The sequence below is a fragment of the Procambarus clarkii genome, chromosome 46 (genome assembly GCF_040958095.1).
Source record: "Procambarus clarkii isolate CNS0578487 chromosome 46, FALCON_Pclarkii_2.0, whole genome shotgun sequence".
Taxonomy (NCBI): Eukaryota; Metazoa; Arthropoda; class Malacostraca; order Decapoda; family Cambaridae; genus Procambarus; species Procambarus clarkii.
In genome coordinates, this window is record NC_091195.1 from 22,066,173 (window position 1) to 22,127,120 (window position 60,948).

Genomic DNA, 60,948 nt, shown 5'->3' on the forward strand with positions numbered 1-60,948 from the left:
AGTGAGTGTGCCTACTGTGGTAGTAACGATTGGTGAGACCTGGGGATAGTATTTTGCCAGTGTTTGGGTACCCCTAAGTGTTGTGTTTTGTATTAGAGTCCCACGTGGTTTCACTACCCTAAGCTGCATCCAGCTTCAGTGCTTATCCAGTAGTACTTTACCCTAGCTTGTTATTAGTGTAAACCTTGTATCCTGCCTACGTGGACCAAGGCTTTTAACGTAAGATAGTGTGGTAAAGTTATTATTATTATTGTTATTGGTGTGAGTGTATATGGGGGGTTGTTAACGGGTTAATAAATAAGTACATGAATTACAGAGTATCTCTTCTTCCAAGGTGGGAGCGCAGTGATCAACCCTTAGACTAACATATTTGGTCTTGCAGCAAGTTATTACTACTGTGGATAGTTTATTTTGGGGGCCGGGCCTTTTAGCTCTCCCATATTTGATACTCCTGTCTTCTAACTACCTATACCCCTTAATAGTACCAGTACCCCATAGAAGCCCCACTCATATCAGTTGTAACAGACCACAAACCAATCATCATGAAATTTATACTGGAAGGATGATTCATGCAGGATTATCATCAATGAAATAGCCACGAAAAAATCCAACATGAAACCACAAGAAATGAGGCACAAATATCTCGAGGAAATTTATAAAGAAGCCGGAGATGAACTAGATCAAATCTACACTGATGGGTCATCTAATCCTGTTAATGGCATGGCTGGTGCAGTATACACGGTAATTAAGGATAATACTTTCCAACGCAAAAATGAAGAAAAAGCGCGTATTGAGAACTATTCCTCTTCAACGCAAGCAGAGCTAACTGCCATTGTTATGGCGTTAAGGTTTCCTTGAACGGAACACTAATGGTGGTTGCAATGACAGGTTGCAATTATTATACCATGTCGTAGCTCAGTCGATAAAGGCAGCGTCTGGGATGCTCTCGGACGCAGGTTCGAATCCTCGTCACGGCCCTTGTGGATTTGTTCATAAGATGCATCACGCTATTGTGATTTCTGTGTGTAATCCACCACATCACCCCATAACATCCACAAGAGTTGATGTGTTGTTGTTGTTGTTGATTTAGAGGCGACATCGATCGTGGGATCGGATGCGCCCCGGCGTACCCGTGAAGGGTTAATCACAAAGCCCGTAAAAGTGAAACTCCAAGCCTAATCACGAAACGAGTGACACCAATCACTGGAAACTAATATGCCTCGTGGCAAAGAAACGCAAACGGGCAGATGATTGGGGAGCCCCAGGAGCCCCTCAGGGGTGACAAGCACCAGCCCCGCCCCACACAGAGAACACTGGGGAGCCCCAGGAGCCCCTCAGGGTAACAAGCACCGGCCCCGCCCCACACAGAGAACACTGGGGAGCCCAGGAGTCCCTCAGGGTGACAAGCACCGGCCCCGCCCCACACAGAGAACACTGGGAAGCCCCAGGAGCCCCTCAGGGTGACAAGCACCGGCCCCGCCCCACACAGAGAACACTGGGGAGCCCCAGGAGTCCCTCAGGGTGACAAGCACCGGCCCCACCCCCACACAGAGAACACTGGGAAGCCCCAGGAGCCCCTCAGGGTGACAAGCACCGGCCCCGCCCCACACAGAGAACACTGGGGAGCCCCAGGAGTCCCTCAGGGTGACAAGCACCGGCCCCGCCCCACACAGAGAACACTGGGGAGCCCCAGGAGTCCCTCAGGGTGACAAGCACCGGCCCCGCCCCACACAGAGAACACTGGGGAGCCCCAGGAGTCCCTCAGGGTGACAAGCACCGGCCCGGCCCCACACAGAGAACACTGGGAAGCAAAACCAAGAACTCGGCCCCCAACTAAAACACAAATGTCATCCAGTGTCCTCCGGCAGAGCAGAAGCCGGCCGCCCACCACGACTGAGAGCACACCAGGAGCCCACCAAGACCCTGTACCAACCCTCGGCACCTCTCGACCAAGCCAGCCCCCGGACACCGTCACCCCGTCGGGAGAACCAGCCAGAACACGTAAAAATTTTTTACTAACCATCCTGTGACCCAAGGCGATATGTGCGACAGGCTTCATACAACCGGACTGTTGAAGAAGAATGCCAGACGGCAGTAGCAAGTCCAAAACGCAAATTCAGAACACGATCCGGCGGCTCCCAGGCGGAGGTGTCCAGACGTTCGCTCGTCGTCAAGGTTGAACCACGTGTCCTCACTCCCCAAGTGGAACATTACCATCCACCACCTCACCCCCCTAACACTCCCCAAGTGGAACATTAACATCCACCACCTCACCCCCTAACACTCCCCAAGTGGAACATTAACATCCACCACCTCACCCCCTAACACTCCCCAAGTGGAACATTAACATCCACCACCTCACCCCCTAACACTCCCCAAATGGAACATTAACATCCACCACCTCACCCCCTTAACACTCCCCAAGTGGAACATTAACATCCACCAGCTCACTCACTAACACTCCCCAAGTGGAACATTAACATCCACCACCTCACCCCCTTAACACTCTCCAAGTGGAACATTAACATCCACCACCTCACCCCCTTAACACTCCCCAAGTGGAACATTAACATCCACCAGCTCACTCACTAACACTCCCCAAGTGGAACATTAACCTCCACAACCTCATCCCCCTAACACTCCCCAAGTGGAACATTAACATCCACCACCTCACCCCCTAACACTCCCCAAGTGGAACATTAACATCCACCACCTCACCCCCTAACACTCCCCAAGTGGAACATTAACATCCACCACCTCACCCCCTTAACACTCTCCAAGTGGAACATTAACATCCACCACCTCACCCCTAACACTCCCCAAGTGGAACATTAACATCCACCACCTCACCCCCTTAACACTCCCCAAGTGGAACATTAACATCCACCACCTCACCCCCTTAACACTCTCCAAGTGGAACATTAACATCCACCACCTCACCCCCTTAACACTCCCCAAGTGGAACATTAACATCCACCACCTCACCCCCTTAACACTCCCCAAGTGGAACATTAACATCCACCACCTCACCCCCTTAACACTCCCCAAGTGGAACATTAACATCCACCACCTCACCCCCTTAACACTCTCCAAGTGGAACATTAACATCCACCACCTCACCCCTAACACTCCCCAAGTGGAACATTAACATCCACCACCTCACCCCCTTAACACTCCCCAAGTGGAACATTAACATCCACCACCTCACCCCCTTAACACTCCCCAAGTGGAACATTAACATCCACCAGCGCATCCACTAACACTCCCCAAGTGGAACATTAACATCCACCACCTCACCCCCTTAACACTCCCCAAGTGGAACATTAACATCCACCACCTCACCCCCTTAACACTCCCCAAGTGGAACATTAACATCCACCAGCTCATCCACTAACACTCCCCAAGTGGAACATTAACATCCACCACCTCACCCCCTTAACACTCCCCAAGTGGAACATTAACACCCACCACCTCACCTTCCCCTTAAGCAGTCTTCATCGACCTAGCAGTAACTTTTGATACAGCAAACAGGGAAATCATACTAGAACAGCTTGCTGAGTTGGGAATACAAGGAAAATTACTGAAATGGATAAAGGGCTATTTGTCTAATCGAGACAGCATATGTTTTGTTTAATGGTGTTAAAAGCACAGATAGCAAACACTTTGAACTGGGGACTCCACAAGGAGGGGTCCTCAGCCCCTTGTTGTTCAACGTTCTGATGCATAAACTTATTAAAGATCTTCCAACTAATAATGGAGACACTGTCATTTGTTATGCTGATGATATATGTTTACAGGCTGCCACCGAGCCTAGAATGCAAGTTATGCTCGATGCTTTTGCTACTAAAGCTGAGGAACGTGGCCTCCTTATCTCTGTACAGAAAACTCGTGCCCTCATTCCGTGTGGTATTCCACCACCCAATTATCATATAGATGGGCGAGCACTTGAGAACTGCGAGTCTTACAGATACCTTGGTGTCCCCATTAACGACCCTGGGTACCTTTCTTCTCGCAAGAGGAGACTGGTAGAGATTAAAACCCTTGCAGGTCCTTGTTGGTGTCAATCATGGAATTAACGTGAGACTTGCTAGAATGTTTTATGTATCATTAATTTGTTTACGCTCTGTGATCGACTACAATGCTCTACATCTCACACTGTATACAGACAAAGAGCTAAAGTCTCTTGAAACCTTGCAAAATGAAGCTATGCGTCTCATCCTTGGGGCTCCAAAGTCCAGGAGAATAGTTAATATGAGAGCAGAGTTAAAATTACCCACCATAAGTGAGTGAATTTTGTCTATTAGCACAGTTTTCGGCGTGAAGGCATTGAGTAGATCTAGACAACACATGAAGTTTCACACTAAACTTTCTAATATGCTACACTCACCTGAGGTCTATAGAAGAAGAGCGAAATCTGATTATGCATTTTGGTTGTACAAGGTAGCCAACTCCATCAAAATACTAAATATGTACCAACTAAATTAGTCATTAATTAACCAATTACTCCATGGGATAAGTGAGATCTATCAGTTGATTTTGTAAATCCGCCCAAGAAAGATAGTGTGCACTCTCCATTATTAAAACAGTTAACACTGAAAAGCATCACTGAAAGTACTCAAGGTATAGGTAACGATGTGTATCAGTGCTATACCGACGGCTCTGTAGAAGAAGGTGGACGATGTACCGGATGTGCATGTAATATATTTGAACAAACTTCTCTCGTATATACAGCAATGAAGCTGAAGCTGATTAGAATTACATTTCACCTTTGTAAATGCACATTAATGATACTATGTAAAGAACACATCGACCACTTAATGTAGGGAAGTCGTAACTTTGTGTATCTATGTCTGTAGGTTAGCTTAGCACTTTAAAAGCACTACAATCACCTGTAGTTGATTGTTCAATAAATCCCTGAACTATATGTTTAACAGATCTCTGACCCTGTCCATGGAGGACAAAAGATAATGTATATATGCTGGTTAGCATTGTAAATGTCTGGCCACGTCTGTGGTAGAAAAAAATAATAATAATAATAATAATAATAAATGTTTCATGTGCAGTGTCACAATAACCTCTCCTTACACACTTAACTTGTCGTCACAGAATTTTATTAACGTTAATGTCTGTGTATAATAAAATTACCAAAATATTTCTAAATATAAATTACTAAATAACCTAGTAGATGATTGATTGATTGATGAAGATTAAGCCACCCAAGAGGTGGCACGGGCATGAATAGCCCGTAAGTGGTGGCCCTTTTGAGCCATTACCAGTATCAAAAGATGATACTGGGGATCTGTGGAGGCGCAACTGCACCCTGCGTGACGGGAGATGTCTCCCAGACCAAATGGTGACCAAATGGTGACCTAGTAGATAAACTACAAAAATAAATAATACTTAACGAGCTAGTTAAAAAAAAAAATTACAATTGCTACAAATTTAAATATTATTATAATTTAACTTTATTATCTTGAGAGTTGTAAAATGTTATGTAAATATTTTAAAATTTTAGGTTGGAAAGAAAATCGTTTAGTAGAATTGTTAAGAAGTTCTTAAATTCTTTTAGGTCTTTTTAAATGTTTTTTATATTTTGTTTAGAAATGTGTTGAAATTTTACCTATAATTTTTAATTTCTATATATGAGTAAATACTTGTTAGATCTGAATAGTTCACAATTAAAACTGAGGTCAATTTATACAAGAAAGATTTATCACAAAAGTTGTGTCTGCTTTTATTGCCTTATTTAGACAGTTAAAGGATTACTAATATCTTGTCTATAAATTTTAGCTATAATTCATGGATAAAAATTTAACATAGTTTACTTATATAAAATTGTGTCTCCTACAACTAATTTAAAGAAAACGAAAGATAATAGAGTTTTATTTAAATAAAGGTTAAATTATTAAACGGGAATACATTTATAAATAACTTTCTGTAAATAAGAAAATTTATGTATTATTTGCATAAGAGACTTTCATAATATTGGCATAACACGTAATCATTATTATTATATATTTTATAAGTAGACATTGGTAGTGACCACAAACCAATCATCATGAAATTTATACTGGGAGGATGACTTATGCAGGATTATCATCAATGAAATAGCCACGAAAAAATCCAACATGAACCACAAAAAATGAGGCACAAATTTGAGATATTTTTTTTTTTTTTTTTTTTTTTTTTTTTTTTGAGATATATACAAGAGTTGTTACATTCTTGTACAGCCACTAGTACGCGTAGCGTTTCGGGCAAGTCCTTAATCCTATGGTCCCTGGAATACGATCCCCTGCCGCGAAGAATCGTTTTTTCATCCAAGTACACATTTTACTGTTGCGTTAAACAGAGGCTACAGTTAAGGAATTGCGCCCAGTAAATCCTCCCCGGCCAGGATACGAACCCATGACATAGCGCTCGCGGAACGCCAGGCGAGTGTCTTACCACTACACCACGGAGACTGCTAAATATCTCGAGGAAATTTATAAAGAAGCCGGAGATGAACAAGATCAAATCTACACTGATGGGTCATCTAATCCTGTTAATGGCAGGGCTGGTGCATACGTATACACGGTAATTAAGGATAATACTTTCCAACGCAAAAATGAAGAAAAAGCGCGTATTGAGAACTATTCCTCTTCAACGCAAGCAGAGCTAACTGCCATTGTTATGGCGTTAAGGTTTCCTTGAACGGAACACTAATGGTGGTTGCAATGACAGGTTGCAATTATTATACCATGTCGTAGCTCAGTCGATAAAGGCAGCGTCAGGGATGCTCTCGGACGCAGGTTCGAATCCTCGTCACGGCCCTTGTGGATTTGTTCATAAGATGCATCACGCTATTGTGATTTCTGTGTGTAATCCACCACATCACCCCATAACATCCACAAGAGTTGATGTTGTTGTTGTTGTTGATTTAGAGGCGACATCGATCGTGGGATCGGATGCGCCCCGGCGTACCCGTGAAGGATTAACCACGAAGCCTGTAAAAATGAAACTCCTAGCCTAATCGCGAAACGAGTGACACCAATCACTGGAAACTAATATACCTCGTGGCAAAGAAACGCAAACGGGCAGATGATTGGGGTGCCCCAGGAGTCCCTCAGGGTGACAAGCACCGGCCCCGCCCCACACAGAGAACACTGGGGAGCCCCAGGAGTCCCTCAGGGTGACAAGCACCGGCCCCGCCCCACACCGAGAACACTGGGGAGCCCCAGGAGTCCCTCAGGGTGACAAGCACCAGCCCCGCCCCACACAGAGAACACTGGGGAGCCCCAGGAGTCCCTCAGGGTGACAAGTACCAGCCCCGCCCCACACAGAGAACACTGGGGAGCCCCAGGAGTCCCTCAAGGTGACAAGCACTGGCCCCGCCCCACACAGAGAACACTGGGGAGCCCCAGGAGTCCCTCAGGGTGACAAGCACCGGCCCCGCCCCACACAGAGAACACTGGGGAGGCCCAGGAGTCCCTCAGGATGACAAGCACCGGCCCCGCCCCACACAGAGAAGGGAAGGGTAAAAGGGAAGTAAAGTAAAGGGAAGGTCCCAGAGTAAAAGGGAAGGTGCTCCAGTGGATAAGGGAGTACTTAAGCAACAGGAAACAGCGAGTAACGGTGAGGGGGAAGACATCAGGGTGGCGAGATGTCACCAGCGGAGTCCCACAGGGCTCAGTACTTGGACCCATCCTGTTTCTAATATATGTGAACGATCTTCCAGAGGGTATAGACTCATTCCTCTCGATGTTTGCTGATGATGCAAAAATTATGAGAAGAATCAAGACGGATGAAGATAGACAGAGACTACAGGATGACCTGGATAAACTGGAGGAATGGTCTAGAAAATGGCTGCTGAAGTTCAACTCTGGAAAGTGTAAGGTGATGAAATTAGGCGGAGGGAGCAGGAGGCTGAACACAAGGTATCATCTGGGAGGGGAAATCCTGCAAGAATCAAATAGAGAGAAGGATCTGGGGGTTGATATCACACCGAACCTGTCCCCAGAGGCCCACATCAAAAGAATATCATCAGCGGCATATGCTAGACTGGCCAACATAAGAACTGCCTTCAGAAACTTGTGTAAGGAATCTTTCAGAACCCTGTATACCACTTATGTAAGACCAATCCTGGAGTATGCAGCTCCAGCCTGGAGTCCATACCTAGTTAAACACAAGACAAAGTTAGAGAAGATTCAGCGGTATGCCACCAGGCTCGTCCCGGAACTGAGAGGATTGAGCTACGAGGAAAGGCTAAAGGAGCTGAACCTCACAACCCTGGAAAACAGAAGAGTAAGGGGAGACATGATAACCACCTACAAAATTCTCAGGGGAATTGACAGGGTGGACAAAGACAAACTCTTCAGCACGGGTGGGACACGAACAAGGGGACACAGGTGGAAACTTAGTACCCAGATGAGCCACAGAGACGTTAGAAAGAATTTCAAGCACCGGCCCCGCCCCACACAGAGAACACTGGGGAGCCCCAGGAGTCCCTCAGGGTGACAAGCACCAGCCCCGCCCCACACAGAGAACACTGGGGAGCCCCAAGAGTCCCTCAGGGTGACAAGCACCAGCCCCGCCCCACACAGAGAACACTGAGTTTTGTGTCTGACTCTCCAGACACAAAACAGAACGCTTTAAAAGAGACTAACGTCGTCTATGCCTTCAAATGCCCACTTGGGGACTGTAAGCTCCAAAAAACCCAGTATATAGGCAAGACAACAACATCTCTTTCTAGGCGTTTAACGATGCATAAGCAACAGGGCTCCATTAAGGAACATATAATCTCTTCCCACAACCAAACCATCGCCAGAGAAATCCTAGTAAACAACACAGAAATCATCGATAGATACAGCGATAGCAGGCGGCTTGACGTTTGCGAGGCACTACACATCAAGAAGTCAACACCAGCAATCAACAGCCAATTATTGCACAACTATATTCTACCCACCTCAAGACTCCGCTCCAATATAGAAGCATCAAGAAATATGGACCAATAGGCTTTCTACAAACACTTCTATTCAATACCCATTGTTTGTGTTCTGTCTTGTGTTGATACTTTTAATACCCTATTAATATCCCCTCTTGTTCTGTCTTGTGTTAATGCCACATCACCCCTCCCACCTCACTCAAATGTAGATATAAAATCTGAGATACGTAAGTTCTATTCAGTTGTGTATTTGTGAACTAAAGTCTTTGAAAATGTAATAAGTTTTACGAAACGCGCCCGTGTCGCGTCAGACTAGAAATAAAAATGAGTTTTGGAGAATTAATTTTTGATTTACCTCCAACAGTGAAGCGTAATGTACGAAAGATTGAGAAAATTCGTGTTAGAATTATTAATCTTACTTTTTCGGTCATATTTAATAATATATGTCTACAGGAAAGACTGCTACCAAAATATACTAATATATATATATATATATATATATATATATATATATATATATATATATATATATATATATATATATATATATATATATATGTCGTACCTAGTAGCCAGAACGCACTTCTATGCCTACTATGCATGGCCCGATTTGCCTAATAAGCCAAGTTTTCATGAATTAATTGTTTTTCGACTACCTAACCTAACCTAACCTAACTTTTTCGGCTACCTAACCAAACCTAACCTATAAAGATAGGTTAGGTTAGGTTAGGTAGGGTTGGTTAGGTTCGGTCATATATCTACGTTAATTTTAACTCCAATAAAAAAAAATTGACCTCATACATAATGAAATGGGTAGCTTTATCATTTCATAAGAAAAAAATTAGAAAAAATATATTAATTCAGGAAAACTTGGCTTATTAGGCAAATCGGGCCATGCATAGTAGGCCAAAAAGTGAGTTCTGGCTACTAGGTACGACATATATATATATATATATATATATATATATATATATATATATATGAATGAAAACTCACACCCCAGAAGTGACTCGAACCCATACTCCCAGAAGCAACGCAACTGGTAACTACAGGGCGCCTTAATCCGCTTGACCATCACGGCCGTCAAAAGGAAGTGATAGCCGAGGCTATTTGAGCCACTTCCCCGACGGCAACTCGGATGGTAATCTTGGGCATAGCATTTCACCAAATCACCTCATTCTTTGGGGCACACGTGAGGAACACAAATGCGAACAAGCCTGAATGGTCCCCAGGACTATATGCGAATGAAAACTCACACCCCAGAAGTGACTCGAACCCATACTCCCAGAAGCAACGCAACTGGTAACTACAGGGCGCCTTAATCCGCTTGACCATCACGGCCGTCAAAAGGAAGTGATAGCCGAGGCTATTTGAGCCACTTCCCCGACGGCAACTCGGATGGTAATCTTGGGCATAGCCAAGATTATTCGCATATAGTCCTGGGGACCATTCAGGCTTGTTCGCATTTGTGTTCCTCACGTGTGCCCCAAAGAATGAGGTGATTTGGTGAAATGCTATGCCCAAGATTACCATCCGAGTTGCCGTCGGGGAAGTGGCTCAAATAGCCTCGGCTATCACTTCCTTTTGACGGCCGTGATGGTCAAGCGGATTAAGGCGCCCTGTAGTTACCAGTTGCGTTGCTTCTGGGAGTATGGGTTCGAGTCACTTCTGGGGTGTGAGTTTTCATTCGCATATAGTCCTGGGGACCATTCAGGCTTGTTCGCATTTGTGTTCCTCACGTGTGCCCCAAAGAATGAGGTGATTTGGTGAAATGCTATGCCCAAGATTACCATCCGAGTTGCCGTCGGGGAAGTGGCTCAAATAGCCTCGGCTATCACTTCCTTTTGACGGCCGTGATGGTCAAGCGGATTAAGGCGCCCTGTAGTTACCAGTTGCGTTGCTTCTGGGAGTATGGGTTCGAGTCACTTCTGGGGTGTGAGTTTTCATTCGCATATAGTCCTGGGGACCATTCAGGCTTGTTCGCATATATATATATATATATATATATATATATATATATATATATGTGTGTGTGTGTATATCACGAAAATAAACACGTGATTAAGAATGTGACAATGTCAGACCACGGAGGAAAAATGAAACAGGAAATTTTCTTAAGTACTTTCGTATATTAAATACATCTTCAGAAGGTCATTTTACAGATCGAGTGATGGGTATAAATAGGCAGGAGAGAGTGGTGAAGTAAGGTGAGGTACCTCACCTTACTTCACCACTCTCTCCTGCCTATTTATACCCATCACTCGATCTGTAAAATGACCTTCTGAAGATGTATTTAATATACGAAAGTACTTAAGGAAATTTCCTGTTTCATTTTTCCTCCGTGGTCTGACATTGTCATATATATATATATATATATATATATATATATATATATATATATATATATATATATATATATATATATATATATATATATATATATCGATAGATACAGATAGTACAGATAGATAAACACTGCGTCCGTGGAAGGGTGGCAGGCAGTTAGCATGGGACTATACTTGTGTATCCACCCTGGCAACCACATACATCACCCTCTCTGCCGGCACAGCAGGAGCCGCAGCGACACACAGAGAAAAACAAAAGGCAGTCAAGTACAGGCAATTAGATCAACGGTACAACTTCGTTCCAATAGGGTCTGAGACCCTAGGTCCATGGGGTGAGAGTGCAAGAAGGTTTCTTAAGGATCTTGGTTCCAAGCTCATTGACACCACAAGAGACCCTAGAGCAGCAAGTTTTCTCTTTCAGCGCCTCAGTGTCGCGATCCAGAGGGGGAATGCCCGCTGCATCCTCGGTTCCTGCCCGGCGTCGGAGGAGTTCGAGGAAATCTACAGCCTCTAGGAAGCGAACTTTTTCTTGTGTCCTCTTAATGTTAATTTTTTGCATAAAATCAGATATGTAACTGTATAACCTTGCATAATAAAGTGTACACCATAATAAAAAAAAGGGGGTGGTAGGAGAAGCGAACACTCTTTCGTATTCAAAGTTAAATGGCAAGTTTTTCCCTGAATGCTCTGTGTTCCCTTCTCTGAGGCTAAGGGTCCCTATAATTGCACCAGTGGTGGTACCCCCTATATATATATATATATATATATATATATATATATATATATATATATATATATATATATATATATATATATATATATATATATATATATATATATATATATATATATATATATATATATATATATATATATATATATATATATATATATATATATATATATATATATTATATATATATATATATATATATTAGTTGCGAAATTAAAGATATGCCAATTTTTTATTAATTAAAATTAGCTACACAGCAATGGGTTGCTTCCCTATTCTATATGAGATATTACACAGTGTAGATCAAAAACTAGCTATAGCTTCATATATAAATAAATAAATATATGCAATATAGGCCTATATAAAAAAGGTAAGCAATAGCAGAATATATAAGCCACAATTCCATAGCAGTGAAGACTAGTGGCAGGCCACAAGCGTGTACACACGATACAGATAAGGCCTGCGAGGGGGGGGGGGGCATGTGTGTGTGGGGGGGATTATAGATAAGGCTTGAGAACAGCCATATTGGTTGTGTAGGAGAGATATAACAGAGCCGCCCGGAGGGGAGACTCAAGCATTCTTCTCCCTGCCTCCGCCCTCGTCTCCTGTCACACGCCTTCATTTTCCTCAACCTCTGTCGTGTCTGGTCGCCTTTACAAGCTACAGGTATGGTGTGGTTCCTGTGCTGGCCTCGTGTTGTTCATGCTAATATCTTAATTGTATTTAATTGCCTCGTAATTGTGTGTTCATTTCCAAACGTCTTTGTTATGAATCCTTCAGCCGGTTATAATTCGGTCGCTTGAGTCATATGGGTGTTTACATATATATGTATATATATATATATATATGTACTATGATTAGTGTGTTTTAGCACCCCCAATGCAGGGTAATTGATATTAAAAAAAATAATTAATATATTATATTAAATCGACGGTTGATATATAAGGTTTTTAAGGATCTAAACGCCGGTATTATTATTATTGGGTTCACAGAAAACGTGTTGTGGAGCATGGCAGGGGGTACTACGCCAGCCGCGGGGGTCCTCTTCCTCGTCCTCCTGATGGTCCTCCTGCAGCGGTCCTTCGCACTGGTGAGATGCCTCTTTTGCTGTAATTACTTGTGTGGATAGAGTAATGCATGAGTGAGGTTGGTGGGACAAGTGAGGTATGAGTGAGACTGGTTAGACGTGTGACACTGGTGAGTAAGACATGAGGTAATGAGTGAAATTGGTGAGTGTGTTAAGTGATGCATGACCTCATCTTCATAAAAACACAGTTGCTTTGGAGAAAGTGCAACACCGGGCAACAAAAATCATTCCAGAGCCAAGTCAACTCACGTATCAGGAACAATTAATTGGTCACAGGGCTAATAACACTTCAAACCAGGCATGACAGGGCGGAGTAATGGCATGTACGACTTCGGCGGGTAGGCGGTTCCACGGATTTATTTAACCCTGTGGGTGAAGTAAGACACAAGTGAGACTTTTGAGTAATACAAGTAAGACATGGATAAGATTAGTGAGTAAGACAAGTGAGATATGAGTGAGACTGGTAACACAAGTACAGTATATTTATATGAAACTGGTAAGACAATTGAGCTATGAGATTAGTGAGACAATTGAGCTATGAGATTAGTGAGACAATTGAGCTATGAGATTAGTGAGACAATTGAGCTATGAGACTGGTGAGTAAAAGAATTGAGCTATGAGACTAGTGAGTAAGACAATTGAGCTATGAGACTGGTGAGTAAGACAATTGAGCTATGAGACTGGTGAGTAAGACAATTGAGCTATGAGACTGGTGAGTAAGACAATTAAGCTATGAGACTGGTGAGTAAGACAATTAAGCTATTGTACTGGGGAGTAAATGAACTGAGCTATAATAATAATAATAATAATAACCCAGAATGTAGAATAACCTTTCCAATCATGTCAAAGGCTGTACTTCACTCAACAAGTTTAGGAGGAAAACTAAGTACTACCTAATAAACTCCATGTAATCTACCTTACCTCTTAAATGTCAACCCATGTCCTGCTATTTTCAAACAATACTGTTTGTTGACCAACTTGTATAATTGTTGATTTCTGTCATATTCCAAATTCAAATTCAAAATTAAAAAAATCTGTCTAATCTTCCACCCCCTCTTCCCTTATTTTCTTTCTTTTTTCAACACAGTTTATACTTTAATCTCAATTAGTATTTAGTTTTGGTCTAAGTGTTTTCCCCCCACACCTTGCACAAAATGCTGAGTGTATTAGTGGCTTTAGGTATTGTATATACTAGCTCTATCAATAATTCCAACATTATGTTTGTAACTCATCTATGTATATACTTTTACCTGAATGAACATTTTGATATTTGATTTTGAATAATAATAATAATTTATTCACAAGTACAATGGGTTTGACATATTACATAAGATTGGTATTTGTACATTCTTGCAAAGCCACTATTATGCATAACATTTTGGGCAGGCCCTTAATCTAACATTAAGACTGTTCCTCAGAGTTCAGTTCAGACATTATTACTCAGTTCCAAATTCTGCTCTCCTCTCATTATACTATGCTCTAATCTATCCCTATCTTACATACAGTATCTGTGCAAGGGGTTCAACCACTCCAAACTACCTCAAGCCCATCATCACCCAGCAAAAATCTCCTATCAGAACAATAACAAACTGTTTTCAGACAACACTCAACCCCCTTGTTTAAATCCCTAAACATGCTAAACATAAACTCACTCCACACATTCTCTTGTACCATCTACATTTACCAAACCCTGTTCTTAAATCCAAACCCTGCTCTGAAACTCTTCCTGGACAGATGTAATAGGACCCATAATCACCACACCAGAAATAAATATCACTGATATTCCCAGAGTCAAACTCAATCTGTGCAAAAACTATACAAATAAAGGGACCAAGTCTATGGAACTCACTCCCAAATGAATTAAAAAGCTGTCAAACTTTTGCCTTATTCAAAAACAAAACCAAGAAGTACCTAATTTCATCCTCATAGTTTCCTACCTAGTGCTTTAAACTCGCACTGTATCTAGTGCTGCCCACTCCCCCAATATATGTACCTAAGCCATACAACTTTACCATTGTAATTACTGCTATCATCTTATATCATGGTTGTTATACTGAATGCATATTTTACTACATTATACCTAGAAATAATCCTCAAATTAGGCTACATTGTACCTGTTGATAATTCTCAAATTTTACTATAACTTACTTACTAATCGTCATCAAATTTTCTTACAATGAACCTGTTAACATTTCTCAGTTTTGCTAGATTTGACTTACAGTACTTAGTTTTATCTGTTAGATTAAAGACCTGCCCAAAATGCTATGCATGTTAGTGGCTTTACAAGAATGTAAAAACATCAATGCTATGTACTCTCATAAACCCAATGTACCTTCGTATATATATATAAATAAATAAATAACATATCAGGTAAGGTGAAAAGGTAGAGGGTAGCAAAATTTAAATCAACATATAACTACAATATAAATTGATAGAGGTGATTACACTGGTGAAGATATATGTCTTAAGAACTATTATTGGAGAAGTGGATAGTACAAGATACAGTTTGAGCTTCAAACATAAGGTAGGAAACTATAATGATGAAATTAGGTACTTTTTGGTTTTACTTTTGAATAAGACATAGGTTGGACAATTTTGTAATTCATTAGGGAGTCAGTTCCACAGACTGGGTCCTTTTATTTGCATGGAGTGTTTGCACAGATTTAGTTTGAATCTGGGGATATCAAAGATATTTTTTCTGGTGGTGCTCATGGGTTCTATTGCACCTATCACAAAAAAGTTTCAGATCAAGATTAACATTTAACATTCAAGATTAACATAACAGGGTTTTGTACATGTAGGTAGCACATGTAGGTAGCACATAATAATAATAATAATAACCCAGAATGTAGAATAACCTTTCCAATCATGTCAATTATGTGTGGAGTGAGTGTATGTTTAGCATGTTAAGGGAATTAAACAGAGGGGCTGTGTGTTGTCTGAAGACAGTTTGTTATGGTGCTGATAGCAGATTTTTGCTGAGTGATGATGGGCTTGAGACTGGTGAGTAAAACAACTGAGCTATGAGTGAAACTGGAGAGTAAGAAAAGTTGTAGCCAAAACTATTGAGCTTCTATGGATTTAGAACTCTTGCCAGTTATTAAATGATAGGATTTGATAGATATTAGAATGGTTTGAAAAACAATTATGAATACTGATTAGAAATGCGTTGAGAGAGGACAAAGTGAGGTTATACCATTCCTCATTCAATGTACGTTAAATGTATCAAATTTTTTGTCATGAGCTGGTCTCTGTGTATTTATGAAAAGTAAACAAGTAATTATCAAAAGAAGAAACCAAGCCAGGGAGACTATGTAGTGTGTTTATGAAAAGCTATTAGTGGTAATCTCCAGCCATTAGTTAACAGCGGAGAACTGTGGGTAACCTACTTATAGAAATGCCATGCTGGCATTCATTAATTTATGTAGATCAAGTTATGAAGCATATACAGGGATTGGCTACGTTGCATAGGGAGGCCTAAGGTGTTTGAACCAGAGCTTATGAATGGCCACTTTCCGAAAGAAGAGGGGCTTGTGTTGGCAATAATTTACCTGAATTTACATTAGGGGGCCACTATCTCTCTGGTGACCTTGACGAAGACAAGAAGCCGGTAGCTTGTCTAAGATCTCCCTATTTATCTTGAATTTATTCAACTGAATTTTGAATTGCAGCAATTTTTAGTATTTATGTCTTCAGTGAGTAGGCAGTTCTATGGATTTATAACCCGATAACCCTATGGGTGAAATAGAATTTCCTATTTTCTGTCCTACATATGGCTTGTTGAACTTGAAGCTGTTGACCCTTGTTTATTTTACATCTGACCCTTTAAAGTACAGTAGTAGTTTGATCAATATCCTCCAAATTGTTCAGTATTTTAAAGTTTCAACGAGATGAGTCCTACCATGTCTAATTTGCAGTGTTGTTAGCCCTGTGGCCTTAGGCCAGTGTGTGTTCATGTAGACTTAAAATTAGGAGGTTAAATTTGCTGTGAATTATGTACTGGTGAAGCATTCCTAGGTTCTTGAAATGCAATACAAATAAGTGCAAATTGAATGCATCAAGCTCCGAAGACTATGCAGCACCATCAGTATTGCTGCATAATGCATAGTATTAAGTGTTTTACCCCGATCCTCCACACTGTTAGTTAAACTTTGTGTTTATTTATTTTGTGTTTTGCCTGAAACAAATTGCGTAATAGTGGCTTCATTAGTATGTGTAACTCCTGTACCTACAGTTGTACATTATTCTCATGTTCTTTGTACACACATTTTTGTGAATAAACATTATTATTATTATTATTATTATTATTATTATTATTATTATTATTATTATTATTATTATTATTATTATTATTATTACTGTATTATTATTATTGGTTAATAGAATATGTTTTAAAACTAATTCTCTGTGTTCAGTACACTCAGGCTAGTGATTTGAAAGTCACTTCGTTCTACTGCATTATTAATATAAATAAATAAATAAATATATTTATTCAGGTAAGGTATATACATACAAGTGATGATACATTAATGGATTGATATATACATAGAGCTAGTACATACAATGCCTAAAGCCACTATTACGCAATGCGTTTCGGGCAAGAAAAACATTAATATCTAGAACTTAATACTAATTGAGCATAAAGAATAAAAAGTGTTTAGAACAAAAACAAATAAAGATAAAAAAAAGGGGAATATGGAAACAAAAAAAAACAAGGGGAACATATTATCCCATTTGAATTCATGCTGCCATATATATCTATGCCTAGCTTGTTATAGCCACTGATAATATTCCTTATTGCTGTCTTGGATTTAACTGGCATTTATCCTCCCAGTCAAGTTAGGGTGCTGAGGCACAGTGATTGAAATCATAAGTGTCTGACAAAATTGATCAATGATTAACAAAATAAACACTTAACAAATCCATGGATATACTGTACTGTACACTACAAGTTCTGTATACTTAACCCAGCAGTCCAAATAGTTAAGTAAATTACTGAAGTATTTCATGTGTGTTGCTTGTGAGTGAACTAACAAATTTTTTTTATATATACAAGAAAGTATAATGAGTTGTGAGAGTACATAACATTGGTGTTCTTACATTGTTGCAAAGTCACTAACACGCATAGTGTTTCAAGCAGGTCCTTAACCAAACCTGGTCGTGAGGTCATTAACCTCAGTGAATCGGTGAAGTGAGTGATGTGTTATATTGCACATGGAAGATAAGCAATTGGCAAGATGTCAGTACAGCAGCACACTCAAAGAATCAATAAAATCTTACAGATGCAAAATACCCGGGTTGTTGCAAGGTCAGGCATGAGTGCGAATGGTGCCATTAATAGATGAGGTGGACAAGTAAGGGATGACTATATAATACTATTGTGGCATGAGTAAGACAAGTGAAACACAAATTATAAGAAGTGATGATGAGTAATTATGCAAGTGTGGTATGAGTAATGCAACTGAGGGATGAGTAACATTGGGGAAATGAATTTGCTTCATAAGCTATCCATCCTGTAATCAATTCCAGTAACTTGTTTCACTCACTTTTTTCCTTTATAATAAATTATTTTGTGTTACTCTTTTCTCAAATATTTATTTATGAGTATTATGTACTTTCTCCATTTATTGTCTTCTAATTTCTAGTATTTTTTTGTTAGAGAGTTTACTCATGTCCTTTATGTACCTTGTTTATTTTTAAGTGTTGGCCCTATTGACATTAAATTACCATATTACTCTATGTTCTGTTATGGTCCAAATAAAATGTTATGAGAAAGGGTCCAGTTGCTTTTCTAAACTGCACCCTGTATTTCCAATCTGTTATTAATGTAAATAAACTACTGTACTATTGTTTCAACTACTGACTCCATATTGTAATAGTCTATACCTGTCATCCTTAAGCATCACCTTTTTTGTATTCTTTTGTTATTTTCCATGAACGTTCTCACTTTGTTAGCTTATTTCTTCTTTAGTATTAAGTGTTTTACCGCCCTCACACCTTTATTCAGTTTCTTTGGTCTATTTTATGTTTTTTCCCGAAATGCCTTGCGTAATACAGTAGTGGCTTAGTGGATTGGGTAACTCCTGTCCCTACAATTTGTACGTTGCTCCTATATTCTTTGGACACAGATTCTTTTTAATAATCATTTTATTGTATTGTATTGTTATGTTTGTATTGTATTGTTTCAGGGATTGATTTTTAATCAATGGCTGATTTATATTGTGTGTTAATTCTTATTTATTTATGACATTTCCATATTGTAACTTGTGTACTCAAAATTTTTTTTTAGAATATTTTTAAATTTTTATAATACAATTTTTCAGTTTTTATTAATCTATGGGTCGCACAAACTGATTTGAAGGATGGAAGCATATCTAATTTACAAATGCTTTTAAATTGTAATGCATATACTATATTCTACAGAAAAGTTCTTCAGCGAACAGGACTTTTGTGATTGACTATGACAATGACCAGTTCCTGAAGGACGGGCAGCCCTTCCGCTATATATCAGGTTCTATCCACTACTTTCGTGTCTTACCGTCCAGTTGGAGAGATCGCCTCAAGAAGATGCGCATGGCAGGATTCAATGCACTAGAAACGTAGGTTTTCCACGAGTGAAGTCTTATGGTGTATTGTGTATTATTTTTTATCTCCTTCCATCATATAAATTACATAAAATAAGTTATTAAAGAACACCCAAAGTCCATTTAAACTACCACAAAAATACCAAGTGGAAGCCTTCTAATGCTGTATACTCTAGTAGGCTTCAGTATTTCAAGCCAAAAGTAGAAAAATCACTAGTTATATATATATTTATTGCAAATTTGTTTACTAGTGATATTTGAAATTAACGAAATTGGTAAGATTAGGAAAGGTTTAGTTAAGGTTACCTTACCTTACCTTACCTTACCTCAAGGTAAGGTAAGGTAAGGTTAAGATAGGTTTGCCTCAATGTACCTGATGGCCACTATCTTTCTCTAGTGGCTTCAACATTAAATGGAAGCCGGAGGCTTATCAAAGGTCCCCTTTGTTCCTGAGGATTTTTTTTCTAACTGGATTTTGAACTAATGTAATTTCTTGCCATTTACAGCTTCAACAGGTAGGTGGTTCACTTGGTTGATAATAATTATTTTGTTTATAACACTATGGGTGAAAAAGCAACTCCTGTTTACTGTACTACATTGTGGTTTAATGAGCTTGAAGCTGTTGCCCCTTGTATGTGTTATATTTGACCTTTTAAGATAGTCATCTCTATTAATATTCCCTGATTTTCTCAGTACTGTATTTTAAAGTTCTTGAACAGAGCAGCCCTATCATGTCTGGTTTGCAATGTTGGTAGTCCTGTGGCCCTCAAAAATTTTTGGTATGAGAGTTGACTTAGTTCCATGATTTTTGTTGCTCTTGTGTTCATATGTCCATCTTAAGGCAGGTAGGTCTCCACGCTTGGAGTATAGTCGTCCAGATGGGGGAGCCCCAGAGACTTCTACAGTTGAATAGCCACTTTTTATTCCTTGAGGTCAAAAATTTTGGTTGAGGTTTAGGTATGTTTGGTTAAGCTTAGGAAAGGTTTGGTTGAGGCTTGCACATGTTTAGTTAAGATGAAGATAAGTTTGATATAGGTTTGGATAGGTTCACATTAGAGACCCAAGGCTTCTTGCAAAGGCCTTCTATAAATTGCTCCTCGACACATGTAAAATGCAAGTCTAGGTATAAAATGTTCAATAAATTGCTACTACTGTTCGGTACATATATTTAGTAATATTTCCTGGTTCCAACTTGATATATTGGTTATTTAAATATGTCTTTCTGTTTTGTTTTCAGTGTTCTTGAGCACTCCATGACTTCTTAGTAATGTCTTATAGAACTTACTTGATCACCATAATGTTCTTGAGATTTGAATGATGCAAAATTGATAGTTGCAGTGATTATAACATTGATTATAAGTCTAATTAAATGTATATCCCTGGTTTAACTATGCTACATAGCTAAAACATTACTATTGTTATAAAATCAGCCTACAGTACAGTTCTCTATACTATAGTGTTTATTTTTTCTCTATACTATATTTTTAACAACTAATTCACCTTATTCAGTCAATTTAGTACAGTGAGTCTATTAACCTGCAACTTTACTAAATTCATTGAAATAGGTAATAAGCAAAAAATTATTGTAGTCTGAATTTATAGAATGGTATCTTTGTAGTTATGTAGAATGGTCAAGCCATGAACCAGAACCAGGTGCGTTTGACTTCACTGGCATGCACGACTTGGAGACTTTCCTGAAGACGGCACAGGAAGAGGACCTTGTGGTTATCTTGCGACTTGGCCCATTCATTGATGCAGAGCGAGATATGGTCAGTTTCATATTTTAATACATTAGTTTAAGTACTTAAGATGAATCAAGAGTTGAATGTCATGCAGTGACCTTTTCTGAAAGACCCATTAGCTCTCCTCACCCCAATGAGGTGAAAGGGAGCAGATAAAAAATTAACTACAAAATAAAGGAAACCCACTTAACCCTTAAACTGCGTAACACGTCACATGACGTGTTGAGTAACTTACCCAAAAGTGCGCATCACATCAGGTAATGTGTTGGAGTACTACGCAAGATTTAAACGGCTCGCGGATACACGGGGTTCACCTTACCTTCATCTGGGCTCTTGTAAACAGACGCCATTTAAAAAAAAAATCATGGGCCACATTCCCGGGTGTGAGGTCCTCAGTACTGAGTGAGCCACCAAGGCTGATGCACACAGCATGAGCTCACAGCACTGCTGTTCAGCTGGTGACCACAGCATCACCTAAAAATGCCATAATATATATATGTACATGCTACTGTTTAGCAATGATAGTATTACATAAGACCCCTGACTATGATAAAAATGACCAGGATTCTGATAATAGCAGGATTGTTGCGATAATTAGTGCTGTAGTGGGAGGAGTAATCTTAGTGGGGAGGGAGGTAGTGTTGTCTGCTGACTCTGTGTGACTAAATTTTACTGTCTGGAGTCACTATACCAGCTTAGTTGTTCGCTATGGTGAACAAAACATGCAGATACTTATATATAAGTCTGTACTACATTTTGGTGAGGGAGGTGGCGACATCTGCATGATATAACATGCTGGGTAGGGGTGGCACTATGCTCTTTGGGCACTATACCAGCTTAGTTGAACAGTAATGGTGAACAGAACATGTAGATACTTATATATATAACATCTGTATATAGTGAATGAAAGCAAAAAACAGTATGGTGGGAGGAGGATGTGGGCGAGTGAAGAGTCATTGAGGGAGGGAGTGGCAGCGAGAGGCTGACTGGCAGATGTAGTGGTCATACCTCGCTGCTTTTTGACTCGCAATATCAACTTAGTGGTTCGTTATGATGAACAAAACATGCAGATACGTATATATAACCTGTGTATATAGTGCAATAACCGACAAAGCATTTGTTTATTGTTTTATGAACACAATAATTGAATCAATAATATGCACATCATAATTTTGAGTACAGCAATGATTCACCTATTATATAATATAAATATATCACATTACACACTATTGAATAATATTACAGCAAAAAAAAAAGAAGAAAAATCAATCAGAGACATTGAAATAATTAGGTAATTATCTGTTTGTGGCCACTCCTGCCTGACAGCTGGGGCTGAACAGACCGCCTCAGACGCATGCTGAATCAGCACCTCTTTTTTGCCAGACTTTCCCCACCCTATAGCGGGCAAAATATGCTACTTACGATTTTATTTTGTATTTTTCCCATGATCAGGGAATACAAATTAATAGGTTTAGAAGATTTTTTTTTTTATGCCCCTGTGGGTGACAATGGCCAAATAGCCCATAGCAACACAAGGGTTAAGGCATAGATGCACCAAAACAAGTGACTGCTTGAAATTAATTAGGTACTGCTTGGTAAACAAGTAGAACATTCATTGCCATTACCCTGGCTGTAATGTACCCGAGCGCCACCAGATTGCACCCAGAGTCATCCGAGGTCTCAGCCGGCCTGCCTCCTACTTTTGAGCTACTTGTTCAAAAAACCTATAATTTCACAGGAAAAAGGAAACATGACAGAGATTGAGAGCTACTGAGGGTCAACGAGAAAACTACATTCAACACTTGTTGAATGTAGTTAATTAATTTCTGGGTTTGCCCTGCAACTAAACACTAAACACTCTTGTTGGCGTATGGAAGATGGTGAGGAGGGGGTGGGGGGAAGAGGAGGAGAGGTGTTAGTGTTTGGAAGGGGGAGTCCCCCTTCCATTATAACATCAGACAATGATGACTTCTCTGGGGTTCTTTCTCTCCTACGTTTTGCCTGCATACCACAAGGACATGGTTGTGGCTCACTGCTTGTTTTTCTCACTAAGAATCTTTCCATAGAGACTTGTTTTCCCTAAATTATTTGGAAAAACAAGTATTCCCTACATTTTTCCCTATAAAAGGGGGGTATGATATGCCTTTTGCCACTTTAGCACTCATAATGTTCTTATTTTTAGCAAGTACGGTGGATATCGTTGATATAATAATAATATAATAATAATTTTTATTTAGGTAAAGGTACATACATAAAGAGATTTTACAAAGTTTGTTGGCTTTATAGATAGAGCTAGTACATACAATGCCTAAAGCCACTATTACACAAAGCGTTTCGGGCAGAAGTGGGAAAACTACATTCCCATAGTTGTGGGAATTCCCATTCCCATAGATATAGATTTGTTGTACTGTTTAGCAAGATCAACAACCGCACACCATCTTCATAAACATTAAGATGGTGTGTGGGTTATTTTTCCTCTATGGTCATTCTGACATGAGTTTTCTTAGGTTGAACCGTACCACTGACTTTCTTGGGACCCATGGCATAATATATAATGATTACTTTTATGTTAAAAAAACACACAAAAACAATGAAATTCTTCACAAAAAATTCAAGAGCGATCGTCACTAAGTGTGGGCGGTCTGGTAAACTTAAGTGGGGTCGCCCGTGCCACCAGGAACCACTAGCTCTGTCGACCCATACGTGTATCAACAAAGTTGCAAGTCGAGGCAAAGGTCTTAAGTCGAGTCAAATTTTCCAACGAAACTGGGGCTGTAACTCAAAAAATTTGTAAGTAGGGCATTTGTAAGTCGAGGTCCCACTGTAGGAATAAAGCAGGTGGCCCAGATAGAGTATCACCTTGGGTTCTAAGAGAATGCACATTTGAGATGAGCACTCCACTTCAATTGATTGTTCTGGCATCTTTGTGTACTGGAGTCTTGATAAATATATGGAAAAAGGCTAACATATTTCCAGTTTTCAAAAATGATAACAGAGAAGACCCTCTTAATTACAGACCTGTATTGTTCACAAGTGTGGTAATCAAAACACTGGAAAAAGTATTTTAAATCAAATGGGTAGAACACTTGTTGTGTTATGATATAATAACAGACAGTATTGTTTTCAAACATGAAGGTTCTCTGTAACAAGTCTATTGTAATATACACAGATTTTGCAAAAGCTTTTGACAAATGTGACCATGGCATTATCACACACACACAATGAACACAAAAGAAATTACTGGTAAAGTAGGGAGATGGATCTTTACATACCTAACGAACAGAACCCCAGAGTGTAATAGTCAACTAAGTCAAATCTGGACCATCCACCATGAAAAGCTCAGTCCCCCTGGGTACTGTGCTTGCTCCTGTACTTTATCACATCCTCATATGAGACATACATAAGGATATAAACTATAACACTGTATCATCCTTTTCAGATGACACTAGGATTTTCATGAGAGTAGATGATATAGAGCAGGATTCAAACTTTTTTTTATAACGCACTTCAAGTAATATTAAACAGCGCAACTGTCACAAAACGGCACAAATCATTTATATATGATATATTTAAAATAGTTAAAATAGTCCTACACATACATAGAGCTCACATCTGCTTCCTCAGACCACCAGTAACCATCCCCCATCTTGAAAAAAAATCCTGAGTCTCTCACTTTCCTTCTAGGGCCTTTGTAAGAAAATGATGACCATTTTTTTTTTTTTTTTTTTTTATTATTTTCTACCACAAACGTGGCCACACATTTACAATGCTAACCAGCGCTTGGCAACATCACCATCCAGTATCTGAATGCTTAGGGCAGCCATAGAGGAGATACTAAACTTTTAGCAATAGCAAATGGCTGATTACCATGTATATATTTGAGGCAAAATATGTGCTATATGCATTTTTAAGATTTAGGCTTAAAATATATTTACACATGTACAGTATTATTATGAATAAGTATGTGGGTATCTTTATATCTTTACTAGTATATCCATATATACTTATATTTTCAAAGTTTTACATAATAGACAGTAACTTTGACACACAAATACAACCTGTTAGCATGAAAAGACTAAATTAATAAATTGAGAAAAAATGAAAATAAATCAACAAAGTTATTCCTATGCGGCACCTCAACTTAAAATACGCAACTTCTCCAGGCCACTACAGCTGAACCACAAGAGCTAGAGACTTTTTATTACGCAACTTCTCCAGGCCACTACAGCTAAACTACAGGAGCTAGAGACTTTTTATTTGAACTTCTCCAGGCCACTACAGCTAAACTACAGGAGCTAGAGACTTTTTATTTGAACTTCTCCAGGCCACTACAGCTAAACTACAGGAGCTAGAGACTTTTTATTTGAACTTCTCCAGGCCACTACAGCTAAACCACAAGAGCTAGAGACTTTTTATTTGAACTTCTCCAGGCCACTACAGCTAAACTACAGGAGCTAGAGATTTTTTATTTGAACTTCTCCAGGCCACTACAGCTAAACTACAGGAGCTAGAGACTTTTTATTTGAACTTCTCCAGGCCACTACAGCTAAACTACAGGAGCTAGAGACTTTTTATTTGAACTTCTCCAGGCCACTACAGCTAAACTACAGGAGCTAGAGATTTTTTATTTGAACTTCTCCAGGCCACTACAGCTAAACTACAGGAGCTAGAGACTTTTTATTTGAACTTCTCCAGGCCACTACAGCTAAACTACAGGAGCTAGAGACTTTTTATTTGAACTTCTCCAGGCCACTACAGCTAAACTACAGGAGCTAGAGACTTTTTATTTGAACTTCTCCAGGCCACTACAGCTAAACTACAGGAGCTAGAGATTTTTTATTTGAACTTCTCCAGGCCACTACAGCTAAACCACAGGAGCTAGAGACTTTTTATTTGGATTTTTATGATTCCTGAAGGCTAAGTAACAATGTCATAAGAAAAAAATAATTTTTTCAGAACAATTTTTTTTCTTGAGCGCCTTGGGGATGTTTGCTATTTAAGGGTTAATAGGAATTCATTTCATTTAGAACATTCCTTTAAATTTTATGTTCCTAAAAATTTCATGTATGGTACTGTATTATAAATGACATCTACAAGCATTCCCAGGAATGCCATGTACTATAATTTACATTCATACTCATTCCCAGGAATGCCATGTACTGTAATTTACATTCATACTCATTCCCAGGAATGCCATGTACTATAAATTACATTCATACTCATACCCAGGAATGCCATGTGCATTATTACAAATGACATCCACATATGTTCCCAGGAATTTCAAGTACTGTATTGTGAATGACATCCACACACGTTCCCAGGAATTTTACGTACTACAAATGACATCCACACGTATTTCCCAAAAATTCCAGAAGTTATTTAATATTTGTGTTTGATTTACACAGGGAGGTTTGCCCTACTGGTTGCTGAACAAGAACCCAGACATGCAACTCCGAAGCTCTGATTCCTGTAAGTGCTTACCTCTTAGTATTTACCTATTAGTGACCATGGAAAAATTAGTTGCCAGCTCACTGCTCTCAGTGTATTTCTCTTATCGACCATTCATGCAGGGTATGAGTATTTCTTAAGACTCTTTTGTATTTCCAGTTCCATTTATATCCTCTCATCCTACTTTCTCTCAATTTAAAGAGGCTGTCCTTCCCCTCAGTATCTTGTATGTTGTCATCATATCTTATAATAATATAAATAGTAGATTTTAATATATTTTAATATAACCATTTTAACGTAGTATCTTTATTTATTTATCACCAATGAGAAAATCATTGGAGCAGGATGGGGATTGAATCTGCGTCTCGAGTAACCTCCTGATGTGTGCCTTAACTCATGGATCACAATATACTAATGATTTTACCATACATATATCATTATTTTTTATTTTCTTGTGTATTTATCACTGATGCTTATATGATTATATTTATAGTATTGTGCGAACAAGCCTGAATGGTCCCCAGGACTATATGCGAATGAAAATTGTGATTGAAAATTATAGTATTGTGAACGAGAGTAAATGTATCTTTATATAAAGGTCAAGGTTTACAAATGATTGCACTGCTCTTCCACCCAGCTTACCTCACCTATGTGGACGACTGGTTTAGCAACATTCTCCTGCCTAAGGTTAAGCCATTTCTCTATGAGAATGGAGGACCGGTCATCATGGTGCAGGTATGTTGGGAAATAATTGCAAGTTGAACTAATTATCTTTGTTCAAGTTCTAGACTTCACGTCCATTAAATGTTAGATGCAATGGAAAAATAGGCATAGTGGAGGCCATAAAAATGTTAGTTTTACAAATTTTCTATATAACTTATCATTACAGTACTTGTGGGGTCAAGGACACTGTGACCACTGCACAACATAGGTCACTGGAGAACATTATATTTCATTTATCTCAGAATGACTGACAGTGGTTGTATATAACCACCAGGTCTGGTGGTTGATGGAGTTCAAGGTATGCCTCAGTTCTGCAGTAGTTGAGTGCCATCTGAGCACTTCCCTCAAGCTTGCACTGTCCCGGGTTGCCAGGGCATTTTGTATAGTGTCTTGGTGGTCTTCGGTAGTTTTCATCTTTTTCCCCTCTGGTGTCTTGAGGGGCCTGTTCTGCCATCTACTCTCGGTTCCAAGATATCATTGACAACCTGTTTTTCAAGGATCCCATCTTAGAGGAAGGCGTTACTCCTCTTTCCTGTACTCCAGAAAACTTGTCTGGACAAGTTTGGTCTCCCTGAGTTTCTCCCTTGTCCCATGTTCTGCTTGACTTCCATGTTCTAGGTTCACCCTGTGTTTTTAAGTGTCTTGTGGCTCATTTTCTTGATTCTCAGCCATGTTGACTGGCTCATTCCCTACTATTCTGAGTTCAGAGTTTAACTTGGGTTCAGTATTGGCACCTCTTGTAACACTTTCTGGATCTGCTGTTTGGTCTTTTCCTGGATTCTTGATCTTCCCCAAACTGACTCGCATAGTCCTCCGATACCTTTTCTTTGAAGGATCCGCATCCTGGCCTACTTCAGTGACTGGCTAATTTGGGCCCCCCAATCATCCGACTTGTCTTCTGGTCAGGGATTTGATTCTTTCCAAGCTGACCTGTACTGTCTCTTTGGTCAACTAGGGGATGTGGCAGTTGATGCATTCTCAGGGACTGCTGGATGGCACCTGGTCTGGGGTACCAGGCTAGCCTCCCTTTCTCTCCTTCAATCTATTGGTACTGCACAATTTTATTGAATAATGTTTCAAAAAGCTGCTGATATTATACTTTTCAGTGTTGCATCTTAGTTTGGGGATCTTAATTAATGTCATTAATTAAGATTAGTAGCTGTGTATCTCAAGCTTGAAACATACTGTTTATAATGTGTAAGCTCTATAAATTATCCACAGGTTGAGAATGAGTATGGCAGTTACCCAGCCTGTGATTTCGCTTACACTTCACACATGCGAGACCTCATACGTCAAGGGCTCGGTGACAATGTTGTTCTCTTTACCACCGATGGAAATGGTGTCAACTACCTCAAGTGTGGGAAAATACCTGGAGTGTACAGCACTGTGGACTTTGGGTCAGGTAAAGAGAATATATATTTTGCTTCAGTGTTTAATATATTTGATCCAGTTTGTAAATATTGGTTTAACGATGAATACACTTTGCTTCATTCAACCCAATCAAAGTGGGGTTTGGAAATACTGTACAGTAATACAAAGGCAATGAGTTGCATATTAATATAATCTAAAGATGGGTGAATTTTGGGTTGTGTGGGATTTTTTATTTGTTGTATATATATATACACAAGAGTTCTTACATGCTTGTAATGCCACAAGCACGCATAATGTTTTGGGCAGGTCCATAATCCTAATTTTCCCTGGAATATGACCCGTCAAATTGTTTAACAACCAATTTGTTACCCATTCACTGCTGGGTGAACTGAGGCTACAGTTAAGGATTGGCACCCAGTCAATCCTTCCCGGCCAGGATGCAAACCCAGGCCAAAATGCTCACGAAGTGGCGAGCAAGTGCTTTACCACTGCGCCACAGTGTAGGAACCACAACCATCGGTTCCAAATCCATGGCAAAATCATTTTGGCTTTTTAGCTTTCCTCTCTTTTCCTTACTCTTGAATGCCCCTGTTACCTAGCAGTAAATAGGTACCTGGGAGTTAGTCAGCTGTCACGGGCTGCTTCCTGGGGGTGGAGGCCTGGTCGAGGACCGGGTCGCGGGGACACTAAAGCCCTGAAATCATCTCAAGATAACCTCAAGATACTCCATTTTATCCATTTTATCCATTTTAGGGGGAGATGCAAGCAAGGAATTTGCAGCGATGAGATTGTTTGAGCCACATGGACCCCTGGTGAACTCTGAATACTACCCTGGATGGCTCGACCATTGGGGCACCCCTCACAGTACTGTCAATTCGGAGGTAATAGCACATGCAAACTAAATATTATCTTCCAGTTTTTATTATACACTTCAATTTTTTTTTTTTACAGCAGGGTAAAATATATCTTTCAAAGCACTTTAGCAAGGTAAAATATATATCTTTTCAAAGCACTTTAGCAAGTAAAATATATATCTTTTCAATGCACTTTAGCAAGGTAAAATATATATCTTTTCAAAGCACTTTAGCAAGGTAAAATATATATCTTTTCAAAGCACTTTAGCAAGTAAAATATATATCTTTTCAAAGCACTTTAGCAAGTAAAATATATATCTTTTCAATGCACTTTAGCAAGGTAAAATATATATCTTTTCAAAGCACTTTAGCAAGGTAAAATGTATCTTTTCAAAGCAATTAAGCATGGTAAAATATATCTTTTCAAAGAACATTAGAAAATCATAAACAATGTTAAATAAAATATGTTTACCATTACTGGAATGTGAAATCTGTGAACTTATTAAAGACTTGGATGGTTTATCTTCAAGAACTTCAAGAACTTAGGACGAAGTAAATCATGGGTTTACCTGTCAAAACTGCCCAAATCACAGGTTTACCTGTCAAAACTGCCCAAATCAAGGGTTTACCTGTCAAAACTGCCCAAATCAAGGGTTTACCTGTCCAAACTGCCCAAATCACAGGTTTACCTGTCCAAACTGCCCAAATCAAGGGTTTACCTGTCAAAACTGTCCACAGCTTTAATAACTATGAACTGGTATATACTGTAGCTGAAATAGATTCTAAAATTCTAAACAAAAATACAAAAACAAATAGTGATCATTTTGAATTTAAAAAAAATTCATTTGTTATTTCTAGGTCTTGATTCTCAATGGGTGGCTATGGCCAGCGGATAAAGAAATTAGGATTATTTTATATATGGCCACTCTCAAGCGCAAAACATAAGCACTGTATTTATACAAGGGCATATGCCCTTGTATTTGTACAAGGGCACCGTAATGCCCAGAGATAGTATTGAAGGGAACGTTTTGGCTGTAGCAACAAGATCTTAGCTATCAGTGTGGGAAGCATTGATACACTGTGTGAACTGTTTTGTCCTCACACAGCTGATTAGTTCATGTGTACAGATAAAATATGAATCACTCTTGGGAATGGCATAGGCTGCTATATTAAACTGATAGAACAGGAATTTTTATATATCGAGAACTTTTAGATCTTCTGAATGTTAACTTGGGTAAAACCTGTAACTCGGTCTGCACAGTTGGTTGAAAATGATTCGGTTGAATGAATGTAACGGTTGAATGTAACTTTAGTCACATTCTACCAACAGTGTAAGACAATTACACTGTTCAATTACAACAATTTCCCACTGGGAAATTGCTAACTTCCTCAATTGTCTGTTTACCCGAAGGCTACGATCCTTCTAGTAGCCTTGATTAGGACAGGGAGCCAACACCTTGTCAGAGGTCCCCCCACTGTTCCTGAGAATGTTTTCAACTGGACCTTGAACTGAAGTAATGTCTTGGCATTTCCGACTTTGGCGTGAATACGGATCCATGGATTCTTATGGGTGGAAAAAGGATGATCACAAAATCCACCAGAATAAATCAGACATCTGCCTCTGTCTTTTACACCATCTAGACAAATATAATGGCTGCACTAACTTCAGATATAATTACTGATGTGATGACTAACGACTGCTTTACATTTTTCACTTGATAGGTTACCCACCAGTGCCTACATCTCTCTCTCACACACTCCCAGGTCTTCCCTCACCACACACACACCCTACCCCTCTACACACCCTCCCAGGTCTACCCCCCCCACTCCCCTCCACCTTTTCCCCCCCACTAACACCATTCCGATGTTTACAATTATTGGAACTATGTTTGCCTTTTTCCACATGTCAGCTAGATTCCTTGTTTGGATGGATGTGTTTCGTACATTTCCTTTTCAGTCTGAGTATGTCTCCCATTTGTGATCTTTGGATTTTGTCTTCACTTCCATTTTAGTATTTTAGTACTGAGGTCCCCCCCCAAGGTTGAACTACTGACCCTCTCCACATCAGTTGCCTGGGAGTTAGGCCACGGAGTTTACTACTGTACTTGGTGAACAGAGGCATTAGGTGAAAGAAAGTGTGCCCAACCACTTCTGTCCAACACGGGAATTGAACTCAGTATTGAGTAAAAAATGAAGCCAACAGTGTTGGTTGAGATTGGTTGCCTGCTTTTAAGTACTGTACTGGTAAGCATTTTTTAAAGGAAGTATCTGAGGAATTAAATGAGCATAGATATAGAAAAGGATCATTTTGAAAGTCAAATAATCATTTATATTGGATTGTCATTGGGATTTTATTTGCCAAGTCTGTTCCTATTGATGTGAAGGAAAATAATAATTCAGTATTAATGTCACAAGCTGATAGAACTGGTTTACAATCTCCTATTGAATTTTATTAGTTAATTATTAGTTTTATATATCCCGAGACTTATGTGATGGACTTCCTTGTATTCTGTTTGATTTTACTGCATGTATGACATGCCATACTTGAAAATACTCAAGGTGTATAAATGTATCTAGTGTATGGCACATCTAATCTGTTCATTATTTTATCTCAGGTTGTTACCAAGTCACTTGATGATATGTTAGCCATGAATGCATCCGTCAACATGTACGTGTTTCATGGCGGTACCTCCTTTGGCTTCACCGCAGGTGAGTCTTCTTCCTTATCTCAAGTGCTTCAAGAAATTTATTTATTTATTTATTTATTTATTTATTTATATATATACAAGAAGGTACATTGGGATTGTGAGGATACATAGCATAGTAATTACATTCTTGTAAAGCCACTAGTACACGCAGCATTTCGGGCAGGTCCTTAATCTAAGAAATGATGTTAAATAATTGCAATTTCATGCTCTACTCTTAATTTCTTAAAATACAGTATATACAGTACTGTATCACAAAGCAAAGACTAAATATAAGTGAATGAACAAGTACAGTGGAACCTTGGCTTACGAATGTTCCTACTTAAGAATTTTTCAAGTTATGACCTGAATTTCACTGGAAAATTTGACTCGACTTATGACCTTTGCCTCAACTTGCGACTTTGTTGATACACGTATGGGTCGACGGAGCGCGTAGTTCCTGGTGGCATGGGCGACCCCGCTTTAGTTTACCAGCCCGCCAGCTTAGTGACGATTGTGCTTGAATTCTTTGTAATGAATGTCATTTTTTCATCTTTTTTGCTTTCTAAACATAAAAGTAATTATTATATACCATGCCATGGGCTCCTCAACAATTAAGAAGTGGTGTGCAGTATGGGAAGAAATGAAAAGTTTTGTTGAAACAATTTACCCAAATCATGCTGCAGTAGGCCGTTGCCGTAATCTTTTCAATAACACTGTCATGCCTTACTACAGACAAATGTTTGAACCTAATGAAAAACAAGAGTCTATGGAAAGGTTCTTAGCGAGAAAAACAAGCAGTAAGCCACATCCTAGTGATATGCAGGCAAAATGTAAGAGAGAGTACCCCCCAGAGAAGTCATCGCTGCCTGATGTTTTAATGGAAGGGGACTCCCCTTCCAAACAGTAACACCTCTCCTCCTCCACACCCCCTCTTCACCGTCTTCCATACGCCAACAAGAGTCATCAATAAAGGCAAGCTTTAACTTGTACATACTATAAATCAAAATATGTGTGTATTATGTATGAAATACATTTTGAAGTTAATATTTTTGGTAGTGTGGAACGGATTAATTCAATTTACATTATTTCTTATGGGAAAATTTGTTTCAAGCTATGAATTTCCGTGTTACGACCTGTCTCTGGGAACTGATAAAATTCATAAATGGAGGGGCCACTGTAGGTTCATAATTTAATTTAATTTTGTTTCATATGTATAAATTACAAAAATTTCAAATCCAAATTAAAATTAAAATTTTTATGCAAAAGAATGTGTGTACAAATAACATAAGAATATTGTACACTTGTTATCTTGAGGTTATCTTGAGATGATTTCGAGGCTTTAGTGTCCCCGCGGCCCGATCCTTGACCAGGCATCCACCCCTAGGAAGCAGCCCGTGACAGCTGACTAACACCCAGGTAACTATTTTACTGCTAGGTAACAGGGGCATAGGGTGAAAGAAACTCTGCCCATTGTTTCTCGCCGGCGCCTGGGATCGAACCCTGGACCACAGGATCACTTGTGGGGACAGGAATTACACGTACTAATGAAACCACTATTACCCAAAGCGTTTCAGGCAAAACTTAAATAATTTGGAGATTTTTTTTTGTAAAGGTGTGAAGGGGATAAACGTAATACTAAAAGTAAAGTAAGCCAAGAAAATTTAGAAAGTTTATGAAAAATAAAAAAATGAATACAATACAAAGGTGAAACTTAATGATGACAGGCATAGACTATTGCATTATGGAGTCGGTAGTTCTAGCAACAGTATACCCTGGAAACACAAACCGAAACTATCTTTATTTTCCGCTTGTTACAACTTGTAATAAAGTTATTACATCTTGGCTTAACGTGTTTATGACGTATTAGAACGTTGTTACAACTTGCTATATTGGTTGTTATAACTGGTTAGGTGGTGTTAAAACTTGTTCGAACGTTGTACCAACGTCGTAGTTTCGGTGTGTGTTTGGCGGGTAGTAGTTTAGTTACAATAATAACAGAATGGAACTACAAAGGTGAATTTTAGAAAAGCAACTGAAACATAATATAACAGAGTAATATAGTTTAATGGGGTCAACACTTGAAATGCATGCTAATGTACACGTTTTAAAAATAACAATTTGACTGTTGTAGAATTTGTATAAATCCTACAAATCTGTAAAACTTTTGGCTACTGTAGAATTTGCAGAAGAGAGAGATGTGTGTCTGCATTTTTGCAAATGAATTGATAACAAAATACAATACAAGGAATGCAGAGATACAGTGCAATTCTGTATAATTTCTTCAATGACTTCTACAATGAGTACTTAACTTACCAGAATCAAAAGCTTTATTTATAACTACAGTAATTTATATATGTTAAAGTTATGGCTGAATTAACAAATCAGTAGCCACAAAAAATTGTACCCAAACATATTGAATAACATTCTTTAACTTAAAATTAAAGTGGTTAAACTTGTATAGACTTGCAGATTAGTGTCCCATTTTTATAAATCCAAATAGGTATAGTATAAAGAAAGGCTACTAAGCTATTACACACTGTACTTCAATGATATACAAAGTTGATGTAATTAGGATTTTTCAATTGTAAGTGTTTCTTGTAGCAGGAAATGGCATCTTGATAAGCTACAGGTAATTTAAGTACAGGCAGTACCCTTACTATGAACTAGTTATATTTTGAGAATGCATTCATAAAGCATTTGTTCGGAATGCGAAGCTCGATTTTCCATAGGTGTAATGCTATAAATGGGAGATACTTCCTGGACTATTAAAAACCCCTCACAAAAGCAATATTTTTGGGACATGGTAAGACAATTGTCTCGTGCTTCATGAGCGATTTGGCCTAGGTTCATATCCTGGCCAGGCAGGACTTATTAGGTGACAATCCTTAACTGTATGCCTCTGTCCACCCAGCAGTGATTGGGTATCTGGTGGGTCATATTGCAGGAAAACTAGTAGGTAAAGCTTACCATGAGCTATAGGAAGGGAAAGCTCTCAGCATGCTAACAGGAGTTAGCAGCTGTCTGTTCCTGTACCCACTGTATATAAAATAACACAGCATATTATTTACCTTGAACAGTGGCATTATCTAGCTGGTCAAAGTTAGCTTTTTTAAGAAGTGAAGGGATCTAGTTGATAGAGGTGACAAAAGATAGTGATGCGTCGGTGGCAGATGGTGGCGATGCCTTGGCTACAGAGGGTGGCTGGTAATTTTCAGTGTCACTGGCTGCGTTTGATGTGGGAGATGATGGGTTGTGGCACACACCTGTGGGTCGTCATCAGTGTCACTGGCAGCTGTAGAAGTCAATTGTTTTGGGTTAGAAATTTTCTTAAAGATTTTTGAGAGGCAATTGCTGGGCTGGAGACTTTGTCGAGAAATATTTTGTCAAAGTACTCTTTGCACAACTATCTTCTTCTTTTCCAAGTACATTTGCTTGTAGGGTGCAAGGTCATTTAATATAATTTTTGAGGTTTTTTACATTGTTGTCTTGCTCTTCCAAAATTGCCAAGGTATCATCTACCACCTTAAATGCCTCTGCTAGCATTATCTCTAAGGTAATGGATCGCCTTTTTCCTGGCACTGGTGTATTATTAACACTTCCTCTTCTTATCTACCATTGTTAATGGTAATTTCCTTGATGAAACCCAAAGACAGCACAGCATGCCTAGTCTGGGCACGAGAACATGTTGACTGTGGAGATGCATGTCACATTGTACACAGAACAGTTCACCAGCATATTTTAAAACCTACCTAATCTAACCCAACCAAACCTAATCTCACCCAAACAAATCTAATCTAACCCAACCGAGCCTAACACAGCATAATCTAAGAATGTTAATCAAATGTTAACACGTTAACCAAATGATATTCAAGTATACAGTTTTGACAATCGGAAAATAAGCTGTCAAAAAGTCTGGTGTCCCATTTAACAATACAATATCGTACCCCATCACTTCATCTTCCATAGTGGCCTGTGCGGATGTTTTTGTACATACTCCACCACATGGCTGCCATGTGAACATTTTAGTGCACTGCTGCATAATACTTGGGAGGCTCCAGTGAGATTGTACAGGGATTTTATGCATCAAGGGGGAACAAGGGGGACTCAAGAGAATGGTCGTGTGGACAAATGTTTGTAAAACGAATGTTCGTATAGCAGGGATGGTCTGTAATTAAATTTGAATTTAAATGCTGTAAATAATATATTTTAAAATTGATCATTGTGTGTCAGGAGCCAACAAGGGGTCAGCGTTCCAGGCTTGCCCAACATCATACGACTACGATGCTCCGCTCTCTGAGGCAGGCGATCTAACTGAGAAGTACTGGGCCATTAGAAATATTACACAAAAGGTGACTGTATTCAGCGCATCCTAGTACCATGTATAGCTAACATCTTTACCAAAGCTTGGTAATGGTGGGATACTTCATAAAGTGGTTTAAGAGTAGGAGTGAATCTATCTAGCCTTTTGTTGCTGAATTTGTAATTTTATTTTATCAGTTATAACTTCTTTAATATCTTACTTTTGGTGTCATTGTTAATTTTAAATTTTTTTTATTATTATTTGAGAAAACTTTTATGCTGTTATTAGTTTATCAAATATTTTGTTATAATTGATAATGAAACATTTGGAAAATTAATTACAGCTTTAATCTAAAATTATATAGCAAATGTTATAAAGTGAAATGAAAGATAAAATGTGTCATGTGTATGTATTATGAAGGTTAGTTGGTGAACCTCAATAAGCCTAACAGGCTTCCTGTCTTTCCTGTCTCTGACAATGAAAGACAATTACTATCCTGTTCTCACCCATTTTGGGATCTACACCTATTCCTTTCACCTCATTTACACTGCCGATGCTTAAATATACATATTCATTTACTCATATGATACCCGTCACTCACTGCTCTTCACAGTACCTTCCTCTGCCATCGGGAGATGTGCCGCCGGCTTCCCCCAAGTACAGCTATGGGAAGGTACAGTTATCGTCAATGGGCAGCGTACTTCAGATGACTTCGCTGCTTCAGTCTGCCACAAACAAGTATCCTCTCACCTTTGAGCAACTAATGGTTTCAAATGGTATGGTCTTGTATGAGACAGTCCTTCCATTTAGGATTGTAAGTACCTCTGTGAGCTTATACTTAAAGATATACTGCAGGAAATAGTTGGCTAATCCTTAGGTGTAATTTTGTGGTGTGGTCCGTCTTGTGTACACAAGATAGTTAGACAATGCTTACTTGCTGATTATCAAAACTAACTAAACGTATGTATGTGTATGTGCTGTATATGTACAGTATATGTATATATATACCTATCTATATATATCGTTAAGCTTGGTTAGGTTGGATTGGGTTCGCTTGATTAGGTAGGTTTTAAAATCCATTGGAAAATCTTCTTGTGTAAATTGTGGCTTGTATCCATAAATTTTTAGGTATTTGGGTTTGCTTTTATTATTTTATGGACTATATAAAGCCACAAGGAACCAAAATTTATGGAGTTGGTTATTGAAATATAATAAGTAAGTCTTGTTATTAATGCATTGCTTTGTCCCTAAGGATAGATTGAATGTGTTTTTTTTCCTGCAGTGGCATTTTTTTGCAGTAATTTATAGAGGCAAGGCACAAGAATGGTGTTTATGGTACTGTATGCCCGAAACGCTCTGCGTAATAGTGGCTTTAGGCATTGTATGTACTAGCTATACCTATAAGTTAAACAATCCTTGTAAATATTTATTGTATGTATGTACCTTACCTAAATAAAATTGTATTGTATTGTATTGTATTGTACTGTATGTTGTTTATTTGTGGGGCTTGCGCTATGTATACTGTTATGAGGCATGTAATGTGTATTACGGGTTTATATTATATAGTACAGTATATTGTTGTTGAGTTTGTAGTACTGTATTTTAGGGTTTGTATTTTAGGGTTTTGTATTTTAGGGTTTGTTGTATACTGTATATATTTTGGGATTGTAGTATTTGTATTTAATGTAGTATTGTAGGGCTTTTAATGTTATAGAGTTTTTAGTATGTATACTGTGAGGCTTGTAGTACAGTACTGTATGTATATTTTAGAACTTGTAGTATAGCATACATATTTTATTATATTTTAGAACTTGTAGTATAGCCTACATATTTTATGATTTTGTTCTTATCAGAAGAGAAAAGAAGAGTTTGTGTAGGTTTTGATATAAGTTGCATAACTGTATATTATTAAACATTTTGATGTTGTAGATGGACATTAGTGACATTTCAAATATTCAGATGATTCTCACATTGTCTTACATTCAAAAAGTTACATGGGAACTTTGTAGACCGAGCCCACAGGGGTTTTCCAGGGGCTCCTAGGGTGAATAAGCCCTACAGGAAGCCCAGGCACTGGGGCCAGCTAAGCCGGTAACCCCTGTCGATGTGAGCAAACCAACTGCAAGCAGCCGCCGTAAAGCCTTGGGGGCAACAGAGGAGCACCACCAATGCACCCTAGACATAGCCTAATGAGGAGCTAGGCAGAACTCCTCTGTGAAACCAGGCAAAAAATGCCAACTAAATAGAAAACACAACAAACCCCTGAAACTCCACAACAGTCAACAAAACAATCAGAGAGAAATGTCAGCTGATAGCTTAAACAGGCTGCGCCAGCTGCAGTGCACCCCACCAGCAGAGAAACACTTCCCTACCCAAGGTAAGGCAGAAAGCCTAAGACCGTCAAGGCTCCCCAAGGGTGAAGACAACCACAAGGGAGGAGGTTCTCTAACAAGGAGAGAGTCCTGAATGCCCCAGGGAAGATAACCTGACCATGCAAGTGCAGTACTCGCAGAGCTCCTAGGGAAGGTGTCACTAGACGCAAGCAGCTCTGGAACCCAGGAACTCTTGACCAGCACACACCACAAGTGTAGGAATAGCCTTACAAGGCAAAAATTCCAGAACAGGAAATCATGGTCAGAGGCGTCATCCGACCGCCAAGCACATCAGTCAATAACTGATGGTTGGGTAGCCTGGCTCACCCGGGTTGATTTCTCCTCCCATTGGGGTGTGGGGGGGGGGGCACTAACGAGCAGGGGGCTAGTTGAACAAAGTGTTGTTTGTTTTCGTTGAAGGAGTTCTTTTGCTTTTTTGAGGACATGGGTTTCAATTTTCAACCAGACAGTGGTCTGTTTTGTTTGGCCTACCTTTCTGGGTGCCTTCCATGGTTGATGGCAAGTATGACATACTTTAAATGTAGAGTGCTCATGGACCATTGCTCCCTGCGCCTTTCTGAGAGGAGCCAGGTTCTGGCTCTGGTACCCAGAAGGCAACAAGGTAGGTCCCCAGAAGGTAACTTTCTGCGACTGATGACCCCAAATAAGATAGCACTATACCAGTGGAATAGCTTCAGGGAGTCTCCGGGGCTCACCACACAGAAATAGAACACATCTTTAGCTATGTTTACGTCCATCAGCATAGTGCATTAATTATTATTACCTGTTCATGACTTTCATGGGGTGTGAGAGTGGGAGGAAGGCATTACCCCCATAAAAAAGGTGAATAATAATGTATAGTGAAACAAAGTTATAGATATTAAATAACGACAATAAAATATAACCTATGTAATCATTATATCATTTACGCTACATAAGAACAAGGTTAAACAAGCACCACAACACTCCAGCAGTCATCCACAGCAACACCTCACTGCTTCATGAGTACAGACAAATACAAACAAATACACTCACTCATTATAAGCTACATCCACCTAGCCTTGCCCCTTTCCATATCCAGTATGATGTCCATACTCCACACTGTCTCACACACTCGTCTCTCGCTTCTTCCTGGTCTTCCTCCTCTCCCACACACTCACTTCACCAGTCTACCAGCTGGTAGAAAGTAGTAGATAATAATGTCTTCATCTCCCAAAGCACCTCGGTACATTCATCTCAGTCTCATGATATATCAGCTTTGCACTCTTTCTCCATGATATCATCATTCTTCACTATCTATTCTCTTAATACCATATGTGCTCCTCTAGTAACATATAAACAATGCATTTTGAATAAAGAATAAAAAGATAAAAAATTTTGTTTAAACATTTCAACAAAATGTGGATTCTTTGCTGTCAGTCTGGTTAATTGAGGCTGGCTTGAAAATACAAATTCCTTATCTGAATTTTTAATGTTTTCACAGTTTCAAAATTGTTCTGGATTTTTAACCTCTAAATTGTACAGCAATTTAAAGTACTGTACAATATTGCAACGTGTACAATAAATATTAGTCAACACATCATATGAGAAAATATTGCATGTGGAAACTGGAGCTGTGTAAGAGTTAAGGTTTCCAGATTAATATACAATGTTATAATCCAGGTTTTTGAAGTAACGCACTGTACTGTGTATAATGCCTGTCATCATGTGAATATAGTGTATTAAGCTGTGAACAAATCATTAAATAACTGTATCACAAGAACATCTTCTTTAACAGGCTGATCCATCCCGCCTGAGTATTAAAGAAGTGCACGACAGAGGGTACGTGTTTGTCAACTATCGGCTTGTTGGGATGGTCTCTCGGGAACAAGAGCTGTATGATTTGGCCATATCTGCCCTCCCTAACCAGACCATCATTATAATTGTCGAGAGTCAAGGGAGGATATGTTATGGTTCAGAAATTAACGACTTCAAGGTAATGTTGAGTAGTATTACATAAAAAATTTATATGGAGAGAAATATTTTTGTTCTTTCTTACTAATGGTTAAGCTATCTAAGTAACTTAATAAGCTGTTTGCATGCATGTACTGCAATTACCCAATTGTAGTTAAAGGATGCAAGCTACGATTGTAGCCTCCCGTCTACCCAGTGGGGAGACCCCCAGCGGACTGGGTTTGAATCCTCTGAAGGGTCATAGTGTTAATGATTTTAATATATAATAGAGTATATTATATATATATATATATTATATATATATATATATATATATATATATATATATATATATATATATATATATATATATATATATATATATATATATATATATATATATATATGCAGAATAACCACATATGAAAAATAGAAAATGCTTAACGCGTTTTCGGCTAATTCGCCTTCATCAGAGCAAAGTAGAATCCATTCTACTTTGCTCTGATGAAGGTGAATTAGCCGAAAACGCGTTAAGCATTTTCTATTTTTCATATGTGGTTATTCTGCATACTTGGATCAGTGTTTTTGTGATCATTGTTGCATATATATATATATATATATATATATATATATATATATATATATATATATATATATATATATATATATATATATATATGTCGTACCTAGTAGCCAGAACTCACTTCTCAGCCTACTATTCAAGGCCCGATTTGCCTAATAAGCCAAGTTTTCCTGAAATAATATATTTACTATAATTTTTTTCTTATGAAATGATAAAGCAACCCTTTTCTCTATGTATGAGGTCAATTTTTTTTTATTGGAGTTAAAATTAACGTAGATATATGACCGAACCTAACCAACCCTACCTAACCTAACCTAACCTATATTTATAGGTAAGGTTAGGTTAGGTAGCCAAAAAAAGCTAGGTTAGGTTAGGTTAGGTAGGTTAGGTAGACGAAAAAACATTAATTCATGAAAACTTGGCTTATTAGGCAAGTCGGGCCTTGAATAGTAGGCTGAGAAGTGCGTTCTGGCTATTAGGTACGACATATATATATATATATATATATATATATATATATATATATATATATATATATATATATAGACATATATATATATATATATAGACATATATATATATATATATAGACATATATATATATATATATATAGACATATATATATATATATATATAGACATATATATATATATATATATATATATATATATATATATATATATATATATATATATATATATATATATATATATATATATATATATATATATGTCGTACCTAGTAGCCAGAACGCACTTCTCAGCCTACTATGCAAGGCCCAATTTGCCTAATAAGCCAAATTTTCATGAATTAATTGTTTTTCGACTACCTAACCTACCTAACCTAACCTAACCTAACTTTTTCGGCTACCTAACCTAACCTAACCTATAAAGATAGGTTAGGTTAGGTTAGGTAGGGTTGGTTAGGTTCGGTCATATATCTACGTTAATTTTAACTCCAATAAAAAAAAATTGACCTCATACATAATGAAATGGGTAGCTTTATCATTTCAAAAGAAAAAAATAAGAAAAAATATATTAATTCAGGAAAACTTGGCTTATTAGGCAAATCGGGCCTTGAATAGTTGGCCGAGAAGTGCGTTCTGGCTACTAGGTACGACATATATATATATATATATATATATATATATATATATATATATATATATATATATATATATATATATATATATTTATATATTTATATATTTTGGTAGCAGTCTTTCTTGTAAACATATGTTGTTAAATATGACCGAAAAAGTAAGATTAATAATTCTAACACAAATTTTCTCAATATTTTTTATGTTTCTTTTTACTGTCGATGGTAATTGAAAAATAAATTCTCCAAAATTAATTTTTATTTCTAGTCTGATGCGACGCTTGAACGTGTTTCGTAATAACTTATTACATTTTCAAAGACTTTAGTTTACACACACACAACTGTAATCTGAAAACACTAAACAGAGTTTTACTTATGCTAACATTAAACAGCTTGTCTTATATACTCGCATTTGGGTGAGGTGATATGTTGCAACAGTTTTGGATGAGGTGAACAAACTTTTGACCAACACAAGACAGAACACTGAACAATGGGTATGAATTGGATAAATGAGAGGGAAGAATGGAAGTAACTGCAATGGGCCTATTGGCCCATACTTCCTCTTGATGCTTCTATATTGGTACGGAGTCTTGAAGTGGGTAGAATAGTTGTGCATTAATTGGCTGTTGATTGCTGGTGTTGATTTCTTGATGTGTAGATATCAGATATCAAGCTACCTGCTATCGCTGTATCTATCGATGATTTCTGTGTTGTTTGTTAAGACTTTTCTGGTGATGGTCTGGTTGTGGGAAGAGATTATATGTTCCCTGCTACCAAAATATACTAATATTAAAACGCACGACCCAGCAGCAAGAAATCAAGCCTTCACGATAAAATATCGCCAAGATCTGATTCGAAATCAGATACACAAGGCAGAAAATGAAATCAAAGACAATAAAATGCAACTACTTCATGCTACAAACCAATGGAGAATCAGCAACATCGACGAAAACCTCCATACTCATATCGAGCAACACCTCGATACGAGGTGTTGCTCACCTCACAGATCGACATCACCACAGCACCGAAACCAGAATAATCAAGAAACTAACAACATTATATGGAGGACCTATGACGATTCCATGACCAAGAGACGGCTTCTTGAACCTTGCTGGAATCAACCTCACTGAAGACCAAGTCACTCTCCTAAATCTGGGTATAAACTGTCACGTTATGTCCAGATCAAGTGAGATGGCCCGGAAAGTGGAGTTGGAGATCCTGTTGGACGACATATTCGACCTAGAGACACAATAGAAGGTTACCACCAAAGACACCTTGCAAGCTGAACTTATTGCAGAAGGAGGAAAGAGTCGAGGCAATTACAGAAGCACCATACTGTCCCCCGAGCTCAAAGCGGCAGCTAAGAGCCTTCGTGAGAACAAGGAGATAGTCGTCAGAAGAGGTGACAAGTCGCCAATATACGTCATTCTTAAAAAAGACGAATATCTGGCGAAAATGAATCTCATTCTCTCTGACCAAACTAAATTCCAAAGGGTAACGAAGGACACTACAGCCGAATTGAAAGCAAAGGTCAACAAATTGATCGAAACTGTGAATGCCAAGAAATCCGGACTCCACCTGCCAAAGATTATTGGGGAATATAAGCCTGGATACGCATATGGAAATGTCAAGACACATAAGCCTGGAAACCCACTTCGGTCAATCATCAGCCAGATACCCACACCCACGTACAGACTGGCAAAGCGACTCAACGGCTTGCTGGCTCTTTATGTCCCTTGCACCTTCAGCCTGACGTCTCCAAAGGAATTTGTTGACTTACTGTGGGGAACACGGGCCACAACTATATTCTACCCACTTCAAGACTCCGCACCAATATAGAAGCATCAAGAAATATGGGCCAACAGGCCATTTGCAGTTACTTCCATTCTTCCCTTTAACTTACAAAATATTATACCCATTGTTTCGTGTTGTCTTGTGTTGAAAGTTTGTTTTCACCTCATCCAAAACTGTTGTAACATATCACCTCACCCAAATTCAGGTATAAAATCGAAGCTGTTTAAAACTCTGTTTAGTTATAGTTGTGTGTGTGTAAACTAAAGTCTTTGAAAATGTAATAAGTTATTACGAAATGCGTTCAAGTGTTGCGTCAGACTAGAAATAAAAATGAATTTTGGAGAATTGATGTTTCAGTTACCATCAACAGTGAAAAGAAATATTGAGAAAATTCGTGTTAGAATTATTAATCTTACTTTTTCGGTCATATTTAATAATATATATATTCATGTTAATTGCTTAAATGTTTTAAAGGGGTTGACTACGAATGTAACCATAAATGGCCACATCTTGGAAGACTGGAAGATGATACCAATACCACTCACCAACGTGACTCGTCTCTCCTCTGCCCTTAAATGCCTTCAGCAGAAAATAACAAGCAGTCATTTATCTCCACAAGAACGTCTGGGAACTCCCTTAGGGGGAATGACTTTTTATGACGGCTCCTTTGATGTTCCCGATGATGGATCTCACCCTCAAGATACTTTCCTTCGTCTGGATGGCTGGGGGAAAGTGAGTTCTTTATAAAAGTAATAATATTTAATTCAAAACTATGCAAAGGAATATGTTATAAGAACATTAATCATATTTTTTTTTATAAAGCCACTAATTACAAAGGGTATTTTGGGCATATCTTAATATTACTTTATTTTGGTTTTAATGATACTAAAGCAATATGTTTGTGAAGTTAAATACATATACATGCACAGTGCATATAATGTATGCACAGTGCATATAATGATTTATATTGTTAATTGATATTTGCCTATCAAATCACTTAGCAATGGAGCATGAGTTTAATAGAGCTTAACAATTAAACAATTGTTTATCTACCAGGTTCTTGGATTTGAGATCTGAAGTGATATTTGAGCAACTGAGGTTTTGGAGTAATGTACACTATACAAAACTACCCTCTACAACACACTACTAAACTACCCCTACAACACTATACAAAACTACCCCTACAACACTATACAAAACTACCCTTACAACACTATACAAAACTACCCCTACAACACTATACAAAACTACCACTACATCATTATACAAAACTACCCTTACAACACTATACAAAACTACCCCTACAACACTATACAAAACTACCACTACATCATTATACAAAACTACCCTTACAACACTATACAAAACTACCCCTACAACACTATACAAAACTACCACTACATCATTATACAAAACTACCCTTACAACACTATACAAAACTACCCCTACAACACTATACAAAACTACCCCTACAACACTATACAAAACTACCCTTACAACACTATACAAAACTACCACTACATCATTATACAAAACTACCCTTACAACACTATACAAAACTACCCCTACAACACTATACAAAACTACCACTACAACACTATACAAAACTACCCTTACAACACTATACAAAACTACCCCTACAACACACTACTAAACTACCCCTACAACACTATACAAAACTACCCTCTATAACACTATACAAAACTACCCCTACAACACTATACAAAACTACCCTCTACAACACACTACTAAACTACCCCTACAACACTATACAAAACTACCCCTACAACACTATACAAAACTACCCCTACAACACTATACAAAACTACCCCTACAACACTATACAAAACTACCCTCTACAACACACTACTAAACTACCCCTACAACACTATACAAAACTACCCTTACAACACTATACAAAACTACCCTTACAACACTATACAAAACTACCCCTACAACACTATACAAAACTACCCCTACAACACTATACAAAACTACCCCTACAACACTATACAAAACTACCCCTACAACACTATACAAAACTACCCCTACAACACTATACAAAACTACCCCTACAACACTATACAAAACTACCCTCTACAACACTATACAAAACTACCCCTACAACACTATACAAAACTACCATTACAACACTATACAAAACTACCCCTACAACACTATACAAAACTACCCCTACAACACTATACAAAACTACCCTCTACAACACACTACTAAACTACCCTCTACAACACTATACAAAACTACCACTACAACACTATACAAAACTACCCCTACAACACACTACTAAACTACCCTCTACAACACTATACAAAACTACCCCTACAACACTATACAAAACTACCACTACAACACTATACAAAACTACCCCTACAACACTATACAAAACTACCTCTACAACACTATACAAAACTACCCCTACAACACTATACAAAACTACCCCTACAACACTATACAAAACTACCCCTACAACACTATACAAAACTACCCCTACAACACTACCCCTACAACACTATACAAAACTACCCCTACAACACTATACAAAACTACCCCTACAACACTATACAAAACTACCCTTACAACACTATACAAAACTACCCCTACAACACTATACAAAACTACCCCTACAACACTATACAAAACTACACTTACATCACTATACAAAACTACCACTACAACACTATACAAAACTACCCCTACAACACTATACAAAACTACCCCTACAACACTATACAAAACTACCCCTACAACACTATACAACACTACCCCTACAACACTATACAAAACTACCCCTACAACACTATACAAAACTACCCTTACAACACTATACAAAACTACCCCTACAACACTATACAAAACTACCCCTACAACACTATACAAAACTACCACTACAACACTATACAAAACTACCCCTACAACACTATACAAAACTACCCCTACAACACTATACAAAACTACCCCTACAACACTATACAAAACTACCCCTACAACACTATACAAAACTACCCCTACAACACTATACAAAACTACCCCTACAACACTATACAAAACTACACTTACAACACTATACAAAACTACCACTACAACACTATACAAAACTACCCCTACAACACTATACAAAACTACCCTCTACAACACTATACAAAACTACCCCTACAACACTATACAAAACTACCATTACAACACTATACAAAACTACCCCTACAACACTATACAAAACTACCCTCTACAACACTATACAAAACTACCCCTACAACACTATACAAAACTACCCTCTACAACACACTACTAAACTACCCTCTACAACACTATACAAAACTACCACTACAACACTATACAAAACTACCCCTACAACACTATACAAAACTACCCCTACAACACTATACAAAACTACCTCTACAACACTATACAAAACTACCCCTACAACACTATACAAAACTACCCCTACAACACTATACAAAACTACCCCTACAACACTATACAAAACTACCCCTACAACACTACCCCTACAACACTATACAAAACTACCCCTACAACACTATACAAAACTACCCCTACAACACTATACAAAACTACCCTTACAACACTATACAAAACTACCCCTACAACACTATACAAAACTACCCCTACAACACTATACAAAACTACCCCTACAACACTATACAAAACTACCCTTACAACACTATACAAAACTACCCCTACAACACTATACAAAACTACCCCTACAACACTATACAAAACTACCCCTACAACACTATACAAAACTACCCCTACAACACTATACAAAACTACCCCTACAACACTATACAAAACTACCCCTACAACACTATACAAAACTACCCTTACAACACTATACAAAACTACCCCTACAACACTATACAAAACTACCCCTACAACACTATACAACACTACCCCTACAACACTATACAAAACTACCCCTACAACACTATACAAAACTACCCTTACAACACTATACAAAACTACCCCTACAACACTATACAAAACTACCCCTACAACACTATACAAAACTACCACTACAACACTATACAAAACTACCCCTACAACACTATACAAAACTACCCCTACAACACTATACAAAACTACCCCTACAACACTATACAAAACTACCCCTACAACACTATACAAAACTACCCCTACAACACTATACAAAACTACCCCTACAACACTATACAAAACTACACTTACAACACTATACAAAACTACCACTACAACACTATACAAAACTACCCCTACAACACTATACAAAACTACCCTCTACAACACTATACAAAACTACCCCTACAACACTATACAAAACTACCATTACAACACTATACAAAACTACCCCTACAACACTATACAAAACTACCCTCTACAACACTATACAAAACTACCCCTACAACACTATACAAAACTACCCTCTACAACACACTACTAAACTACCCTCTACAACACTATACAAAACTACCACTACAACACTATACAAAACTACCCCTACAACACTATACAAAACTACCCCTACAACACTATACAAAACTACCTCTACAACACTATACAAAACTACCCCTACAACACTATACAAAACTACCCCTACAACACTATACAAAACTACCCCTACAACACTATACAAAACTACCCAGGTTGAGGGGGAACAGGTTAAGGGTTTGCTATCCCGGAGCTGGCATTGGTGATATTATAAACAACATGAATGATATTATGGCTGGTAATGGGAACAATCCCATTATTTGCATTAGCGTGGGAGGAAATGATGTTGGTCGAGTCAGGAGTGAGGAACTGATTCAGAGGTATAAAACAGCCATAGAGTTAGTTAGGAGCAAGGGAGGAATCCCGATCATATGTGGCATTCTTCCAAGAAAGGGAGTGGGAAATGAATGGATATCGAGGGCACTTGGTGTCAATTGCCGGCTGGAAAGATATTGCAAATCAAATGCAATATTTTTCATAGACAACTGGGAACACTTCTATGGAAGAAATGAAATGTATGCTCGTGATGGGGTGCATCTATCGAGAGCTGGGGTTGTTGCTGTTGCGAACTCGCTAGAAGAAGTGGTTAGAGGTGTTTGTTTGGGTTTAAACTGTTAGTAGATAGAGGTATGGGAATTGATTTGGAGGAAGGAGGTAATAAAAGTATGTGTTTGTGGGAGAAAGGAATTGGCAAAACGATCAGGGAAAGAGAAGGTCCGCAAAATAACAATTCACTTAGGGTATATTACACTAACAGTAGAAGTCTAAGAAATAAAATTAACGAATTAAATGCTCTTGTCTGCACAGAAAAAATAGATATTATTGCACTTACCGAAACGTGGATGAATGTAGAAAATAGAGAACTATTAGCTGAATATCAAATATATGGATTTAAACTATTTCACACAGATAGATATATTAGACGAGGAGGTGGAGTAGCCATATATGTTAGGGACAATTTGAAATGTAGTCTCAAAGAGGGAATCAAAACTGAGCCACACACAGAAACTATTTGGATTGAATTAAACGAAAAAGCTAATAATATTATAATAGGAGTAATATATAGGCCACCAAATTTAGACAGAATGGAAGCAAAGCATCTATGGGATGAAATATCTAGAGCATCTAGATCTAACAGTATTTATGTCATGGGTGACTTTAATTTTAGCGGAATAAACTGGTTGAACAAAACAGGGAATAGTGAAGCAGAAGATTTTCTAGAATTAATTGACGATTGCTTTCTTACGCAACACATTAAGGAACCAACACGGGAAAATAATATTTTAGATTTAGTGTTAACTAACAGGGAAACGCAAATTAATGACATCGAAATAGGGAGTGAGCTAGGGAGCAGTGATCACAAAGAAATCAGATTTAGCATAGAATGGAATAGACCAGTAGGAGAAAATTCTGTTAAAGTGCCAGATTTTCGAAAAGCTGATTTTAATAGCCTAAGAAATTTTTTGGGTCAAATTGATTGGAAAGGCTTGGGTATGGGGTGTGGGCCGGTCTTGGAGCGAGACATGAACCCAGCGATAGGTGACTTAAATGGGGATTTCGATGTGGATTCAATATATAACTTATTTAAGAATATTCTAAACAAAGCACAGGAACGTAGTATACCATACAAATTGAATAGATCGTATACTAATGACCCAAAGTGGATAACAAAGAATTTGAAGAACCTTATAGGTAAAAAGAGAGCTTGGTACAAAAGGATTAAAAATGGGGAGGTCACTTTAGAACAGGAATTCGTACAACTGGTTAGAAATGTTAAAAAAGAGATAAGGAAAGCAAAAAGAAACTATGAAGTTCGCATAGCAGGGCAAGCAAAGACAATTCCTAAAGGGTTTTTTCAGTTATATCGTACTAAGACTAGGGAAAGGATAGGTCCATTAAAAACTGAGACAGGTCAAATAACAGATAGTGATGAAGAGATGAGTAGTATTTTTAATAAATATTTTGTATCTGAATTTACTAAAGAGGAACTTAACAATATGCCTTCAGCCGAACAAGTCTATGTGGGTGGGGACGAGGACAGGTTGACGAGTTTAGCAGTTACCAGGGAGGATGTTCTTAAACAAATAGTAAAACTCAAACCAAACAAATCCCCAGGGCCGGATGAAGTGTTTGCTAGGGTGCTTAAAGAATGCAAAGAGGAGCTTTGTGACCCACTGTCAACCATATTTAATAAATCAATAGAGTCAGGCAGAGTGCCAGAGTTTTGGAAAGTTGCTAATGTGATACCAGTTTTTAAGAAAGGAGATAGATCACTTGCGTCTAACTATCGACCAATTAGCCTAACGTCTATTGTGGGAAAGTTACTCGAATCTATAATAGCAAATAAAATTCGTCTTCATCTTGAAAAACATAAATTAATAATTGAGTCGCAACATGGTTTTATAAATGGCCGTTCATGTTTAACAAATTTGTTATCTTTTTATTCTAGCATTGTTGAGGCAGTTGATAGTGGTAAGGATTGCGATGTTGTATACCTTGACTTTAGCAAAGCTTTTGATACAGTGCCACATGAAAGACTGATTAAAAAAATAGAGTCTCATGGTATTGGGGGTGCTATATTAAGCTGGATTAGGGCATGGCTATACCAAAGGAAACAGAGAGTTAGTATAAATGGAATCAAGTCAGAGTGGGAAAATGTTGTAAGTGGAGTGCCTCAAGGCTCTGTCCTGGGACCTCTGTTGTTTATAATATATATAAATGATTTAGATTCAGGTTTGAGTAGCAACATTTGCAAATTTGCCGATGATACGAAAATCGGTAGGGAAATTAATTCGGAGGAGGACTCACTATCACTTCAAGTTGATCTAGATAGGGTTTTGAAATGGTCAAAGGATTGGCAGATGCAGTTTAATGCTGATAAATGTAAAGTTCTGAGGTTAGGTAATGATGATAGAGTTACAAGATACGAGCTAGATGGTGTTGTGATTGCGAAGTCGGATTGCGAAAGGGATCTGGGAGTTATGATTAGTAAGAATTTAAAACAAAAGGATCAATGCATAAATGTTCGTAATAAGGCAAATCGGACACTTGGATTTATTAATCGCAGCGTTAGTAACAAGACACCTGGTGTGGTTCTCAAGCTATATCTTGCTCTAGTTAGGCCCCATTTAGATTATGCAGTTCAGTTTTGGTCGCCATATTATAGAATGGATATAAATTCACTTGAACGTGTCCAGCGTAGGATGACTAAGTTAATTCCCCAAATTAGAAATCTTTCATATGAAGAAAGATTAACAAAGCTTAAGTTGCATTCACTGGAAAGGCGAAGAGTTAGGGGTGACATGATAGAGGTTTACAAGTGGATGAATGGACATAACCGGGGGGATATTAATAGGGTATTAAAAGTATCAACACAGGACAGAACACGAAACAATGGATATAAATTGGATAAGTTTAGATTTAGGAAAGACTTGGGTAAATACTGGTTCAGTAACAGGGTTGTTGATTTGTGGAACCAATTGCCGCGTAACATTGTGGAGGTGGGGTCCCTCGATTGTTTCAAGCACGGGTTGGACAAGTATATGAGTGGGATTGGGTGGTTATAGAATAGGAGCTGCCTCGTATGGGCCAATAGGCCTTCTGCAGTTACCTTTGTTCTTATGTTCTTATGTTCTTATGTACCCCTACAACACTATACAAAACTACCTCTACAACACTATACAAAACTACCCTCTACAACACTATCACTTCAAGTTGATCTAGATAGGGTTTTGAAATGGTCAAAGGATTGGCAGATGCAGTTTAATGCTGATAAATGTAAAGTTCTGAGGTTAGGTAATGATGATAGAGTTACAAGATACGAGCTAGATGGTGTTGTGATTGCGAAGTCGCATTGCGAAAGGGATCTGGGAGTTATGATTAGTAAGAATTTAAAACAAAAGGATCAATGCATAAATGTTCGTAATAAGGCAAATCGGACACTTGGATTTATTAATCGCAGCGTTAGTAACAAGACACCTGGTGTGGTTCTCAAGCTATATCTTGCTCTAGTTAGGCCCCATTTAGATTATGCAGTTCAGTTTTGGTCGCCATATTATAGAATGGATATAAATTCACTTGAACGTGTCCAGCGTAGGATGACTAAGTTAATTCCCCAAATTAGAAATCTTTCATATGAAGAAAGATTAACAAAGCTTAAGTTGCATTCACTGGAAAGGCGAAGAGTTAGGGGCGACATGATAGAGGTTTACAAGTGGGTGAATGGACATAACAAGGGGGATATTAATAGGGTATTAAAAGTATCAACACAGGACAGAACACGAAACAATGGGTCTAAATTGGAGAAGTTTAGATTTAGGAAAGACTTGGGTAAATACTGGTTCAGTAACAGGGTTGTAGATTTGTGGAACCAATTGCCGCGTAACGTGGTGGAGGTGGGGGTCCCTCGATTGTTTCAAGCACGGGTTGGACAAGTATATGAGTGGGATTGGGTGGTTATAGAATAGGAGCTGCCTCGTATGGGCCAATGGGCCTTCTGCAGTTACCTTTGTTCTTATGTTCTTATGTTCTTACACTATACAAAACTACCCCTACAACACTATACAAAACTACCACTACAACACTATACAAAACTACCCCTACAACACTATACAAAACTACCTCTACAACACTATACAAAACTACCCTCTACAACACTATACAAAACTACCACTACAACACTATACAAAACTACCCTCTACAACACTATACAAAACTACCCCTACAACACTAAACAAAACTACCACTACAACACTACAAAACTACCCCTACAACACTATACAAAACTACCCCTACAACACTATACAAAACTACCTCTACAACACTATACAAAACTACCCTCTACAACACTATACAAAACTACCCCTACAACACTATACAAAACTACCACTACAACACTACAAAACTACCCCTACAACACTATACAAAACTACCACTACAACACTATACAAAACTACCCCTACAACACTATACAAAACTACCTCTACAACACTATACAAAACTACCCCTACAACACTATACAAAACTACCCCTACAACACTATACAAAGCTACCCCTACAACACTATACAAAACTACCCCTACAACACTATACAAAACTACCTCTACAACACTATACAAAACTACCCCTACAACACTATACAAAACTACCACTACAACACTACAAAACTACCCCTACAACACTATACAAAACTACCCCTACAACACTATACAAAACTACCCCTACAACACTATACAAAACTACCCCTACAACACTATACAAAACTACCACTACAACACTATACAAAACTACCCTCTACAACACTATACAAAACTACCCCTACAACACTATACAAAACTACCCCTACAACACTATACAAAACTACCACTACAACACTATACAAAACTACCACTACAACACTATACAAAACTACCACTACAACACTATACAAAACTACCACTACAACACTATACAAAACTACCACTATAACACTACCACTACAACACTATACAAAACTACCACTACAACACTATACAAAACTACCACTACAACACTATACAAAACTACCACTATAACACTACCCCTACAACACTATACAAAACTACCCCTACAACACTATACAAAACTACCCCTACAACACTATACAAAACTACCACTACAACACTATACAACACTACCCCTACAACACTATACAAAACTACCCCTACAACACTATACAAAACTACCCCTACAACACTATACAAAACTACCCCTACAACACTATACAAAACTACCACTACAACACTATACAAAACTACCCTTACAACACTATACAAAACTACCCCTACAACACTATACAAAACTACCACTACAACACTATACAAAACTACCCTCTACAACACTATACAAAACTACCCTTACAACACTATACAAAACTACCACTACAACACTATACAAAACTACCCCTACAACACTATACAAAACTACCACTACAACACTATACAAAACTACCCTCTACAACACTATACAAAACTACCCTTACAACACTATACAAAACTACCACTACAACACTATACAAAACTACCCCTACAACACTATACAAAACTACCACTACAACACTATACAAAACTACCCTCTACAACACTATACAAAACTACCCCTACAACACTATACAAAACTACCACTACAACACTATACAAAACTACCACTACAACACTATACAAAACTACCACTACAACACTATACAAAACTACCCCTACAACACTATACAAAGCTACCCCTACAACACTATACAAAACTACCCTCTACAACACTATACAAAACTACCACTACAACACTATACAAAACTACCCCTACAACACTATACAAAACTACCACTACAACACTATACAAAACTACCTCTACAACACTATACAAAACTACCCCTACAACACTATACAAAACTACCTCTACAACACTATACAAAACTACCCTCTACAACACTATACAAAACTACCCTCTACAACACTATACAAAACTACCCTCTACAACACACTACTAAACTACCCCTACAACACTATACAAAACTACCCCTACAACACTATACAAAACTACCACTACAACACTATACAAAACTACCCCTACAACACTATACAAAACTACCCCTACAACACTATACAAAACTACCACTACAACACTATACAAAACTACCCCTACAACACTATACAAAACTACCCCTACAACACTATACAAAACTACCCCTACAACACTATACAAAACTACCACTACAACACTATACAAAACTACCACAATATACAAAACTACTGCATCATACACAGCTATGGTGTATATCACTATACAAAACTACCACATTATACAAAACTACCACATTATACAAAACTACCACACTATACAAAACTACCACATTATACAAAACTACCACACTATACAAAACTACCACATTATACAAAACTACCACACTATACAAAACTACCACATTATACAAAACTACCACACTATACAAAACTACCACATTATACAAAACTACCACACTATACAAAACTACCACACTATACAAAACTACCACATTATACAAAACTACCACATTATACAAAACTACCACATTATACAAAACTACCACATTATACAAAACTACCACATTATACAAAACTACCACACTATACAAAACTACCACATTATACAAAACTACCACAATATACAAAACTACCACATTATACAAAACTACCACATTATACAAAACTACCACATTATACAAAACTACCACACTATACAAAACTACCACATTATACAAAACTACCACACTATACAAAACTACCACATTATACAAAACTACCACACTATACAAAACTACCACATTATACAAAACTACCACACTATACAAAACTACCACACTATACAAAACTACCACATTATACAAAACTACCACATTATACAAAACTACCACATTATACAAAACTACCACATTATACAAAACTACCACATTATACAAAACTACCACATTATACAAAACTACCACACTATACAAAACTACCACACTATACAAAACTACCACACTATACAAAATTACCACACTATACAAAACTACCACATTATACAAAACTACCACATTATACAAAACTACCACATTATACAAAACTACCACATTATACAAAACTACCACATTATACAAAACTACCACAATATACAAAACTACCACACTATACAAAACTATCACTACAACACTAAATAATTTTATTATTATTACAGTACTAACTTCATATTATTACTCGTAAAATATATATTTATTTGAATCAATACATCCATTGCAGCTCTTTTTCAGGGTTGTGATTGAAGTTGATATAAACCTAACTAAACACCAACTAAACTCAATATGTTTGAAAGAACTAAGGCATTTTGCACGTAGATCTGATTCTAATACAGCAATAAAATCATAATAATGTGATATATATATTGACGATAATATCTTTTCTTGTAAATTCAAGTAAGTAATAGTATACATCGTTTCCAGGGTCTGGTGTGGGTGAATGACTTCTGTCTTGGTCGGTATTGGCCAGAGATCGGCCCCCAAGTGACGCTCTATGTCCCTAGCGGCATCCTCAAGACGGGAAGTAATACCCTTCTGGTGCTGGAGTTCGAAGTTTCACCGTGTCTGCTTCCCGACTCTTGCTTTGTTACTCTTCAAAATACCCATGAAATTAATGGAGCTACACCAATTTAAATAGTGTGTGGTATGTGTCCACTTAATGTTCAGGTAATTATTGGCAGATTGAAGCATGCTTCAGTCACAACAGTTTCCTATCGGAGAATTTCCTGCACCATAGAGCTTCAACCATATAAATTGTCTTGATTAAGATCTAGATAAAGCAACAAATAGTATGAAGTACAAAGATATTTGCAAATTAACTATTGTTTGTTTATTCAGATACAAATTTTATAAAGTTGTACAAAACTACAAACTTGCACTCTTATGAGAAAATTACTTACTGGTATCATATTAAATTGAAAAGTTTGTATTAATTTTTTAGGTAATATCAGTATAACTTGCACGGTAGCGTTAGCTGCCGCTCCCACAACATGGCACAAGTCCGTAGAGATGCCGTTGCAACTTTCTCAGATTGGGCATTGTGGTGTAACAATATATGTATTGTGACTGCTGACATTTGTTTGCTTAACCCTTATCTGGAGGTTGTGAGAGTAACTAACATATAATAAAACATTTATATTAATGAGGTAAGGTAAGGTATTTATCTGGATAAAGTGCCAAGCCAGTATTAATATACAGTACTGTGTAGCATTTGAAATGTATATGGTACAAGGAGCTGGCATATTATGGCGGGAAGGAATGATGTCCAACCACCTGAACCATCGGGGATTGAACGCCCATGTGCATGAAGTGAGATCGACAATATACCAACTCATCAGAGTGGATGGATAGTTCAGTTTTCTTCATACTTATGAAGAAGTGGCAGTTATCTTAACCCTTAGACATCATATGTCGATTCATGGGGTAATGCAGTTATAATTATATGATGATCTAAACAAGTACAGTGCTGTATTGTTCGGGTTTAACATGTATGATGCATATAGGATTTAATAGCTATGTGGAGGTAATGGAGATTATCTTGACCCCTGAAAAAAATCCAAGGAGAACACAGGAGTCGTGTCTCGCATAGCTCAGTGTCAGCAAAGTCAGCACCGTGTGTTGACATATGCCAGACCACAGCCACAGTGCAACCTTTCACAGCGCCTCCACCAAGTAAAATAGTAAACATTCACATATTTTCATATTTGTCTTACATTTTGCATAAAAATTAATAATTCTACAATGAAAAATTATTAATTTTTTTGCACATAGGCAGAAACGACCATTTTAATATAATAGCTGTCAAAGGGTTAAACAATTGGTCACTGGTTTAATCACTTTCAGGGAGCACTAATTCATAAACACTATCAGAGACAAGTGATAAATCACTGGTCTCTCTCATGTTCAAGAACAAGTTACGTTTATTACAGTAAAGAGCATATTTTGGACTATTGAAATACTGTGCTACACATTGTGTTAAAATACAGCAACACACTTGCCTGATTACTGTTCTTAAACATTTTACTTTTACATCAAATGTCAGGATATCGTCATGTTTTAAAGAGGCATGCATATTCAAGAACTGGTTAGTTATGTACAAAATGTGTTTATATATTTAGATGAGTAATGATCAAAGTCTTGGATATTCCTAAAATCTAACATAATTATTTCATAGGTATTCTGTGATGCTTCCTAATGTACAAACAGTTTTGATTCCATTGGAAAGAATCATGATAGTTTATTTCAGATACCCGTTGGGCCATACTGGTGCTAGAGAAACACTTTAGACGAGCTCAATCTAGCTCCGAGTGACATCTAAAAGGTTCATTCCCTTTGAAACCCAACTTGATATCATATGGATTGCCAAGTACTGCTCTTGGTAATTGTCATTAGCCCACCAAACCATTACCAATGGCAACATCAGGCGCTCTACTTCAGTTATTTACATTTCTGAAGCTTGATAAGACCTTCGCCTTCCATTCCTGTCCTTCCCATTCACTGTAGAGTTGAACTGGTTTCTCCTTACGGTGTTGAATGTGCATCATATTGCTCCATCTTTTGAGTACCTAACCCTTCTTCTTCGCAATATGTGCAGTTTGCATGAAGGTTCTTCCTCCCGATGACTGCACGAGTGGTAATATAGAAAGATGTGGCACTCAGTGGTGCATCAATGGTCATGATGTGGCAGAGGCGGGAAGATATCGACGTCTTCAATGTGGGCGAGGATAAAGACAAAATAAACACACGAGTGGAAAGGTACTCAGGATGGGAAAGATGAGGAGTGGCATGAGAGGTGAAAGCAAAGCGTCACAGTACTATAGGAAGTGTGGGATGTAGGCAAGAGACGGAGGTTGAGAGGTGAAGGACATTCGGGAGGCAGTTGCTAATCAGATATGAGAAAGGAAGGGAAGTGAGAGCACATGAAGGAACATGGGATAAAAGTGTATAAGGTTAGGGTAAGGCAGGTAGGGACAGGGTAAGTCATGTTGACGGTTTCCGTAGCTTCACATCTGGAATGCAATCACATTGATCTTCCTATATGCGCCAGTAGGACAGCGTGAGGAAGACCTGGGAGTGGGGTGAGGATGCGTCGCGGGAGTGTGTGGGGTATGAGGTTTGTCAAGCAAAGTGGCAGTGTGCTTGGAAGTAGGGACAGCTGAGAATTGCTTCCTCTTAGTACCGGGTGGTTGAGGTTTGCGGCAAGTCAGCCTGGGGAGTGACTCGGGGAAGGCGTGCCAAGAGTTATTGAGGGCATTTTCCAGCATCAGTTCAAACGTTTTGGAGACAGCAACGGTAGCTGCTGGAGGTTTGATGTCATAGTGGATGCGGAAGCGTGCCTCTAGGTCAGCCTCAGGAATGGGTCGGACGGACCGTGTTAAGAATTTAGTCAGGAGTTGGTCCAGCGTCTTCTCGAGTGCATCCACTAAGCGAGTGAGAAGTGAATAAACAAGATCGGGACTCAGGTGTAAGGTGTGTGGGAGAGAATTAGACTCTGGGGTTGCAGGAACGTCAGTGACGGACAGATCAAGAACAAGTAAAAGTGAGTGGTGTAGGAAGCAGTGGTTGATGACAGACAGAGTTAGAATGTTGCAGAGCATGACTGTAAAGTAGGTTGATGGCAGGGAGAGCCTTAGTTTGTGCCGCAATGTACGAAGGACATTATTTGAATGTAATGTCATGATCACCACCACAGTTGGAGCAGTAGAGTGTATCTGATGCAGTCACATGTGTAATGGGAACCAGAGCATTTCCCACATTTGAAGTTGGTGCAGCCTTTTGAGGTATTGTGAAAACCTTTGCATCAAAAGCACTGAGTGGGACATGGAACATACACCTCTAGTTTATGGAGCAAGCCGTTAATCCAAACCGAATAAGGGGAAAAAGGAGTCTAGAAAAGTTGATATTAAAGAACTTGGGAGTAGCATGATATAGGAGACTTTGTGCCTACTATTTCCCAAAACACTCCTATCAATGGGCGTATCATCATCAAAGGCAATGATGAAAGTTTGTAAACCAGAACTCGTCCTACCTTAGGTGAGCAAAGGATGTGGATACTGAGGTCGCGGAGGGTCACAGGGTATCTCAGGACACTGGCGGTATTTTATCTCCAATCAGTTCACCTTACTGTGATGTTGATATTTACTGTTCAAGAAAACCCCCTAAGGATCTCTCTCTCTCTCTCTCTCTAAGGCCGGGAGATCGACGTGATCGGAATGTGTGCCATGTAACAGTGGGTTCTGAAAACCCTCAACGGTATCAGGAATGTTTGTAGGAGAGACGCTGTGCGCACCACCATCCGTTGCCGTGGTAGGCTGGCAAGTCCCTACTTAACC

At 38.3% G+C, this 60,948-nt stretch overlaps 1 protein-coding gene across 1 annotated transcript; it reads left to right on the forward strand.

Annotated features, from left to right (window-relative positions):
* Positions 1 to 12,444: 12,444 nt before the first annotated feature.
* LOC123770453 (beta-galactosidase) lies at positions 12,445 to 57,687 on the forward strand. Its single transcript, XM_045762300.2, has 14 exons — positions 12,445 to 12,664; positions 12,991 to 13,088; positions 19,509 to 19,684; positions 21,288 to 21,438; positions 26,817 to 26,880; positions 27,497 to 27,594; positions 28,804 to 28,984; positions 29,707 to 29,834; positions 32,423 to 32,516; positions 36,725 to 36,843; positions 37,408 to 37,608; positions 40,944 to 41,141; positions 45,049 to 45,306; positions 57,041 to 57,687. Exons 2-14 carry the CDS (start codon positions 13,008 to 13,010, stop codon positions 57,248 to 57,250), a joined length of 1,959 nt encoding a protein of 652 aa, XP_045618256.2. The 5' UTR covers positions 12,445 to 12,664; positions 12,991 to 13,007; the 3' UTR covers positions 57,251 to 57,687.
* Positions 57,688 to 60,948: the final 3,261 nt, after the last annotated feature.

Excerpts from the sequence above, each read along its gene's own strand:
- LOC123770453 (XM_045762300.2), top strand. The coding sequence starts at position 13,008 with ATGGCAGGGGGTACTACGCCAGCCGCGGGGGTCCTCTTCCTCGTCCTC. Across the intron at positions 13,089-19,508 it reads TGCAGCGGTCCTTCGCACTG|AAAAGTTCTTCAGCGAACAG; the intron begins GTGAGATGCCTC and ends TATATTCTACAG. Across the intron at positions 45,307-57,040 it reads GTCTGGATGGCTGGGGGAAA|GGTCTGGTGTGGGTGAATGA; the intron begins GTGAGTTCTTTA and ends CATCGTTTCCAG.